Source organism: Heptranchias perlo, chromosome 15 (assembly GCF_035084215.1).
Source record: "Heptranchias perlo isolate sHepPer1 chromosome 15, sHepPer1.hap1, whole genome shotgun sequence".
NCBI classification, from domain to species: domain Eukaryota; kingdom Metazoa; phylum Chordata; class Chondrichthyes; order Hexanchiformes; family Hexanchidae; genus Heptranchias; species Heptranchias perlo.
In genome coordinates this window covers 62,566,619-62,638,707 of record NC_090339.1, presented here as the reverse complement: position 1 = coordinate 62,638,707, position 72,089 = coordinate 62,566,619, and the positions used below count along the sequence as shown (strand labels likewise).

At 45.7% G+C, this 72,089-nt stretch overlaps 1 protein-coding gene across 1 annotated transcript; it reads right to left on the bottom strand.

The window, feature by feature from the left end:
* Positions 1 to 12,642: 12,642 nt before the first annotated feature.
* On the bottom strand, positions 12,643 to 54,112 carry LOC137332824 (uncharacterized). The gene is made up of 13 exons (XM_067996755.1): positions 54,022 to 54,112; positions 51,164 to 51,229; positions 50,010 to 50,084; positions 44,445 to 44,519; positions 43,734 to 43,805; positions 42,502 to 42,582; positions 42,009 to 42,080; positions 40,449 to 40,529; positions 38,966 to 39,049; positions 37,654 to 37,755; positions 30,268 to 30,417; positions 22,724 to 22,837; positions 12,643 to 13,123 (listed from the first exon to the last, which is right to left on the bottom strand). The coding sequence occupies exons 1-13, from the start codon at positions 54,110 to 54,112 to the stop codon at positions 12,909 to 12,911; spliced, it is 1,278 nt and encodes a 425-aa protein (XP_067852856.1). The 3' UTR covers positions 12,643 to 12,908.
* Between the last annotated feature and the right edge of the window lie 17,977 nt (positions 54,113 to 72,089).

The following is a 72,089-nucleotide window of genomic DNA, read 5'->3' as shown; positions in this document are numbered from 1 at the left end:
CAGTGAAGCAAGCATTCAAGGTGCAGTTGCTAGCACTTTGATCTTCAATTGGCGAATTGCCATTTTTCTTTGTGCCACTATATTTAGTAAATCAGATTTGCATTTTGCATGCTGTGGGAGTAAAAAGGTTATAATTTACTTTTTGGAAAGAAAGCCCAAACTGAGGTTTGAATATTTATTTGGGCATTTCAATTTTAATGATATTCTCTCTCCTCTTTGATGAGCTTAAACCCTAAGTTCAGTATTTCCACTGAGATTTTTTTTTTAACGAGGTTCGTGTAGTTACGTTCTAAGGTGCTGATACACGTTAAAGTGCGCAAAGCATATGAATGAAACAATACCTTGTATAATTCAGATTGGCCTGGAATTTCCCTGTGGGTTCTCTGATCCCCACGCTTTTACTCCGGCAGGAAATCTGTTTGCCCCAGTTCTCCAGGGTTCCTGCTGATCTTCTGCTGAAACTTGAAAATTAGCACTGCGGCCTTGGTAAATTGTCTGCCAGACTGAGTTCTCTGCCAGTTTCATGTCGTAGAGGGCTGCTATACGATTTTGTGCCACCGCTAAAGCATATCTTCAAGCGGAAGACCTGACAGAAGAACCCAAGGAAGGGAGCAGGGCATCTTAAAGTGGCTGGGAAGGGCTCCAAATCTTACGGCAAGTGACCCACAGGCCCTCCTGAATGCGATGTAGCACAAGAGAGACAGGTTGCTGGGAGGAAACCTGAAGGGAATGGCAGAGGCACTGAGAGCCACCCGCCCTTTGATGCTTTGGGCACCGACGCAGCCGGGGACCAGTAAGCGCCTTCTCCTCCATTGAAGTACAGACTGTTGCTCCTCTTGTAGTAGGGGAGAACAGGGACAGCATCCTTTGTACCAGCTTCCAGACTCTGAAGCTTCTACCTCACAGGGCTTTCGGGATCTGAGAATTACCATCGGACCAGCCAGCCCGCTGATCACTGGGGACACATATGCAGGGCCTAGTGGAATGGCATGAGGCGGACGTTTCTTGGGCTATGTCTTCCCCGAGAGTACCACACAAGTGGCACGCAGGAGATGACACCTGGCTGCCCAGGCAGGGGCTCCAGAGATACAGCAACCCCCTCCCAGCAGCAAGCTGCCATGGCAGGATGACTATCTCAGTTCCATGAGCCTTTTGTAGCATAGCAGCAGCCAAACACGTCTCTGATATACTGGCTCTCAAGTTGTACCGAGGAGATGCAATACAAATAGTACAAACAGTTGTTCAAGAACAAGTGAAAGGGAAAAGCGTAGAGCAGCAGAAAGAAAGTGTACTTTAGGCACTACAGATAAAGTGAAAACTAGAAGGCGTAAGGCGAGTAACCCAGCATCAAAGCTGAAGGTCAGGCTAGGGTGTGTGGCCCAACTAAGAGTTCTATATACAAATGCACGGAGTATAAGGAATGAATTAAATTAACTACAGGTTCAAATTCAAATTGGAGGGTATGACATGATAGCTATTACTGAGACATGGCTGCAGGATGGTCAGGATTGGGAACTAAATATACCGGGTTATAAGGTCTACAGGAGAGATAGGGAAAATGGAAGAGGGGGAGAAGTAGCCTTAATGATTAGCGATGAAATCACTTCAATGATAAAGGAGGATATAACGAGAGGTAAGCAGCCAACAGAGACCTTATGGGTTGAATTGAGAAATAGGAAAGGATCTAAGACTATCGTGGGAGTTGTATATAGGACCCCTGGCAGCAGTTCTGAAGTGCTGGATTGTATAAATGCAGAGATTAGACAAGCGTGTAACAAAGGCATAGTGGTCTTAATGGGGGACTTTAACCTTCACATAGATTGGGAAAAGCAGACTAACAACTGTCAGAAAGGTAGTGAATTTCTTGAGTGTGTCCGGGATAGTTGTCGACAGCAGTATGTCCTAGAGACAACAAGGGGGCAAGCCATACTAGATTTAGTAATGAGTAATGAACCAGATTTAGTTAACAGCTTAACTGTGCGTGAACATCTATCCAATAGCGATCATAACATGATCGAGTTCAATGTAGTGTTTGAAAGGGAAAAAAGTGAATCAGCTGCTAAGATTATAGACTTGGGTAAGGCCGACTTCAATGGGATGAGACAGAGACTGTCCACAGTAAACTGGGCAAATCTGTTAATGGGTAAAACGACTGATGATCAGTGGGAAATGTGTAAAGAAACATTTAACGTGATACAGAATCGGTTTATACCCCTGAGGGGCAAGAACTCTACTTGCCAAAAAAAACAGCCATGGACAACTAAAGAGGTAAGGGACAGTATAAGACATAAGGAAAGGGCATACAAAAAGGCAAAAAATGGCACAGATCCTGGTGAATGGGAAAGATACAAAGATCAACAAAGGGTCAAAAAACAGATAGTAAGGGCTACAAAAAGAGAGTATGAAAAGAAACTTGCAAGGGATATCAAAACCAATACGAAGAACTTTTATAGTTATATTAGGAAAAAGAGGGTGGTCAGGAGCAGTGTTGGCCCCTTAAAAACTGAAAGTGGGGATATTGTCATTGACAATGGGGAAATGGCAGACATGTTGAACAATTACTTTGTGTCAGTATTTACAGTAGAAAAAGAGGATAGCATGCCGGAAATCCCAAGAAAACTAATATTGAATTGGGGACAGGACTCAATAAAATTAACATAAGTAAAACAACAGTAATGAAGAAAATAATAGCACTAAAGAGTGACAAATCCCCAGGACCAGATGGTTTCCATCCCAGGGTTTTAAAGGAAGTAGGTGAGCACATTGCAGATGCCCTAACTATAATCTTTCAAAGTTCTCTAGATTCAGGAACCGTCCCTCTAAATTGGAAAATTGCACATGTCACTCTGCTTTTTAAGAAAGGAGAGGGAAACCGGGAATTATCGACCAGTTAGCCTAACATCTGTTGTGGGGAAAATGCTGGAGTCTATAATTAAGGATAGGGTGACTGAACACCTCGAGAATTTTCAGTTAATCAGAGAGAGCCAGCATGGATTTGTGAAAGGTAGGTTGTGCCTGACACACCTGATTGAATTTTTTGAAGAGGTGACTAAAGTAGTGGACAGGGGAATGTCAATGGATGTTATTTATATGGACTTCCAGAAAGCATTTGATAAGGCCTCACATAAGAGACTGTTAGCTAAGAAAGAAGCCCATGGAATCGAGGGAAAAGTATGGACTTGGTTAGGAAGTTGGCTGAGCGAAAGGCGACAGAGAGTAGGGATAATGGGAAGGTACTCACATTGGCAGGATGTGACTAGTGGAGTCCTGCAGGGATCTTTCTTGGGGCATCAATTATTCACGATATTTATTAACGACTTAGATGAAGGCATAGAAAGTCTCATATCTAAGTTTGCCGATGACATAAAGATTGGTGGCATTGTAAGCAGTATAGATGAAAACATAAAATTACAAAGTGATATTGATAGATTAGGTGAATGGGCAAAACTGTGGCAAATGGAATTCAATGTCGACAAATGTGAGGTCATCCACTTTGGATCAAAAAAGGATAGAACAGGGTACTTTCTAAATGGTAAAAAGTTAAAAACAGTGGATGTCCAAAGGGACTTAGGGGTTCAGGTACATAGATCATTGAAGTGTCATGAACAGGTGCAGAAAATAATCAATAAGGCTAATGGAATGCTGGCCTTTATATCTGGAGGACTGGAGTACAAGGGGGCAGAAGTTATGCTGCAGCTATACAAAACCCTGGTTAGACCGCACCTGGAGTACTGTGAGCAGTTCTGGGCACCACACCTTCGGAAGGACATATTGGCCTTGGAGGGAGTGCAGCGTAGGTTTACTAGAATGATACCCGGAATTCAAGGGTTAAGTTACGAGGAGAGATTACACAAATTGGGGTTGTATTCTCTGGAGTTTCAAAGGTTAAGGGGTGATCTGATCGAAGTTTATAAGATATTAAGGGGAACAGATAGGGTGGATAGAGAGAAGCTATTTCTGCTGGTTGGGGATTCTAGGAGTAGGGGACACAGTTTTAAAATTAGAGGCAGACCTTTCAGGAGTGAGATTAGAAAACATTTCTACACACAAAGGGTGGTAGAAGTTTGGAACTCTCTTCCGCAAACGGCAATTGATATGAGCTCAATTGCTAAATTTAAATCTGAGATGGATAGCTTTTTGGCAACCAAAGGTATTAAGGGATATGGGCCAAAGGCAGGTATATGGATTGAGATCACAGATCAGCCATGATCTTATCAAATGGCGGAGCAGGCACGAGGGGCTGAATGGCCTACTCCTGTTCCTATGTTCCGAGGAGAAAAAGAGGCACATTTCAACAACCAGGGGGAGCACGGTGTTCGGAAAGGGTAGATCGGCTTGTGTTCACCTATGAGTTGATTGTAATAAAGGAGACTGGGCCCTTAATTTGTGCTCAGATATTCAGGAAGATCAGAGTCATACAGGAAAGAATGCACTATTTTTGTGCTGACTTAGTCAGTCGGATGAGTAAGACTTTGCATAACCATTTAGGGCGAAAGAAGTTTGGTGTGATGTGATGCTCTAGGACAGGTACTCAGCTGAAGGATTTGTCATTTATTTGAAGGTGGGGGAGAAAAAGTCATGGGAGTTGTGACAAAGCTACTGCGTTAAACAGATGAGAACCTTCATTGATAAGATATATGCCAACGCCCCTTGCAGGAGTGACTGACGAGTGATCCGAGTGATGGTCAGCCTAATGTTCTCCTCCGTGTTGTTCTACCTTTAAAGCAGATAGGGCCAGCTCTCCCTAGGGATGTCCATGTCTTTTTGGATTGTAAAGTTGTGCAGGTTACACGGTCCGAAGAATATTGTAGAGCCTCTTCTAAGCAGTCAAGGCAATAAAACCGCCCCTTTAATACCCCTTTGGTGCTCTCAATGACTACTCCGGTAGAGGTATGTGCCTCATTAAAGTGCTCATCTGCTGCTGTTCTTGCAACTCTTAGAGGAGTCGATGGCAGCAAAGGGTATGCCTTGACACCCACAAGTCATCTGTTCACATTATTCTCTTCTTTGAAGAGCTCAAGGAGGGTAGAATTCCTGAAGAATTCTTTTCCTCCATCCTCTCTTGCAGGTCCACCTCCCCCTCCATTATATTTGCAAACCAAGGAATGTCCATTGGGAAATCCATGCCTGGTCTTCGGAACCTCTCACTGGAGTCTCACAGACCCACAAGCAGTCAGAGGCAAGTCCAGTCTTGGCTATGAAGAATAAAGCAAAGTGCAAACGCTCCAAAAATGTTCCCCAGCTCCAGTATCAACAGGCAAAGTGTCAACAATCTTCTGGTCCAAAAAGCTCCTCACGTTCGCCTCAGTTGATTCGGGGTCCAGGCTGCTGTTGAGGGGTCGCTTGTATGTGATCTTGGTCTGTGAAATGAATAGGCTTGGTGAGTAAAATGGCCTTTTCTCCTCTTTCTGTGCTTTCTTATGTTCTTCGGTGAAACAGAGTGGGCAAAAATGACCCGATCTTCGCATGGCGTGAAGTTCTTGTATGAGACAAGAGTGCAGGTACATTGGGTCGGAGGTGGCACATATCAAGCAGGCACACGCTGGGAGACCCAAAGTTACACGTAATGAATGGGATATGGATTAGAAGGCATGGGGGATGCACAAGGAGTGATCTTCCCTCATGGATGGGAAGAAAGGTTCCTTTTGTACATAACTTCAAAAGTAGTTAATTGGATGTGGTCTGTTTTGGCAACTGGCAGTGTGACAAGGCACTGGAGAAATACAAGTTTTTTTTTTCACTTGGGGGTGGAACAAATGAAGCAGAATAGAACACTTTTCATTTTTTGCACCCAGTAACATTTTCAAGCACTCTCAGATGCGCTATAGTGTGGATCAACAGAGTAAGGGTTTCTCTGCACTGCTCCGTCAGTGTGCATCTTTTGGACAAATCAATGTGAAGAATGTTAGCACTGAGGCGTGGACCGCAGTTACACTTTGAGTGCTCAGGATCGGCAATCCAATCATTGTAACAGCCTGCCGGGGAATAAAACTCCCTCTACTTTGCCCAACAATGTGCAGTTGCCCCAGTCTCTCTGTTTGTGCCAGTGCAGCAGCTCCTCATGGCTCCGAGTGAGATTTACCAATTACTGGAAGCGCCAAATTAGGGGTGGTTTTGTGTTGTGGCATCCATACCCGCTAAGGTTGCTCAAACTGATTTCACGAAGGACCTCTTCAGCTAGCAGTGAGAGGACTTTCATCTCATCAGTCTGCACTGAATAAAATCTCAAATCCCAGAGGTGAAAGGGCAGTGTGGCATCAACAGATTTTAATCCCAGTGTTAAATGAGTACCTCTGCACAGTGGTATGTATTAACTGCAGACAAGTATTGGACAAGACTTGCAAACCAACATGCAGGGCCTGCCTGCTCAATTAATGGACATGGTTGTCTGTTTTTAATATTTGCTACTGAATTTAATCCCAAATTCAAACAGTTTCTTGTTACAACAAATTCCAGAGGCTGCACTCTATGTAATCCTAAATGGCAAAATAACAAGATGCAACCTTTGAAACCTCAGGTTTGATTCACGAGAAAATACTCGACAACAATACTGACTCATTATTACTTTCTCCTGCTGCTTGCTCCAGGTCTCTAAGCCTTGCTCGCTTATCCTCTGCCTCTGATCACCTTTCTTTCCTGCATTTGCCTGTGAGTTGCCACAAGTCAGCCTATTGCCTTCGCTAGTATTATATCTCTCATGTCCCCTTCATGTACACTGTTCTTTATCCCACTCAATGTATGTTCTGAGTACCCCCCCACCATCTTCTGCCTGCTTGATATTTCTCTCAGTACCACATCCAACTCAATGTATCTCCAAGTTCTCTTTACAGTTGCCAGATGCCTCCTCTCCCAGCTTCCCAACGTGCATCCATGATATACATAGGAAAATAGGAACAGCCTCTCGAACCTGTTCCGCCATTCAGTGAGATCACGGCTGATCTGTGACCTAACTCCATATCCCCTTAGCCCCATATCCATTAGTACCTTTGGATAACAAAAATTTATTAATCTCAGATTTAAAATTAACAATTGAGCTAGCATCAACTGCCATTTACAGAAGAGAGTTCCAAACTTCTACCACCCTTTGCATGTGCAACTATTTCCTAACTTCAATCCTGAAAGTCCTGGCTCTAATTTTTAGGCTATGTCCCCTAGTCCTAGAATCCCCAACTAGTGGAAATAGTTTTTCTCTATCTACCCTATCAGTTCCCCTTAATATCTTGAAAACCTTGATCAAATCACTCCTTAATCTTTTAAATTCCAGGGAATACAAATTTGTGTAATCTCTCCTAACCCTTGGAGTGCAGGAATGATTCTAGTAAATTTACGCTACGTTCTCTCCAAGGCCAGTATATCCTTCCTAAGGTGCGGTGCCCAGAACTGAACACAGTACTCCAGCTGTGGTCAAACCAGGGCTTTATATAGCTTTGGAGCTTTGGAATAACTTCTACCCCCTTGTATTCTAGTCCTCTAGCTATAAAGGCCAGCATTCCATTAGCCTTTTTGATTATTTTCTGTACCTGTCCATGACATTTTAATGATCTATGTACAGGGTCCCCTATGTACATGGACCCCTAAGTCATGGACCCATGGACCTTCACTGTTTTGAGCTTTTCACCATTTAGAAAGTACTCTGTTCTATCCTTTTTAGGTCCAAAGTGGATGACCTCACACTTGCCTACATTGAAATCCATTTGCCACAGTTTTGCCCATTCACTTAATCTATTAATATCTCTCTGTGGTGTCCCCACAGATATCTCACTATCTGTGGGATACCACATATCTGTGGTGTCCCACAGATGTCCCACTAACGTCTCTCAATGGTGTCCCACAGCCACTGGTCACATGTTGCCAATTTGAGTACCTGCCCATTATCCCTACTCACTGTCTCCTGCCGCTCAGCCAATTTCCTCACCAGGTCAATAATTTGCCCTCAATTCCATGAGCTTCAATTTTAGCTACCAGTCTCTTAAGAGGGCCTTTACCGAATGCCTTCTGGAAGTCCATATAAACGCCATCCATAGACATTCCCCAGTCCACTACTTTAGTCGCCTCTTCAAAAAATTCAATACCAATGCTCTTCTGCTCTTGTTGCAACAGAGAGTCAGGAAAAGCAATTAGGAGGTGACACAATCACAATCTCCCTTGCTTCTAAAAAATTCTACTACCTTTAATGGATTGATTTCTATACACGAGGGAGGCACTGATTACACTGCCATCTAACTGTGTTCCTGGAATCACTCCTTCATTGCAAGAATGAGATGAATAAGGAGCAAGGCTATGTTACAGGTGTACATCAAGCATCTGTGAGGTACAGCTTCAAGGACCATTGGGGGAAAGTGAACGTCAATGGAAGGAAAATTGGAAGGGGTGTATAACGGGCTGCCCATCCGTAAATGCCAGTTTTCTGCCCTCGCCGAAACATAGTCTTACCTACTGACCAAGTGCCTCAAGAACTCCAGGTGCTCACCAACATCAGCTGTATTATCAACCATCAACGTTCAGCCTTGCTTCTCCTGTTCATTTCATTTTACACTTGCAGTTATCAGGGAGAGGAGATTTCAATCACGTTAGCAGGGGCCAGATTTCCACAGATTTGAAAGCGTCACAAAGTCCCTCTTAAAAATATTTTTACCATGGGGTCAGTACCAAGCGTGCCCATTTGTGAACAGAATCCCGTGTCTGTGAACGCATCGAGGGCGATAGCGGTCTTGGATTGTAGCGCAAAACGGGCGATAGCGAATCGGCAGCCTGTTTTTAAAGCCCGCCCGATTTTGTTTTCCACAATGGAAAAGGGATGTGAAACGGGCTGCGGATTAGCTACCGCCCAGGATCAATTTCATCCCCGCTGTTTTTCTGTCACAGACCTTCTTTCAACTGTGCAAGTCCGGCATGTGCAAGGAGGCTGAGGGGAGATTTAATTGAGGTGTATAAGATTATGAGGGGCCCAGATAGAGTGGGTAGGAAGGACCAATTTCCCTTCGCAGAGAGGTCAATAACCAGGGGGCATAGATTTAAAGTAATTGGTAGAAGGATTAGAGGGGAGTCGAGGAGAAGTTTTTTCACCCAGAGGGTGGTGGGGGTCTGGAACTCACTGAGAAAGGGTGGTAGAGGCAGAAACCCTCATAGCATTTAAAAAGTACTTGGATGTGACCTTGAAGTGCCGTAACCTACAGGGCTACCGACCAAGTGCTGGAAAGTGGAATTTAAGCTCGATGGCTCTTTTTTCGGCCAGCACAGACATAATGGACCGAATGGCCTCCTTCTGTGCCGTAAATTTCTATGATTCCGTGAGGGCTGACTCCCTGACTGGAGGCTTCGGATCAAGAGTGGTACTCGCGGAGAGCACTGATCAATAAATCACAGGTCCACCCGCTTGACTTAAATTAATGAATGGAAAATCTGGGGGCTACGGGCCCACGACCTCCTGACTAGTGCTCCCTGTGGCTGCTGCTCCTCACCTGGAGAACCTGATTAGACAATAAGTACTTTGGTTCCAAGCATACCATTTATAATAGGAAGCCAGTTTTTTAATGAGAAGGCCTGCAATTGACTGAAAACCCAGAATAATGTATTGTTACTGAAGCAGCAAGTCAGCAGTTATGCAAATACTGCCAGAGGGATAATTTTTTAAAAAGCAGTGCTCAAACACAACTAATGACTAATGATGTTCAATTAATGTTTAAAAGCAGCCATTATTTCAACATCTTCTAGCAATAGAGGTGTTTTGGTTCTAACATTATTTTGAAGCAGTGATACTTATCCAGGGGGAAATTTCCTTGTGAATTTGCGCCCAGAGACTTGCATAATCGGGGCGTAAAGCAAATATCCAATACAAAAGATCCAGGAAGCTCAGGCGCAAGTGTGTCACTGACATAATTACGCTATGCCCGAATTTCCTGTATCTTTTAAGAAACCTAGAAACAGGAGTAGGCCATTCAGCCCCTCGAGCCTATCCCGCAATTCAATTAGATTATGGATGATCTGTACCTCAACTCCATTTGCCCGCCTTAATTCCATATCCCTTGACACCCTTACCTGACAAAAATCTATGGATCTCAGTCTTGAAAAGCTCCCACTGTCCCACCATCCACAGCCTTTTGAAGGAGAGAGTTTCAGATTTCTACTACCTTTTGTGTGAAAAAATGCTTCCTGATTTCACTCCTAAATGGCCTAGCTCTAATTTTAACATTATAGGAACATAGAAACAGAAGTAGGCCATTCAGCCCCTCAGGCCTGTTCGACCATTCAATGAGATCATGGCTGATCTGTATTCTAACGCCATCCACCCACCTTGGCTCCATATCCCTTAATACCCTTGGCTAGCAAAAATCTATCGAGCTCAGATTTAAAATTATTAATTGAGCTAGCATCAACTGCTTTTTGTGGGAGGGAGTTCCACACTTCTACCATTCTTTGCGTGAAGAAGTGTTTCCTAACTTCTCTTCTGATTGGCCAGGCTCTGATTTTAAGGTTATGTCCCCTTGTCCTAGACTTCCCCACCAGCGGAAAAAGTTTCTCTCATCTACCCTATCAATTCCTTTCAAAATCCTAAAAACCTCAGTCAAATCACCCCTTAACCTTCTATATTCCAGGGAATACAAGCCTAGTTTATGGAATCTCTCCTCATAATCTAACCCTTGGAGCCCTGGTAACATTCTGGCGAATCTCTGCTGCACTCCTTCCAAGGCCAATATATCCTTTCTAAGGTGCGATGCCCAGAACTGTACACAGTATTCCAGATGTGGTCTAATCAGGGCTTTGTATAGCTGTAGCAAAACTTCCTACCCTTTATATTCTAGCCCTTTAGTTATGAAGGCTAACATTTCATTAGCCTTGTTGATTATTTATTGTACCTAACTACTACATTTTAGTGATCTGTGTACATGGACCCCTAAATCTCTTTAGACTTCCACTGTTCCTAGCTTACCATTTAAAAAATACTCCGATCTATTCTTTTTTGGTTCAAAATGAATGACCTCACCCTTACCTGGGTTGAAATCATCTGCCACAGTTTTGCCCACTCACTTAATCTATCAGTGTAATTTTATGCCCCCATCTACACTACTTGCAATGCCACCAATTTTTGTGTCATTGACAAACTTGGATATATGGCTCTCTATTGTGTTATCTAAGTCATTAATAAATATAGTGAATAGTTTAGGCTCCAGCACATAATCTTGTGGAACACCACCAGTCACTTCATTCCAATTTGAGTGCATACCCATTATCCCCACTCTCTGTCTTCCACCGCCTAACCAATCTGCCAACCAGGTCAATAATTTGCCTTCAATTCCATGAGCTATAATTTTAGCTTACAGTCTCTTATGTGGAATCTTATCAAATGCCTTCTGGAAGTCCATATAAACTACATCCATAGACATTCCCCCATCTACTACTTTGGTCACTTGCTCAAAAAATTCAATTAGCTACGTTAGACATGACCTACTCTTTACAAATCTATGTTGGCTCTCTATAATCAGATCAAATTATGCCCTCTTGTTCTGGATTCTCCCACCAGAGGAAATTCTTTCTCTGTATCTAACCTATCAAATCCCTTAATCATTTTAAATACCTCGATTAGATCACCACGCAACCTCTTGAACTCAGGGGAATGCAAGTCTAGTTTATGCAACTTGTCCTCATAATTTAACTCTCTAAGCCCAGGTATCATCTGGTGAAACTGCGCTGCACCCCCTCAAAGGCCAATATATCCTTCCTGAGGTGCACAAAACTGAACGCAGTACTCCAGATGGGGTCTGACCAAGGTTATGTACCGAAGCATCACTTCCTCACTTTTGAATTCCAATCCCCTTGAGATGAAGGCCAACATTCCATTAGCCTTTTTGATTACCGTTCATACCTGTGCACTAGCTCTTAGTGATTTGCGTACCTGAACACCCAAGCCGCTTTGCTTCTCCACAGCTACTCGTCTCTCACCATTAAGATGATCCAAACTGGATGACCGCACAATTCCCCACATTGATCTCCATCTGCCATAGTTTTGCCCGTTCACTTAGTCTGTCTATGTCCCTTTGTAGCTTACTCCTCCCACCCTAACCTTAGTGTCATCTGCAAACTTCCTTCATGTAAGTCATTAATATATGTGGTGAAAAGCTGAGGACCCAGTACAGATCCCTGGGGAACACCACTTGTCGCATCCCGCCAATCAGAGAACAACCTTTTATTCCTACAATCTGTTTCCTACCTCCCGACCAATTACCAACTCATCACAAGGTTACCTCAAATTCCATCTGCTCCCATTTTTGCTAATAATCTCTTGTGCGGACCCTTATCAAATGCCTTTTCTGCCCATCTATCAATTCCTGCGCCCGAACGCATCGTGGCTCATTATAATGAAAGAAAGAAGGACTTTCATTTTTATAGTGCCTTTCATAACCACAGGACGTCTCACAGTACTTTAGAAGTGTAGTCACTCTTGTAATGGTTCCAACCCCAGGCTAAAGAGCCATATGTGCGAATTTCCTGCAATTGCACTGGTTCAAAACAAGTATAAAATTACCACCGGAATTTTCAGCACAGTAGGAAACAAAAGTCATTTTTTTGGCGTTTTATTGCGATTTGTTTTTTTTATTCCTCCTCACTGAGACCGGCTCTATATTTTCTTTATCTTTGAATGCGTTTTTACGGCATCGGTTAGAGTTACATTAAAAATTGGAAAGCTTCCACGCTTGCGTGTTCTTAAACATGCTGTGCCTGATGTGAATGAATGACGGTTAGACGGCTTGAAACTTTAATTTCCACACTTAAAGACAGAATATCTGGTATGAGTGCCGCGCTTTCCTCGGGCCCCAATTGTTTACGCTGATTTCCGATTGCATTACGCCGATTTTTACGTTCTGGCGTACGCTAATGAGAGTGGTAGGAAATTTAGACATAAATTGACATCAGCAAAACGGGCGCACGAAAGGGCATAATTTCGGGCGTAACTTCGCAACTATGCCCTCCACAGGAAATTCCATCCCCCAGTTTGTAAGGAGTAGAAGATTATTGGCATACAAACCCGATGCTGGTTCCGACTGCAGTTTGTTGACGCTGTTCTGAACCATTTCGTCATCTGTGAGTTTGCGGGGAAAATTACTCTTCTGTAGTTCTGTTTTTTCTTTTTGGATTACAAGAAAAAAATTGTCATTTAATTTTTGCATTCGCTAGGTTTTTGAAAAAAATTGCACTTCTATTCACTTTCACAAAACAACATATAGAATCAGGAAACATTTAAGCCCTGGAATTGCAAGACTAGTCCCAGAGCAGACACTCACTCGACAGGAGTGTAAGTCAGAAAATTAGATGATGGGGTCAACATGCCCATTACTGTTAAATGGCATGAAATTGGGAGCGCCATAGATTCTCTGATCCGCACTCCACCGAGTGAGACTCCGGATTTGGGAGCACTGTCTCGCAATTCTGGGGCTATATCCCTGCAGTCAGTGTTTCTGCTGCCCCTCGATATTTTGTACTGTGAAACAAATGGCTAGGCCCTTTGTTTTTTCCACTGAAGGGCAGAAATTACTGAAAGCGACATTACAGATGAACTCTTCAAGCGTTCCTCAAAATAATATTGCAATTAAGAGGGAAGCATTATTTAATTGCTTTCAAATTTATTTTTTCATTTTGTTTTTACAAATATTTTGGCTCGTACAGAGACCAGCTTTTGAGAAGTGTCTTGTCTCCAGATGACAGGAGGTCAAGGCACTGATCCACTTTGATATTGGCTGATACAGGATTGCACCTTCAGCAGTAACTGGGGCTTTAGGTGCTAACCTTCGCTTGGCTGTGGCTCAAACTTCTAGTGCTAAGATAGGTCAACGGCTAAAACCACAGTACAGCTGGAAGATACAAATGCTGCATTGGTGTTTAAACTGTAGCAGAAGGCCACGTTACCTTGATGCATAATGTAGAGAGAGTGCCAGATTGCACCATTTTAATTATAGAGCAATCTCCCTTAAACGATTTGAAAAACAAATTGAAAAAAATCAGCTTTGAAAATACGCAAAAGGAGTCTTTCAAAAAAATGTTACAGTGAGTGCTTTCTGATACCGAGAATATGAAATAAACGTATAGGAAAACAATGGTCACTAATTCCTGGGGCTGGAGAGGGTGGGAGCCTGATTTCCGCTGGAGTGGGTGCTGAATATGGACAGAACCTGGTTCTACAGGGATTCCACCCCGTTTACATCGGCCCTTTAAATCCGATCGGTGGGGGAGGGGTGGGGTGGGGGGAATGGATTTTACAGCTGGCGCCCTTGCAACAAGAAGGCATGTCAGGCATCCCCGGGAAATTCCTCCCTTTACACCTTTGAAAGGCCTCAGCAGCACTCAAGCCAATTGAGATCTTCACCGGAGTGGATCAATTCCCTTCTCTAGCGGCCTAATGGGTCACTCCATGCCCCTCCCCCCCCACACACACAGTGGGGAATCTAGAACAAGGGGGAACAATCTCAAAATTAAAGCTAGGCCAGTTAGGAGTGAAACCAGGAAGCACATTTTCATATAAAGGGTAGTGGAAATCTGGAAATCTCTCCTCCAAAAGGCAGTCAATTGAAATATTCAAGACTGAGAGCGATAGATTTTTGATGGTTAATAGTATCAAAGGATACGGAGCTAAGGTGGCTAAATGCGATTGAGGTACAGATGAGCCACGATCTAATTGAATGGCGGAACGGGCTCGAGGGGCTGAATGGCCTCCTCCTGCTCCTCTGTTTTTTCTGCGGCCCGGGTGGGCTTTGAGAGCGGCATGGTGTCGCTCCACCCTAGATGGGTTGATCCGTTCGGGCGCCACTGATGGACCCTGCTGCATGCCGGTGGCCCACCGAGTTGTATAAATGGTCCCGCCCCCAGGGTTTGGGACGGGGTCTTTCCAGGCTGAGGCTGGAGCAGGCTGGCGTTGTGTCCACAGCACTTATGTCGGTGGAGCAACCCTCTTAGGATTTTTACTTGGAATACTTGGAAAACCAATGCCTCTGGGGGAGGTGGGGGTGCGGGGAGAGAGGGGGACACTCCTAGCCCCAAGGCTTGAAGATTGTCCTACATGGGGAAACAAAAGTACCTTTGTACCACTTTTGTCTTGGGGCTGTCGCGGGACCCCCACAGATCCTTTGGTCTGTGGAAGTCCCAAAGCAAGGCCTCAAGCCAAGATCCTTGTGGGTGTCCCTCTGCTCGGATGCCCAACGATTGGACGGAAAGGAAACTGAGCTTGGGACTGTGTCTGGTCCGGAACTGGCCACCTATGGATGCCCAGAAAATCCATATGTAAGGAATCTTACAACACCAGGTTATAGTCCAACAATTTTATTTTAAAGTCACAAGCTTTCGGAAATTATCCCCTTCACCTGACGAAGGGGATAATCTCCGAAAGCTTGTGACTTTAAAATAAAATTGTTGGACTATAACCTGGTGTTGTAAGATTCCTTACATTTGTCCACCCCAGTCCATCACCGGCATCTCCACATCACAGAAAATCCATGGCAGGGGTAGAAACATGATTGGTCTCCACCTCTTTTTCCTCTTTGCTTTGCCTGGAAACTGCGTGTTTCCCATTACGGCAAAGAAGCAAATTATTATGCAGTTGAAGGACAAGGTCCTTGAGAGAACAAATTGGGAAAGAGGATTTGGGGCACTGTATATAACTTAAGAGCAATGGAGGACAGCCAAATTCCAACATACAAGTTATAGGTCATCAGTGTTATCAAGAAAACCATTCCAATTTTTAAAGATTCCACCAACAACCCAAAAAATAAATGCTCATAAGAGACTTCCATCAGAACTCGACATCGATGGGCAAAGTTCACACCATGCTGACATTTTTAAATTCATCATATAGTTTTACAGGCTCAGAAGAGTATCCTAAAAAGGTTAACAGATGAATTATGTAGGGGCAACTTCATTCCTCAAATTAAAAGTTCCCTTTAATTGGCCTTAAATATATTCTATCTGGTTCTAATGCCAAATGAATACTCAAATATTTCAATTATTTATATTATATGTATATACATCCTATTTTTAAACATATCCTATATATAAAAAGGGAGATAGCTCAAGTCCAGGGAACTACAGATCAGTTAGATAATGGAATCTTTACTCAAAGAAGTAATTGAAAAACATCTCGAAACCAAAAATATAATAAAGAATTGTCAGCACAGATTCCAAAAGGGAAAATCATGCTTGAATTCTTTGAAGAAGTAACAGAAAGAGCAGATAAAGGTAATGTAGTAGATGTAATATATTTAGATTTTCAAATGGTCTTCGATAAGGAACCGCATAGTAGACTCATGACTAAGGTCAGAGAATGTAGAGTCAGGGGACAAGTTGCAGAATGGATAGCAAGCTGGCTACAAAACAGAAAACAGAGAGTAGAGGTTAAAGGTATTTATTCAGACTGGCAAAAGGTGGGAAGAGGTGCTCCACAAGGATTGGTGCTGGGACCACTGTTGTTCACCATTTAGATAAACGATATGGACTCGGGAATCGGAAGTACAATTTCAAAATTTGTGGATGACACCAAATTGGGAGGTATAGTTAATAGTGAGGCAGACTCCGACAAAACAACAGCAACAAACTGCATTTATATAGCGCCTTTAATGTAGTAAGACGTCTCCCAAGGCGCTTCACAGGAGCATTATGAAACAAAATTTGACACCAGACCACATAAGGAGATATTAGGACAGATGATCAAAAGCTTGGCAAAAGAGGTAGGCTTTAAGGCGCGTCTTAAAGGAGGAGAGAGAGGTAGAGAGGTGGAGAGAGTCCAGAGCTTAGGGCCTAGGCAGCTGAAGGCATGGCCGCCAATGGTGCAGCGATTAAAATCGGCGATGTGCAAGAGGCCAGAATTGGAGGAGCACAGAGATCTCGGAGGGTTGCAGGGTTGGAAGAGGTTAGAGATATGGAGGGGGCGAGGCCATGGAGGGATTTGAAAACAAGGATGAGAATTTTAATATCAAGGCGTTCTCGGACCGGGAGCCAATGTAGGTCAGCGAGCACAGGGGGTGATGGGTGAACTGGACTTGGTGCGAGTTAGGATACGGGCAGCAGAGTTTTGGATAAGCTCAAGTTTATGGAGGGTGGAAGGTGGGAGGCCGGCCAGGAGAGTATTGGAATAGTCCAGTCTAGAGGTAACAAAGGCATGAATGAGGGTTTCAGCCGCAGATGAGCTGAGGCAGGGGCGTAGACGGGAGATGTTATGGAGGTGGAAGTAGGCGGTCTTGGTGATGGAGAGGATATGGGGTTGGAAGCTCATCTCAGGGTCAAATAGGAAGCCAAAGTTGCAAATGATCTGGTTCTGCATCAGACAGTGGCCAGGGAGAGGGATGGAGTTGGTGGCGAGGGAACGGAGTTTGTGGCGGGGACTGAAGACAGTGGCTTTGGTCTTCGCAACATTTATTTGAAGGAAATTTCTGCTCATCCAGTACTGGATGTTGGATAAGCAGCGTGACAAATCAAAGGTAGTGGAGGGGCTGAGAGAGATGGTGGTGAGGTAGAGCTGGGTGTTGTCAGCGTACATGTGGAACCTGACATTGTGTTTTCAGAAGATGTCGCTGTTGGGCAGCACGTAGATGAGAAATAGCAGGGGACCAGGGATGGATCCTTGGGGGCTCCAGAGGTAATGGTGCGGGAGCAGGAAGAGAAACCATTGCAGGAGATCTCTGGCTACGACTGGATAGATAAGAATAGAACCAGGCGAGCACAGTCCCTCCCAGCTGAATGACAGAAGAGAGGCGTTGGAGGAGGATGGTGTGGTCAACCGTGTCAAAGGCTGCAGACAGGTTGAGAAGGATGAGGAGGGATACTTCACCATCGTCACAGTCACACAGGATGTCATTTGTGACTTTGATAAGAGCCGTTTCAGTGCTATGGCAGGGGCGGAAACCTGATTGGAGGGATTCAAACATGGAGTTGCGGGAAAGATGGGCATGGATTTGGGAGGCAACAATGTGTACAAGGATTTTGGTGAGGAAAGGGAGGTTGGAGTTGGGAGTATTCTTTGCAAGGACAGAGGGGTCAAGGGTGGGTTTTTTGAGGAGTGGGGTGATGACGGCAGATTTGAAAGGGAGGGGGACAGTACCTGAGGAGAGGGAAACTTCATCAATATCATGGGGGTCAGGAAGGGAAGTTGGGTGGTCAGCACTTTGGTGGGAATTGGGTCAAGGGGACAGGAGGTGGGTCTCATGGTCAAGATGAGCTCGGAGAGGGCATGAGGGGAGATAGGAGAGAAACTAGAAAAAGATGCGACAAAAGACAAGATGACGTCAATAAAATTGCAGAATGAGTGTGTAATTGGCAAATGAATTTCAATATAGACAAGTGTGAGGTGTTGCATTTTGGTAGGAGGAATAGGAGGTCACATACCCCTTGGAAAATAAGAGTCTAAATGGAGTAGAGGAGTAAAGGGATCTAGGGGAACAGATATACAAATCATTAAAAGTTCTAATACATGTTAACAAGGCCATAGAAAATGCAAACAAAGCACTGGCGTTCATTTCTAGAGGAATAGAATTGAAAAGCAGAGGAGTTATGTTAAATTTGTATAGAACCTTGGTTGGACCACACTTGGAGTACTGTGAACAACTCTAGTCTCCATATTACAAAAAAGATACAGAGACACTGGAGAAGGTGCAAAGAAGATTTACAAGGATGATACCAGAACTGAGAGGTTATAACTATCAGGAAAGACAAAACAGGCTGGGGCTCTTTTCTCCAGAAAAGAGAAGGCTGAGGGGTGACCGAATAGATGTCTTAAAATTATGATGTGGTTTGACAGGGTAGATGTAGAGAAGACGTTTCCACATGTGGGGAAGTCCAAAACTAGGGGCCATAAATATAAGACAGTCGTATCAGTTATATAAAAAGAGAAAGGGTGGCTAAGGCAAACGAAGGTCCCTTAGAGGATGAGACCGGGAAATTAATGGTGGGAAACATGGAGATGGCAAAAATGCTGAACAAATATTTTGTTTCAGTCTTTACGGTAGAGGACACTAAGAATATCCCAACACTGGACAAACAGGGGGCTCCAGGGGGGGAGGAGCTAAATACGATTAAAATCACGAAGGAATTGGTACTCAGTAAATTAATGGGACTCAAGGTGGATAAATCCCCTGGACCTGACGGCTTACATCCTCGGGTCTTGAGGGAAGTGGCAGTAGGGATTGTGGATGCTTTGGTAATAATTTTCCAAAATTCTCTGGGCTCGGCAAAGGTCCCGGCAGATTGGAAAACTGCTAATGTAACACCCTTATTTAAAAAGGGTAGTAGGTAGAAGGCTGGAAATTATAGACCAGTTAGCCTAACATCTGTGGTGGGTAAAATTTTGGAGTCTATTATTAAGGAGACAGTAGCGGGAGGAGGTATTGGCGGTTTTAGCAGGCCTAAAAATGGATAAATCCCCAGGCCCGGACGAAATGTATCCCAGGCTACTGTGTGAGGCAAAGGAGGAGATTGCGGGGGCTCTGACACATATATTCAGAACCTCTCTGGCCACAGGGGATGTGCCTGAGGACTGGAGAACCGCTAATGTAATACCATTATTCAAGAAGGGGAGTAGGGAAAAACCGGGGAACTACAGGCCAGTGAGCCTAACATCAGTGGTAGGAAAATTATTGGAAAAAATTCTGAAGGACAAAATTAGTCTCCACTTGGAGAAGCAAGGATTAATCAGGGATAGTCAACATGGCTTTGTCAAGGGAAGATCATGTCTGACTAATTTGATTGAATTTTTTGAGGGGGTGACTAGGCGTGTGGATGAGGGTAACGCAGTGGATGTGGTATACATGGATTTTAGTAAGGCCTTCGATAAAGTCCCCCACAGGAGACTGGTCAAGAAGGTACGAGCCCATGGAATCCAGGGTGCCTTGGCACTTTGGATACAAAACTGGCTTAGTGGCAGAAGGCAGAGGGTGATGGTCGAAGGTTGTTTTTGTGACTGGAAGCCTGTGGCCAGTGGGGTACCACAGGGATCGGTGCTGGGTCCCTTGCTGTTTGTGGTCTACATTAATGACTTGGATATGAATGTAAAAGGTATGATCAGTAAGTTCGCTGATGATACAAAGATTGGTAGGGTGGTAAATAGCGAGGAGGATAGCCTCAGTCTGCAGGACGATATAGATGGGTTGGTCAGATGGGCGGAACAGTGGCAAATGGAATTTAACCCGGAAAAGTGCGAGGTGATGCACTTTGGAGGGACTAACAAGGCAAGGGAATACACAATGAATGGGAGGACCCTAGGCAAGACAGAGGGTCAGAGGGATCTTGGTGTGCAAGTTCACAGATCCCTGAAGGCGGCGGAACAGGTAGATAAGGTGGTAAAGAAGGCATATGGGATACTTGCCTTTATTAGCCGAGGCATAGAATATAAGAGCAAGGAGGTTATGATGGAGCTGTATAAAACACTGGTTAGGCCACAGCTGGAGTACTGTGTGCAGTTCTGGTCGCCACACTACAGGAAGGATGTGATCGCTTTGGAGAGGGTGCAGAGGAGATTCACCAGGATGTTACCAGGGCTGGAGCGCTTCAGCTATGAAGAGAGACTGGGAAGATTGGGTTTGTTTTCCTTGGAGCAGAGGAGGCTGAGGGGGGACATGATTGAGGTGTACAAAATTATGAGGGGCACAGATAGGATGGATACTAAGGAGCTTTTTCCCTTCGTTGAGGGTTCTATAACAAGGGGACATAGATTCAAGGTAAAAGGCGGGAGGTTTCGAGGGGATTTGAAAAAGAACTTTTTCACCCAGAGGGTGGTTGGAGTCTGGAACTCACTGTCTGAAAGGGTTGTGGAGGCAGGAACCCTCACAACATTCAAGAAGCATTTGGATGAGCACTTGAAATGCCATAGCATACAAGGCGACGGACCAAATGCTGGAATATGGGATTAGAGTAGACAGGGCTGATGGCCGGCGCGGACACGATGGGCCGAAGGGCCTCTATCCGTGCTGTATAACTCTATGACTCTATGACTCTATAATTTAATAGGACAAAGTCAGCATGGCTTTACGAAGGGAAAGTCATGTCTGACAAATTTGCTTGAGTTCTTTGAGGACATAACGTACAGGGTGGATAAAGGGGAACCAGTGGACGTAGTGTATTTAGACTTCCAGAAGGCATTCAACAAGGTGCCACATAAAAGATTATTGCTCAAGATAAAGAATCACTGGATTGGGGGTAATATTCTGGCATGGGTGGAGGATTGGTTATCTAACAGGAAGCAGAGAGTTGGGATAAATGGTTCATTCTCGGACTGGCAACCAGTAGCCAGTGGTGTTCCGCAGGAGTCGGTGCTGGGTCCCCAACTCTTTACAATCTATATTAACGATTTGGAGGTGGGGACCGAGTGTAACATATCAAAGTTTGCAGATGATACAAAGATGGGAGGGAAAGTAGAGAGTGAGGAGGACATAAAAAACCTACAAGGGGATATAGACAGGCTGGGTGAGTGGGCGGAGATTTGGCAGATGCAATACAATATTGGAAAATGTGAGGTTATGCACTTTGGCAGGAAAAATCAGAGAGCAAGTTATTATCTTAATGGCGAGAAACTGGAAAGTACTGCAGTACAAAGGGATCTGGGGGTCCTAGTGCAAGAAAATCAAAAGGTTAGTATGCATGTGCAGCAGGTGATCAAGAAGGCCAATGGAATGTTGGCTTTTATTGCTAGGGGGATAGAATATAAAAACAGGGAGGTATTGCTGCAGTTATATAAGGTATTGGTGAGACCGCACCTGGAATACTGCATACAGTTTTGGTGTCCATACTTAAGAAAAGACATACTTGCTCTCGAGGCAGTACAAAGAAGGTTCACTCGGTTAATCCCGGGGATGAGGGGGTGGACATATGAAGAGAGGTTGAGTAGATTGGGACTCTACTCATTGGAGTTCAGAAGAATGAGAGGCGATCTTATTGAAACATATAAGATTGTGAAGGGGCTTGATCGGGTGGATGCGGTAAGGATGTTCCCAAGGATGGGTGAAACTAGAACGAGGGGGCATAATCTTAGAATAAGGGGCTGCTCTTTCAAAACTGAGATGAGGAGAAACTTCTTCACTCAGAGGGTAGTAGGTCTGTGGAATTTGCTGCCCCAGGAAGCTGTGGAAGCTACATCATTAAATAAATTTAAAACAGAAATAGACAGTTTCCTAGAAGTAAAGGGAATTAGGGGTTACGGGGAGCGGGCAGGAAATTGGACTTGAATTTAGATTTGAGGTTAGGATCAGATCAGCCATGATCTTATTGAATGGCGGAGCAGGCTCGAGGGGCCGATTGGCCTACTCCTGCTCCTATTTCTTATGTTCTTATGTAAATAAAACCAAAGGGAATTCAGAAGAAACTTCTTTGACCAAAGAGTGGTTAGAATGTGGAACTCACTACCACTTGGAGTAGTTGAGGCAAATAGCACCGATGCATTTAAGGTGAAGCTAGATGAACACACAAGGGAGAAAGGAATAGAAGGATATGCTGATAGGGTTAGATTAAGTAGGGTGGGAGGAGACTCATGTGGAGCATAAACATTGGCATAGACCAGTTGGGCGGAATGGGCTGTTTCTGTGCTGTAAATGCTATGCAATCTTTTTCATGATCAGTTCACTTCAAGCATCTGTTTTCTCCATAAATGTAAACGCAGTGCCCACTCCTCCAGTTACTGAATTAGCAATACTATCAAAGGCAGTAACCTTGCACAATGCTTTCCCAATATGTAAACAGAGATGAACAGATCTCTAACCATCATCTGGTGGCTCTAGTTCTTCCATAAGGTCGTCAAAGGCTTCTTCATTAGATACTGTATCATCTGTTTCACCAAGATCGGAACTTTCAGTCTGACTGCTTTCACCGGTTTCTGTAAAATATGTTTGGTTTGACAACACAACAATTACAGATCCTTATAAAAAATATTTGTTTGCCTCACTCATTAACTTTTCAGTGTTGATTAACTTTGAGATAACAGTTCTCTCGTCAAGCAAATTGTGTTAAACATTTTCAGGGAAGATTTCTTCCATTTTTTTTTTATTCGTTCATGGGATGTGGGCATCGTTGGCGAGGCCAGTATTTATTGCCCATCCCTAATTGCCCTTGAGAAGGTGGTGGTGAGCCGCCTTCTTGAACCGCTGCAGTCTGTGTGGTGAAGGTTCTCCCACAGTGCTGTTATGATGTGGAGATGCCGGTGATGGACTGGGGTTGACAATTGTAAACAATTTTACAACACCAAGTTATAGTCCAGCAATTTTATTTTAAATTCACAAGCTTTCGGAGGCTTCCTCCTTCGTCAGGTGAACGATGTGAAAACATCGTTCACCTGATGAAGGAGGAAGCCTCCGAAAGCTTGTGAATTTAAAATAAAATTGCTGGACTATAACTTGGTGTTGTAAAATTGTTTACAACAGTGCTGTTAGGAAGGGAGTTCCAGGAATTTGACCCAGCGACGATGAAGGAACGGCGATATATTTCCAAGTCGGGATGGTTTGTGACTTGGAGGGGAACGTGCAGGTGGTGTTGTTCCCATGTGCCTGCTGCTCTTGTCCTTCTAGGTGGGAGAGGTCACGGGTTTTGGAGGTGCTGTCGAAGAAGCCTTGTCGAGTTGCTGCAGTGCATCCTGTGGATGGTACACACTGCAGCTATGGTGCGCCGGTGGTGAAGGGAGTGAATGTTTAGGGTGGTGGATGGGGTGCCAATCAAGCGGGCTGCTTTGTCCTGGATGGTGTCGAGCTTCTTGAGTGTTGTTGGAGCTGCACTCATCCAGGCTAGTGGAGAGTATTCCATCACACTCCTGACTTGTGCCTTGTAGATGGTGGAAAGGCTTTGGCGAGTCAGGACGTGAGTCACTGGCCACAGAATACCCAGCCTCGGACCTGCTCTTGTCGCCTCAGTATTCATATGGCTGGTCCAGTTAAATTTCTGGTCAATGGTGACTCCCAGGATGTTGATGGTGGGAGATTCAGCGATGGTAATGTCATTGAATGTCAAGGGGAGGTGGTTAGACTCTCTCTTGTTGGAGATGGTCATTGCCTGGCACTTGTCTGGCGCAATTGTTACTTGCCACTTATCAGCCCAAGCCTGGATGTTGTCCAGGTCTTGCTGCATGCGGGCATGGACTGCTTCATTATCTGAGGGGTTGCGAATGCAACTGAACACTGTGCAATCATCAGCGAACATCCCCATTTCTGACCTTATGATGGAGGGAAGGTCATTGATGAAGCAGCTGAAGATAGTTGGGCTTAGGACACTGCCCTGAGGAACTCCTGCAGCAATGCCCTGGGGCTGAGATGATTGGCCTTCAACAACCACTACCATCTTCCTTTGTGCTATGTATGACTCCAGCCATTGGAGAGTTTTCCCCCTGATTCCCATTGACTTCAATTTTACTGGTACTCCTTGGTGCCACACTCAGTCAAATGCTGCCTTGATGTCAAGGGCAGTCACTCTCACCTCACCTCTGGAATTCAGCTCTTTTGTCCATGTTTGGACCAAGGCTGTAATGAGGTCTGGAGCCGAGTGGTCCTGACAGAACCCAAACTGAGCATCGGTGAGCAGGTTATTGGTGAGTAAGTGCCGCTTGATAGCACTGTCGACGACACCTTCCATCACTTTGCTGATGATTGAGAATAGACTGATGGGGCGGTAATTGGCCGGATTGGATTTGTCTTGGTTTTTGTGGACAAGACACACCTGGGCAATTTTCCACCTTGTCGGGTAGATGCCAGTGTTGTAGCTGTACTGGAACAATTTGGCTATAGGCGCAGCTAGTTCTGGAGCACAAGTCTTCAGCACTACAGCCGGGATGTTGTCGGGGCCCATAGCCTTTGCTGTATCCAGTGCACTCAGCCGATTCTTGATATCACGTGGAGTGAATCAAATTGGCTGAAGACTGGCTTCTGTGATGGTGGGGGTATCAGGAGGAGGCTGAGATGGATCATCCACTCGGCACTTCTGGCTGAAGATGGTTGCAAAGGCTTCAGCCTTGTCTTTTGCAATCACGTGCTGGACTCCGCCATCATTGAGGATCAGCTAGGGACTGTGCTAACATAATGTGAAGATTTCCTCTGGTGTCTCTGGGTTAGTGACGCTCGTAACGCAGCGTGATGATTTCGTCTGGTCTCTCTGTGTATTAGGGACTGTGCTAAAACAATGTTTCTATGATTCTATCTTACATAGAGCCGGCACGGACTTGATGGGCAGAATGGCCTCCTTCCGTGCTGTAACCTTTCTCTGAATCTATGAAGATTTCCTCTGGTCTGTGTGTGTGAAGACTTCACCAACAACTACCTGCATTTATATAGTGCCTTTAACATAGTAAATCGCCGCAAGGCGCTTCACAGGAGGGATTATCAAACAAAATTTGACACCAAGCCGCATAAGGAGATATTAGGACGGGTGTTCAAAAGCTTAGTCAAAGAAGTAGGCAGCTGAAGGCACGGCCGCCAATGCAGGAGCAATGAAAATCGGGGATGTGCAAGAGGCAAGAATTAGAGGAGCAGACATCGCGGTGGGTTGTAGTGCTGGAGGAGGTTACAGAGATAGGGAGGGGCGAGGCCAGGGAGGGATTTGAAAACAAGGATACGAACATATATACGGATGCGAATTTTAAAAGTGAGGCGTTTTCTCTGGTCGCTGTGTGTTAGTGACTGTGCTAACATAGTGTGAGGATTTTTTTTTATTCGTTCAAGGGATGTGGGCATCATTGGCAAGGCCAGCATTTATTGCCCATCCCTAATTGCCCTTGAGAAGGTCGTGATGAGCCGCCTTCTTGAACCGCTGCAGTCCATGTGGTGAAGGTTCTCCCACAGTGCTGTTAGGAAGGGAGTTCCAGGATTTTGACCCAGCGACAATGAAGGAATGGCGATATATTTCCAAGTCAGGATGGTGTGTGACTTGGAGGGGAACGTGCAGGTGGTGTTGTACCCATGTGCCTGCTGCCCTTGTCCTTCTAGGTGGTAGGGGTCGCGGATTTGGGAGGTGTTGTTGAAGAAGCCTTGGCGAGTTGCTGCAGTGCATCCTGTGGATGGTACACACTGCAGCTATGGTGCGCCGGTGGTGAAGGGAGTGAATGTTTAGGGTGATTGATGGGGTGCCAATCAAGCGGGCTGCTTTGTCCTGGATGGTGTTGAGCACTCATCCAGGCAAGTGGAGAGTATTCCATCACGCTCCTGACTTGTGCCTTGTAGATGGTGGAAAGGCTTTGGGGAGTTAAGAGGTGAGTCACTCGCTGCAGAATACCCAGCCTCGGACCTGCTCTTGTAGCCACAGTATTTATGTGGCTGGTCCAGTTAAGTTTCTGGTCAATGGTAACCCCCAGGATGTTGATGGTGGGGGATTCGGCGATAGTAATGCTGTTGAATGTCAAGGGGAGGTAGTTAGACTCTCTCTTGTTGGAGATGGTCATTGCCTGGCACTTATCTGGCGCAAATGTTGCTTGCCATTTATCAGCCCAAGCCTGGATGTTGTCCAGGTCTTGCTGCATGCGGGCACGGACTGCTTCTTTATTTGAGGATCTGGTCTCTGTCTGTTGCTGACCGTGCTAATATAACGTGAAGATTTCCTCTGGTTGCTGTGTGTCAGTGACTGTGTCAACACAATAGGAGTATTTGTTCTGATCACTATTTCTTGTGAAGCTCTAAAAGTGCTCAAAAATGTTGGGTTTATGATTTTGTTACAACTAACAAATGTAAGAAACTTCAGTATGTTTGCAATGTTGCTAACATACACAGAGACCAGTGCAAATCCTCTCCCGCACCAGGTTATGGTAAATTTGTGCAAGGCATTGGTTAGACCACAGTTGGAATATTGTGTCCAGTTTTGGGCATCCCAATATGTAGAAAGGACAAAACCACAGAGGGTATACACATAGATTGATCAGAATGATGTCAGGGATGATAAACTATAGTTCTGAAACTTGAGACATTGCGACTATTTCCACTGGGAAGGTTAAGAGGAGGTTCAGTTGAGATTTTTTAAATCATGAAGAGTTTTAATGGGGTGAATAGGGAAAGACTGGGGAATCAGTGATGAGGGGGGTCATCAATTTAAAATTGTCACTAAGAGAAGGGGGCGAGAGGTTAGATGAAATTTATTTATTCATAGAGTTGAGTTGTTGGAGCCGGAAATGCTTTGCCGTGGGGAATAGTTGAGGCAGAGACAATTGTATCTTTTAAGGGAATAGTAGGGGAATGCTTGAAACAGAGGAAGATACAGGTCTATGGGAAGAAAGCGGAACAGTGGGATTAATTTTTCTGGCAGAGGTCCAGCACATACATGATGGGCCAAATAGCCTCCATCTATACTGTAAACTTCTATGGTTCATTATTTATCAGATTATTAGAAAAGTAAAAGACAATAAAAGTCCACTTGGTCCATTGAGCTTGCCCCTCTAGTACTCCAGCTCACAAACCCAACTATGTTTTGAAAGCCCTAAAGTCTTTGACTCTATTACCTTTCCTGGTGGAGTATTCCAATTGTTTTGAGAACTTGTTTTTTCATAATATGTTTTAAATTTACTTCTTTACTGATTTCAATTTATGTCTTATCTTACTGGCCTTTAGCTTGCAGCAAATATTCTAGGTTCACCTTATCCAGACCACTTAATACTTCACTGGCAGACTTCCCATGGTGTTGCTCGTTGACCAAAACAAAAATAAAATTGTGTCTCTCGCTGACTCCTACAATTCTTTCGCTGCTCATCTCCCACATTCTAGTTCATTGTGTTTCCCTCTCTGTGTCTTCCCGACTGTCTTCCACTCTTGTGTGCTCTCCCCATCCCTCACTCCCTTTCCCTGCATGGCTTGTGCACTTTTTCTTATCTCGGTCTCTAAAATTTGTTTTCACTTTTTCCATCAGTCTGTCCCTCCTTTTGACTCCTCGCTCCATGGTATGTATGGCTGTGATTTTTTTGTTCCTGCCACTCTCTTTTGGAACGTTTGTATTCTGTTCATCTGCCATAAAATTCCTTAACTCTTCTCTCTCATTCTTGTGTATTTTCGAGATGTCAAATCTATTCCTTTTTCACCTAATTTTCTTCTGCCCTCATGGCCCTTTGAATTTTCTTGTAAACACTCTACCTTAATATTTAAATCCACTCTTTAAATTAAGTTTCCGAGTCCTGGCTCTGCAGTTCCACTCGGAGGGGAGATAGGGGTCTGGAGGAGCAGAGAGGGTTCAGTGGGGAGGCAGGACCTGGAACATTGGAACAGGAGCAGGCCATTCAGCCCCTCGAGCCAATTCCTCCATTCAATTAGATCATGGCTGATCTGTAACTTAACTCCATCTACTTGATCTAACTTGGTTCCATAACCCTTAATACTCTTACCTAACAAAAATCTCTCAATCTCAGTTTTGAAATTTTCAATTGACCCCCAGCCTCAACAGCATTTTGGAGGAGAGGGTTCCAGATTTCCACTCCCCTTTGTGTGAAGAAGTGCTTCCTGATATCACCCCCGAACGGCCTGGCTCTAATTTTAAGGTTCTGCCTCCTTGTTCTGGACTCCCCCCAACAGAGGAAATAGTTTCTCTCTATCTCCCTTATCAAATCCTTCAATCATCTTAAACATCTCAATCAGATCACCCCTTAATCTTCTATACTCGAGGGAATACAAGCCTAGTCTATGCAACCCGTCCTCATAATTTAACCTTTTTAGCCCCTGTATCATTCTGGTGAATCTGAGGCGCCCACGATTGAGTGCAGTACTCCAGTTGCAGTATAACCTGGATGCACAGTCATGCTGACAGGAAAAGAAAGATTTAGGCTGGGCAGAGAACAGAGACTGAGGGAGACGGGACCCAGTTGTGCTCAGAGGTGAGGAGATTCGAATCGGACAGTGTAAAAAAGGCAGACGGGTTGGGACCTGAGCCTGTGGGAGGGGAAAAAAACCCGAAAAGCAAAGAATGCAAAAATATATTTTAAAACAATGATAAAAATTGTGAACTTGAATAAAGATAATGCAAATTATGATCTGTATAAATAAAAAAGGATGGCAGCATTGCATCTTCTTATGGAATTAATTGCTGGGATGGGATCGGTCTGTGCTAATCACATAAGCACCACCCTGGTTGAATTCAGCAATTCCACTGAATTACATAGAATGTACAGCAAAGAAAGAGGCCATTTGGCCCAACAGGTCCATGCTGGTGTTTATGCGCCACATGAGCCTCCCCCCTCCCGACTTAATCTAACCCTATCAGCATATCCTTCTATTCCTTTCTTCCTCATGTGTTTATCTAGCTTCCCCTTAAATGCATCTATGCTATTTGCCTCAACTACTCATTGTGGTAGCGAGTTCCACATTCTAACCACTCTCTGGTGAAGAAGTTTCTCCTGAATTCCCTATTGGATTTATTAATGACTATCTTATATTTATGGCCCCTAGTTCTGGTCTCCCTGCAAGTGGAAACATCTTCTCTATGTCTACCCTATCAAACCCTTTCATAATCTTAAAGACCTCTATCAGGTCATCCTCAGCCTTCTCTTTACTGGAGAAAAGAGTCCCAGCCTATTCACTCTTTCTCGATAGGTATAACCTCTCCTTTCTGGTATCATCCTAGTAAATTTGCACCTCCTCTCGTGCCTCTATATCCTTTTTTATGGTGTGAAGACTAGAACTGTTCACAGTGCTCCAAATGTGGTCTAACCAAGGTTCTATACAAGTTTAGCATAACTTCTCTGCTTTTCAATTCCAGCCCTCTGGAAATTAACCCTAGTGCTTGGTTTGCTTTTTTTTTATGGTCTTATTAACCTGTGTCACTACTTTTAGTGATTTGTGTATCTGTACCCCTAAATCCCCCCTACTGCTCTACCCCATTACCTGCCGTCGAACAGCTGAGCCTGGAGGCCGATTTTTCTCGGGCGGCCTCCTTTGCCTACCGGCCCGGGGGGGGTTCCCTCCCCAGGGCTGCAGCAGCCTATAACTTTCCGCTAGTGCAGGAAGTCCCAACCTCCACGGAATTCAGCACTCTCCCAGCCTGAACGACGCACACTGGGTGCAGATTCACTCAGTCGAACGAGCTGAACTCGCATCAGGGGGTGAAGTCAACTCATTCAGGCACTGGCACACGTGACACCTGAGCAGCAGCAGTCATGGCATCCCGTTAATTGGCCCCTTCAGTCTTCGCTTCCTCCCCATCTTTCTGCTATCTCTAGCGTTACTACGCTCTCTCATTACTTCCATTTCAAGTGACCTGCGCAACATTTAATTTGCCCTTGAGCGAATCGAAATCATATTTTGTTTCTCGCCAATATCTAAACAAACAAGTAAGAGGTCTGTAGAACACTATTATTCTAACCCGGCATCATGCTTGCTTCCAACTCGTCCAGCTTCTCCTCAATCACATCATTGTCACCGTCTGAAAGGCTGCCTCCCGTAGGCTCTCGGTCGTCACTGTCATAGTCTGAAACGCTTTTTCTCGTAGGTTCTAAACTTTCATCCCTTCGATCTGTAATGTATATTTGGGACGACAATACAACAGATTTATGACTCTCCTACAGAATAAAAGTGCACGTAAACATGGAAGCAGGAAACCGCCCATGCTCTTTCCAGTCAACTGGGTATGAAGAAAGAAAGACTTGCGCCTTTCACGATCTCAGGACGTCACAAAGCGCTTTGCAACCAATGAAGTGTGGTCACTGTCGTAATGTAGGAAACGCAGCAGCCAATTTGCGCACAGCAAGATCCCACAAACAGCAATGCGATAATGACCAGTTAATCCGTTTTTTTTTAGTGATGTTGGTTGAGGGATAAATATTGGCCAGGACACCAGGGAGAACTCCCCTGCTCTTCTTCATATAATGTTATGGGATCTTTTATGTCCACCTGAGAGGAGAGACAGGGCCTCAGTTTAACATCTCATCCAAAAGAGGGCACCTACCCACATTGCAACACTCCCTCAATACTGCACCGGAGCGTCAGCCTGTGCTCAAGTCTCTGGAATAGGATTTAAACCCACAACCCTCTATCATTAGAGGTGAGAGTGCTACCAACTGAGCCACAGCTTACACAGACATGGTGTCTCTCAGCCACAGGGAAAACTTCAAAGAGTAAAACAGCTTGTGAAACGTCTCCTTTGCTCTATAATGGTTTTTGGGCAAAAGTTTCAGAAAATCACAACAACAATGCAATCTATGCATAGGAGCTGATAACGCGGCCTCTGGAATCCGACATGTGCGGTGCATCACACACAGATGGAGGCCATTCAGCCCATCCTGCCTGTGCCAGCTCTTTGGAAGAGCTATCCAATTAGTCCCACTCCCTTGCTCTTTTCTCATAGCCCTGCAAATTTCTCCTTTTCATGGACATATCCAAATCCCTTTTGAAAGTTACGACTGAATCTGCTTCCACCGCCCTTTCAGGCAGCGCATTCCAGATCATAACAACTCGATTTTTTGCCAATTATCTTAAATCTGTGCCCTCTGGTTACCGACCCTCCCACCAGTAGAAACAGTTTCTCCCTATCTACTCTATCAAAAACCCTCATAATTTTAAACGCTCCTATTAAATCTCCCTCTCACCTTCTCTGCTCTAAGCAGAACACTCCCAGCTTCTCCAGTCTCTCCACGTTACTGAAGTCCCTCATCCCCAATACCATTCTGGTAAATGGGCGCGTTGCATCATCAGGCGCCAAGGCTTGAGGCTTATTCGATGGTCAATACATTCACTGCCCCACTGTGGGTCACAAGTGCTTTCAGTGTACAAGGTTCATTAAGGCCTCCAGTTTTATTTAAAGCAGGGAAAAGTCCTATAAGAATTACGGGGCTAAGTCAGCATTGAGCCCCAATGCACTGGGACTGTGGTGCTGATGAGTACTGCCAGTTTGGCTCTGTTGCTAGTGCTCTTGCTTTTAATTCAGAAGGTTGTGGCTTCAAGCCCCACACCATGTCTTAAGTAATATAATCTTAGCTGACACTTCAGCGCAGTACTGAGGTACTATTTACCAGAATGAGCTGTTCAACCAACGCCCATCTGCTTGCTCAAGTGGACATTAAAGATTCCGTGTCACTATTCCAAGAAAAGCATGGTGTCCTTGGCAAATATTATTCCTCCTTCAAAGCAACAAATGCAGATTGAGTGGACAGTCAGCTCACTGCTGTTTGGGTGAACTTGCTTTGTGCATAAATGGCCGCAGTGTTCACCTGTGTAACAACAGTGACTCCGCTTCAAAGTAAGTTAAAGAAAGAAAAAATGTGCACTTATATAGTGTCTCCCGCGACCTCAGGACGTCCCCAAGTGCTTTAAAACCAATAAAGTTCTTCTGTTGCAATGTAGGAAACATGGCAACCAATTTGCACACAGCCGGGTCCCACACACAGCAATTAAATAAATGACCAGATCGTCTGTTCTGGAGTTGGTTGAGGGATGAATATTGGCCCGGATGCCGGGAGAACTCTTCTGCATTTTGGGATGGCCTGAGAGATGTGATGAGGCGCTATGTAAATGCAGGTCCTTTCTTGGGGTCTTGGAACAGAGCTTTTGACCATCTAAGCATTTACAGTCTAGGATCTCAACCAAGTATTTATCCAACATTTTAAAATAACTATTTCTCAGTTTGTGTAAACAATGACCACACACATTTCACAAAAACTTATGACAGAAACCTGGTATTCTCTCCCAAGGTGCTAGTCATGGTAGGCCAGAGGAGGTTTCACAAGGAGCATTATACCATGTAGAGCACAATGTATTATTCTGCTACTGAGGTAGAGGTGTCCCCTTAAAGCCACAAAGTCTGATTGGCATTAAAAGGTTCTGAGGTAAACTAGATGTAATTCCTCTTAGAGACAGCCTCAGGTCAGTTAGAAATAAAGGTGTTTTTATTTTCCGTTGGCCATGAATCCCTGGCTCCAAACCTCCTCCCCGCCCAACATCAGAAAAATCAATAGGAAATGACTGGCTCTCTCTCACTCTCTTTAAAAAATAAAAATTGCTTTGTATCCGTATCGAAGGGGAAAATGTTTTTAATGTAGTGGTACAGGTGCAGAGCCTCATGCAATGGAGATGGATATTGGGAACTCAGGCCTGGGCTCCGTGTGACATATATGCGGCTCGAGCAATTTTTTGTTTGTCCGTCGACACGAACACGGGAAGAATCCTGCAGCCTGTGAATTGGCCAGGGCGACCCCACCCTGCCTGATGCAGAAGTGAAGCAGGCTTCCTTTGATTTTCAATGAGAGGCGGTGACTGATTGCAAAAGGGACCACGGACCATGGTTCTGGTGACCGCTCATAACCGTGGGCTTTCTGGTGAACAATTCTTGCCCGATGGGTTTGGTGGGACATCAATCACTCAGAGCAGGGTTAGACCCCAGCAGGTAAATTCAACAACCGAGCACTTCCTTACATTAGAATCATGGTTGGGGGAGGGGTTGGGTTAGGCTTGACATCCTTTTGTTTCCATTCATGGGATGTGGGCGTCGCTGGCAAGGCCAGCATTTATTGCCCATCCCTAATTTCCCTTGAGAAGATGGTGGTGAGCCGCCTTCTTGAACCGCTGCAGTCCGTGTGGTGAAGGTTCTCCCACAGTGCTGTTAGGAAGGGAGTTCCAGGAGTTTGACCCGGGTTCCAGGACTTTGACCCAAATCCATCCTGTATGATGAATTTCCCGTGTTGCCTAAGAACTTGGAGCATGACCAGCAAATACGCAACTTGAGGTATTAATCACGATTCTCCCAACTCTTGACGGATCCGACCCGCTCCATCTGTTTTTGGAAGCCAATCCCGATCATTTTAATGTATTAGCTCAGACACCAGTGACTGAAGCCCACAGGGAGGTGACCAAGACAAATCTCATCAACGTCGCTAGTTAAGGGCCGTGCGAGATCCAGAGGAAAATTTCTCCTTCAGGGTTGTAGACCTCTGGAGCAAGAACAGTAAGGCTTCGAGTGACCCGTGTGTTCAACACCTTTGTTAATCTCAGCGTTAAACAGCGTTAACTCTGTTTCTTTCTCCGCAGATGCTGCCTGACTTGCTGAGCTTCTCCAGCATTTTCCGCTTTTATTTCAGATTGCCAGCATCCGCAGTATTTTGCTTTTGATTTCCTTTGTCAATCTGCTAATTTGGTCCAACAAATGGCCTTTGAGCTCTTTGACGCTCTTTCTCTCCCTGTTACCAATCACTTGGGGGAAGGTCTCTGCCAAACACTGAAGCTGTGCATCTACCGGTGGGACAGCTCTGGCCTGCCCTTCGGTAGGACGCAGCATGGCTCTAGCTGAATATACCAGAGAACAAATGGATATTTTTTTTAAGGGAGTCAACAACAACTACTTGCTTTTATACTGTGCCTTTAACATAGTAAAACATCCCAAGACGCTTCACAGGAGCGTTATCAGACGGAATTGACACTGAGCCACGTGTGGAAATATTAGGACAGGGATCTTGGTCAAGGAGGTAGGATTTAAGAAGCGTCAAAGGAGCAGAGAGAGGCGGAGAGGTTTAGGGAGGGAATTCCAGAGCTTAGGGCCTGGACAGCTGAAGGCACGGACGCCAATGGTGCAGCAATGAAAATCAGGGATGCACAAGAGGCCAGAAATGGAGGAGCGCAAAGATCTCGGAGAGTTGTAGGGCTGGAGGAGATTACAGAGATAGGGTCGAGCCCTTCATGCGAAGCGCATTGCCAGACTTTGCATCCGAAATCTGACTAACCTATCGGCCGGAAGCCACCGATGCCTAGACTCTTCTCAGGAGCTCTTGGTAGCTAGCTGATGGTGGGCATGAGGAAAGGGGTTGCAACCCCAAAAGCTATTTGTCTCGGAAAATCTTCCAGGTAGGCACGCTCTTCATCTTCTTCAAATCCCTCTCCTAAGAAGGAGCCTGTGGATGCTTCTAAGGGCGGTGCTCCCAATAAATAAGACAACAATGAAGACCAGTCTCATCCATCTTGTCTTAGGTTACACTTCCCCCAAAGTAGGAAGGCTGGAAGCATGGAGTTTAGTTCATTCAGAGATGCAGATGTGGACTTCTGATTGTAATGCCAATGACAACCCTTTCATTTCGAATGGGTTCACACTGGCATTCTGCGGCCACATTCTCTTGTGGTCATTGTTTTGTCAGACATTGTTTTGCACTCTATGTGGGATTTTTCTGATTATGTACCCCATAAAGTTCTCAGTACCAATCTCTACTTGGGGGCATCTCGGTGGCATCTTTTTGGACTCTTTGCTGGGGAGTCTCCATCCCAAGGAAAATCATCAAATTCAAAATCTGTTTCATTTACAAGTCCCCTCCACAGACATGCCCTTCCCAACCTCTGCTGCCTCCTCCGTCCTCACTCACCCTTTGTTCTTCTGATTCTGCCCCCTCGCAGAATGCTCCACATTGGTCGCAGAGGCTTCAGCCATCCTGGCCCTATACTCTGGAACCTTTTCTTCAGATACCAGAACTGAGAGGTTATACCTATCAGGAAAGACTGGACAGGCTGGGGGCTCTTTTTTTCTAGAAAAGAGAAGGTTGAGGGGAGACCTGATAGAGGGCTGAAAGGGTTGTGGAGGCAGGAACCCTCACAACATTCAAGAAGCATTTGGATGAGCACTTGAAATGCCATAGCATACAAGGCTACGGACCAAATGCTGGAATATGGGATTAGAGTAGACAGGGCTGATGGCCGGTGCGGACACGATGGGCCGAAGGGCCTCTATCCGTGCTGTATAACTCTATGACTCTATGACTCTAGGTCTTTATGATTATGAAAGGGTTTGATTAGGTAGATGTAGAGCAAATGTTTCCATTTGTAGGGCAGACTGAAACTAGGGGCCATAAATATAAGATAGTCATTAATGAATCCAATAGGGAATTCAAGAGAAACTTCTTTACCCAGAGAGTGGTTATAATGTGGAACTCGCTACCACAAGGAGTAGTTGAGGTGATTAGCATAGATGCATTTGAAGGGGAGGCTAGATAACTACATGAGGGAGAAAGGAATAGAAGGATATGCTGATAGGGTGAGATGAAGAGGGGAGGGAGGAGGCTCGTGTGGAGCATAAACACCAGCATTGACCAGCTGAGCTGAATGGCCTGTTTCTGTCCTGTACCTTCTATGTAATTCCCCCCAAACCCCTTTGCTACCTCTCTCTCCTTCTCCAAGAGCCTCCTCAATACCTAACTCTTTGTCCATGTCTTCAGTCACCTCCCTTAATTCACTGACCAGATCATTGAACCTCTCAATTCTGGGCTTGAGAAATAGAGGCATAGAGTACAAAAGCAAGGAAGTTATGATGAACCTTTATAAAACATTGGTTCGGCCACAACTGGAATATTGTGTCCAATTCTGGGCCCCGCACTTTAGGAAAGATGTGAAGGCCTCAGAGAGGGTGCAGAAAAGATTTGCTAGAATGATTCCAGGGATGAGGGACTTCAGTTACATCGATAGACTGGAGAAGCTGGGGTTGTTCTTCTTAGAGCAGGGAAGGTTGAGAGGAGATTTGATAGAAGTATTCAAAATCATGAAGGGTTTAGATAAAGTAAATAAAGAGAAACTGTTCCTAAGGGCGGAAGGGTTGAGAACCAGACAACACAGATTTAAGGTGATTGGCAAAAGAAACAAAGGCAACATGAGGAAAAACTTTTTTATGCAGCAAATAGTTAGGATCTGGAATGCGCTGCCTGAAAGGGTGGTGGAAGCAGATTCAATCATGGCTTTCAAAAAGGAATTGAATAAATACTTGAAGGGAAAAAATTTGCAGGGCTACGGGGAAAGAGCAGGGGAACCGGACTAACTGGATTGCTGTTACAAAGAGCCGGCACGTGTTCGATGGGTCGAATGGCCTCCTTCTGTGTTGTGACCACCCTATGATTCTATGATAGAATGAAAAGCACACCTTTGTCAAAGGTGGTGCTGTGTGATCATGTTGGTGACCTCTGAGCAATTATCTGGCTGACGTGAGTTGACAAATGCAAGGTGTCAGATCAAGTTCCACGGTGTATTCAAACCAAAAAGCTTGGTCCAGATATTTGAAGTCAGAAGTTCTGGTGTTGGCAGACACCCTTGTCTCTAAGATGCTTGATTCAGAAGTCCTTTGGAAGAAGGTAGAGATGACTGTTACGTTCTTGCCCAGAAGAGTCTAAGCCAGTTGTTCCTGGGCCATAAGGAGTTGGGACAGTCTTGATGTAATAACAACATTAAGGCCTTGCTTGAGATAGACAAGGAACACCGGAACAGGAGGAGGCCATTCAGCCCCTTGAGCCTGTTCCGCCATTCAGTTAGATCATGGCTGATCTGTATCTTAACTCCATCCACCCAACTTGGTTCTGTAACCCCTAATACCCTGGTGTAACAAAAATCTATCATTCACAGTTTTGAAATTTTCAATTGACCCCCAGCCTCAACAGCTTTTTGGGGGAGAGAATTACCCTTTGTGTGAAGAAGTGCTTCCTGACATCACCCCTGAACGACCTAGCTCTAATTTTTAAGGTTATGCCCCCTTGTTCTGGACTCTCCCGCCAGAGGAATGGAGGCACAACCACATCCCCATAACAAACCAATGAGAACAATTGCTGCATTAGTACAGCTCCCGATCATCTGAGGTGACGTCATCAGACAAGCCGCGGGAACCCCAGACACCGTTCCTGCCAATTTTCCGCAGCTATTCCACCAAAGTTACCGTGGACCCCTTCAGAAATTCCACCGCAATATTCTGTACTCTGATAATCAAAGTATAAGCAAAATTTGAGTTGATTAGCAGTCTAACCTCTTATTTGTGGCCAAGCATCTCCTGCAAACACATCAGAAGTTTCAGTCCTCCTCAACATGCTTCTTATTTTTCGCTTTTTTGTACTTTGTTTCATCTGATCTACAGCATGACAAAACACATGTAACCTCATCACAAATGCTAGTTGTAGAAATATTTCTTTGTCTTTCATTGCCAAGCGTTGCTAAGTAACACTGCGTTTAAATATTATCACTTTTTTTTAAACATCAATTAAAAACTGCTTATTTGCAGGAATTAAGAATGGTCCTGAAATTACACGCAGGATACTAACATATAAAAGCTTAACGTGTTTGATTGAAATTTCTCTCTGTGTTACTTTAGTGATGGTGTTAACCTGCTCAATGGGTTTCAGACCCCTGCTAATGTAACGCAGAAATGGATTGGAAGCAATTTTAGTGTCCCATGGAATCGGACACTGCCGCTGGTAGTTTTAGCAATGTGGAATGGCAATTCTGAGGAACAGTGCATGAAAATGTTGACAGCAACATGTTACTGATATGGCTATTTGCAAATAATAACACGAGGAGTGGTGATTCTGCAATCTGTTGCTCTCAGGCAGAGTGTCTCAGGAAATCGCTGGCACGCAGCCAGTGATTTTCTGTCCAATAAAACAAATGGACGGAACAGCTCAGGTGGCCCCCTCCCCCAGCTTGCTGAGAATGCAGCTCCCTGCTCGCCGTACTGGATCACAGAACCATCCCTAAGGTCCCCTCATGTGATGCTACTAAGCAAGGTTTTGCAGGTAGCAAGAAGAGAAAACTGATCTTGAACTTGAACATTGCTGGACTGAAATGATGCAAACATTTTCTTTCCAACAGGTATGTACCCTGTAATGCAAGTCAGGGTCAATGTGATCTCCTGCACTAATTTCGGTCATCTAAAGGGGTCGGCGAGGAATTTTCCAGATTCTTTTGCCTAATTGGACTGGGTTTTTAACCTGTTGTGGAGTGTCTGCATTGTGATCCATAAGGCATCACAACAGTACGGGACCAGCTGGTCTTTTCCTGCCCGACATTTTCGTATGTTTGTAAGAGGGGTCTAATCCAATTTAATTGATCAGGTAGTAAACAAACAAAAAAACGTTGTAAGGAATAACAATTTCAAACAGTGAGAAAAGATAGTGGTTTTCCAGTGGTTTAATGGACATTTTAAATGGACTGGAAAATCAAGGGCTATTGAGTGATTAAATCTGGCCATTAAATCTGTTGCACAGTAGATTTTCAGGATATCAATCTTATGTTCTTCTTTCTCAACCAAATATAAGGAAAACAGAGGTGATTACTGTCCTAACCTCGTTGTGTTGCCTGCTGGAAATTTTGTAGGACCTCCTCAATCCTTTTCTCATCGGGGTCTTGATAAAATATTTCTTCATATTCTATTCCATAACAAGAGGTTTGTGAGTTTGTTACAGAACGCTAAGGAGCAGAATTTACACCTCTAAATACTCTGGTTACATATCAATCCTTTCAATGATGTCTTTCAGATCAGATGTTAAACCGATGACCCATCTACAGACATCAAAGATCTGTAGATGAGCATTGAAGTTCTCCCGGTGCCCTGGCCAACTTTACTTCCTCGACCAGCAGCAATGAAAGAGATAACTAGTCATTTAATCCCATCTCCTTGTCCTTTCCCCATCTGCTTTTATATATTTTTTTAAGTACCTATCCAATTTCCTTTTAAATGGTATTTAAAGTCTCTGCCAGAATAGCCACTTGGATTGACATTTCAGCTGTTCGTTAAGAGTTCTGGCTCAGTTTTTTTGTTTCTTAATTATCACGTACCATGTTAATTTAATCCTCCTGAACATGATAGGCCAGTCGCACATCGTCAGGTAACATAACATCAGGTCACGTCACGTTACTCTCACAGTGCCATCTTCTGGTGCACTTCTAAACTTTTAAAAATATATAATAGGTAAGCAGTACTGCAGTGGCATTGCTCGTGTTAGGTCAGAGGATGTGCAGTTTTATAAGGATGGGAGTATTATAATATGTGACACACAATCTGCTACATTACCACTAAGATGCAGCTGTGTGCAACTTAGTATGTCCCTTTAAATCCACAAAGTGCAATTCAAGTGCTTTGTTCCAGTCAATTAGAAGCTTTTCTGCTAGAACCATTTAGATGTCCTCTGGGTCTCAGAAATATATTTTATTTACACATCCTCTCGGTCTGAGATATATCTTTTATTTGTGTAGTTCCTCTCATAATTGGCTTTTTTTGTCATACCATTATCACTCCTGTCATTTAATCATCTCCTGTCCTCTACCAAATCACAGAATTTCACCACATCCCCTTTCACCTGGCTTTCCTCCTCCTTATAAGGTAACTCAACACAACCCCCTAAGGGAGCTTTCTGCCCTCTTTCCTCTACTCACCACTTCCCCTTCCCATTCTGCCTTTTCTTCTCACACTCCCGTTCTCCGCACCTATTCATCCTCCCAAATCTCCATCTCCCTGTCCATCTTCCCTAACTTTCTTTCTCCTCTCCTCTCACCATTGCTGCAACTTCTCCCCCTCTCCTCCTCTTCCCTCCATCTCTGCCCTTTACCTCCCACTTCTCACCTAGGCCCAATTATCCCCTTTGCCTTCTCACCCTGCTTCGCTTGAATGTAGCAGTCACAGCAGATCTGCAACTCACTTTTAATTTTTCTTAGCGCAGTTGCGTTTAGCATTAACAATGAAAGAGAATGTATCAAAAGAAGCCATTATGTATCGTGGTTTTGCATCAGCAGGTTAGCAAACCCAACAAAGATGAGCTGGATGTTTACCTAGGATTGACATTGTTGGAAGTGTTGGCTCTTCTGTCTTCTGCTCACTGATTGCTTCATTCGGGTTTATAACGAGTATTTCTGCATGCAGATTACAAAAATATCTCAGTTAACAAAATCATCTGCTGATGTGATAATCCATTATAAATTACAAATGTTGCCTGGGTTGCAACTTTCCATCTCAAATTGCAATGAAACTCCCTAAGTGAGTCTCTGTCAATGGGAAAACTCATTTTCCAATCGTCAACATTGACCTGCAGTGCCTGTTGTACCTGTAGGTCATGATGTGGAGATGCCGGTGATGGACTGGGGTTGACAATTGTAAACAATTTTACAACACCAAGTTATAGTCCAGCAATTTTATTTTAAATTCACAAGCTTTCGGAGGCTTCCTCCTTCGTCAGGTGAACGATGTGAAAATGAAAACCTCGAAATGAAATCGCATTTATAATTCACAGAACAATGCTTGGTGATTACAGACAGTTTTTTCAACTGCCCGTTGCCAAGGCAATCAGTGTGCAGACAGACAGGTTTTACCTGCCAGGTCTCACAGAATGTACCTGTAGGTGGCACTGTGCTTGGCCATTACAGTGTTAAATGCCTGTTATATAATGTTCGGTGCAAAGCCCGTCAATAGTCCGGTTTTGTAACAGCAAGTCTTGGCATTAAGCTCCAGTGTAAAGACATTGAATTTTAGATAATGTTGTGCCATAGATCTAGTTTTCCAATGTTACTTCAGGTAACTTCAATGAGAGCAGAAGAAAAATGTAATTTTAATTTCCCTAAACAAGAACACTTGGACATTAACTTGCAAATTACCATTCCCGATACTCTGAAAGCTGTATTTCCCGCCAGAGACAGAAATTCCATCTCCCTCCAGCCCAGTAAATCTCATCCCTAAAAAAAATTCTCATCTGAGTTCTCACCACTCTCCACCCTAAGCACAAAGTCTGGACCGAGAAGCCCCTCCCATTTCCCCCCACTAACCAGATCATTGACCTCTACGAGTGCAGCAATCCCCGCCCTCCCCATAGAGCATAAACTCAAGGCCACAGAGTAGGGCACATTTTCCCCATCCCCATTAAGCAGGAAGTCGGGCCTTGGGAGTAGGAGAGACTATTCCTCACTGAAGATGAAATCCAGGCTCGATGGAGGGAAAGGTCACTCAACACAACTCCTCGAGGAGAGTTTGCTGCCCGCTTCCCTCTACCCACCCCATGCCCTCCACATTCCTATTCACACCATCCATTCCCCTTCCCCAAGTCCCCTCTGCCTATCCATCTTCCCTACCCCTCTACCTCTTCCTCCCTCTTCTCTCCTTCGCTCCCTCCTGCCCCCTTACCCTCCCCCTCCTCACCTGGGCCCAGTTATCCCCTTTGCCTTCTCACCCTGCTTCACCTGAATAGAGCTCAGTCACAGCAGATCTGCAACCTACTTTTATGTTTTTCTTAGCACAGTTGCATTTAGTGTTAAAAATTAAAGCAAATGAATCAAAAGAAGCCATTATACATCCTGAATCAGCAGGTTAGCAAACCCAGTGATGTTGAGCTGAATATTTACCTGGTTTTGATGCTTGTATTGCATTTTTTATCTTCTCAATCATTTTCATTTCAGGCTTTGCAATGTGTAATTCTGCATGGACATTGCAAGGATATCTTGGTTAATAAAATCATCTGCTGTTGTAATAATCCATTATAAATTTAAAATGTTGCGTGCGTCGAACTTTCCATCTCAGATTGCAATGGAACTCCCTAAGTCAGGCTCTAACGATGGGAAAACTCATTTTAAAGGTGTCAACATCCCCCTTCTTTCTCCTCTCCTCGTCCTTCCAACTTCTCCCTCACCTGGGCCCAATTATCCCCTTTGCCTTCTCACCCTGCTTCACCCGAACACTGCACAGTTACAGCAGATCTGCAACTTACTTTTAATTTTTCTTAGAGCAGTTGCGTTTAGCGTTGAGAATGAAAGAGAATGAATCAAAATAAAACCATTATATATCGTGGTTTTGCATCAGCCGGTTAGCAAACCCAATGATGATGAGCTGGGTGTTTACCTAGTATTGGCACTGCTGGACGTGTTGGCTCTTCTGTCGTTTTGTCAATGATTAATTCTTCAGGGCTTACAATGAGTATCTCTGCATGTAGATTACAAACATATCTCAGTTCTGGTGTTGTAACATTTTATTATAAATTACAAATTTTTTCTGGGTTGCAACTTTCCATCTCAAATTGCAATGAAACTCCCTAAGTCAGTCTCTGTCAATGGGAAAACTCATTTTAAAAGTGTCAACATTGACCTGCCGTACCTGTTGTACCTGTAGGCAGCACTGTGCTTGGCCATTACAGTGTTAAATGCCTGTTACATAACGTTAGGGCAAAGCCCGTCAATGGTACGGTTTTGTGGAAGTGAGACTTGGCATTAGACTCCAATGTAAAGACATTGCATTTTAGATAATGCTGTGCCATTGATGTGCTTTTCCAATGGTCTTTCAGGTAACTCCAATAACAGCAGGAGAAAAATGTAATTTTAACTTCCCTAAACAGTCACTCTTGGACATTAACTTCCAAATTACCATTCCCGATACTCTGAAAGCTGTATTTCCCGCCAGAGACAGAAATTCATCTCCCTCAAGCCTGGTAAATCTCATCCCCCCAAAAAAATCCCATCATATATTACACCACTCTTCCCTTGACTGAGACTAATCCACTAATCAGATTATCGACCTTCACGAGTACAGCAATCCCCGCCCTCCCCGAAGAGCAGAAACTCAAGGCCGCAGTGTAGGGCACATGATCCCCGTCGCCACCCGCCCCCATTATGTAGGAAGTCGGGCCCTGGGAATAGTGAAAAGGAAATCCAGGCTCGATGGAGGGAAAGGTCACTCAACGTAACCCCTGAGGAGAGTTTGCTGCCCGCTTCCCTCTACCCACCCCATGCCCTCTCCATTCCCCCCTATCCACCTACCCGCCATGTTCCCCGCTCCCATTCAAACCTTCCACCCTCCTTTCTCCTTATCCACCTACCCTATCCCTCGCCCCCTTTCCCCCCTCTTCTCCCATTCGCTCCCTCCCCCTCCTCACCTGGGCCCAATTATCCCCTTTGCCTTCTCACCCTGCTTCACCTGAATATTGCTCAGTCACAGCAGATCAGCAACTTACTTTTGTTTTTTTTTGTAGCGCAGTTGCATTTAGCATTAAGAATGATAGCAAATCAATCTAAAGAAGCCATTATACATCCTGAATCAGCAGAATTAGCGAGCCCAATGATATTGAGCTGGATACTTACCTGGTTTTGATGCACGTGTTGCTTTTTTTATCTTCTCAATCGTATTCATTTGAGGCCTTGCAACAGTTAATTCTGCATGGACATTACAAATATATCTCGGTTAACAAAATCATCTGCTGTTGTGATAGATCCACTATAAATAAGAAATGTTGTCTGGGTTGCAACTTTCCATCTCAAATTGCAATGAAACTCCTTAGGTCAGGCTGTGTCCAATGGGAAAACTCATTTCCAATTGTCGACACCTACCGAGAGCATCTGTTGTACCTGTGCTTGGCCATTTCAGTGTTAAATGCCTGTTACATAATGTTAAGTGCAAAGTTTATCAATGGTACAGTTTTGTAGCAGCACGACTTGGTATTACGCTCCAGTGCAAAGACGGGACTCAGTTTTACATCTCATCCGAAAGGCAGTGCCCTCTGACAGCGCTGTACTCCTTCAGTACTGCGCTAAGAGCACCAGCCTCGATTTTGTGCTCAAGTCCCTGGAGTAGGACGATGAACCCACGACCTTCTGCCTCAGAGGCCAGAGAATGCCACCACCGGACCACGGCTGACAGATGCTGGCAGTAACAGCGGATCTGCAGAATACTTTTAATTTTTTTCTGAGCACAGTTGCATTTAGCTTTGAAAATGAAAGAAAATAAATCAAAAGAAGCCATTTTGTTTCCTGGTTGTGCATCATTAGGTTAGCAAACCCAACGGCGATGTTTACCTGATTTTGGCGCTTTTATTGGCTCGTCTGTCTTCAACTCAATCATTGCCATTTCAGGGCTTACAAAGCCTAAATCTGCATGGACATGACATAAAATATCTTGGTTAACAAAATCATCTGCTGTTGTAATAATTTATTAGAAATTACAAATGTTGTGTGCGTTGCAGCTTTCCATCTCAAATTGCAATGGAACTCCTCCGCTGGCTCTGTCAACGGGAAAACTCATTTTAAAAGTGTCAACATTTACCTGCAGTACCTGTAGGTGGCACTATGCTTGGGCTTTACAGTGTTAAATGTCTTTTGCATAATGTTAGATGCAAAGCCAATCAATGGTATGACACTGTGGCAGCGAGACTTGGCCGGTGATTATGCTCCACGCAAGCCTCCTCCCTCCCTACTTCATCTAACCCTATCAGGATACCCTTCTTTTCCTTTTATTCTAATTCATTCACGGGACGTGGGCATCGCTGGCGAGGCCGGCATTTATTGCCCATCCCTAATTGCCCTTGAGAAGGTGGTGGTGAGCCGCCTTCTTGAACCGCTGCAGTCCGTGTGGTGAAGGTTCTCCCACAGTGCTGTTAGGAAGGGAGTTCCAGGATTTTGACCCAGCGACGATGAAGGAATGGAGATATATTTCCAAATCAGAATGGTGTGTGACTTGGAGGGGAACGTGCAGGTGGTGGTGTTCCCATGATCCTGCTGCCCTTGTCCTAGGTGGTAGAGGTCGCGAATTTGGGAGGTGTTGTCAACGAAGCCTTGGCGAGTTGATGTAGCGCATCCTGTGGATGGTACACACTGCAGCCACAGTACGCGGGTGGTGGAGGGAGTAAATGTTTAAGGTGGTGGATGGGGTGCCAATCAAGCGGGGTGCTTTGTCCTGGATGGTGTCGAGCTTCTTGAGTGTAGCTGGAGCTGCACTCATCCAGGCAAGTGGACAGTATTCCATCACACTCCTGACTTATGCCTTGTAGATGGTGGTAAGGCTTTTGGGAATCAGAAGGTGGGTCATTTGCTGCAGAATACCCAGCCTCTGACCTGCTCTTGTAGCCACAATATTTATTTGGCTGGTCCAGTTTAGTTTCTGGTCAATGGTGACCCCCAGGATGTTGATGGTGGGGGATTCGGCGATGGTAACGCCTTTGAATTTCAAGGGGAGGTGGTCAGACTCTCTCTTGTTGGAGATGGTCATTGCCTGGCACTTGTCTGGCGCGAATGTTACTTGCCACTTATCATCCCAAACCTGGATGTTGTCCAGGTCTTGCTGCATGCGGACACGGACTGCTTCATTATCTGAGGGGTTGCGAATGGAACTGAACACTGTGCAATCATCAACGAACATCCCCATTTCTGACCTTATGATGGAGGGAAGGTCATTGATGAAGCAGCTGAAGATGGTTGGGCCTAGGACACTGCCCTGAGGAACTCCTGCAGTTATATCTATTCCTTTCTCCCTCATGTGTTTATCTAACTTCCCCTTAAATGCATCTATGCTATTCGCCTCAACAACTCCTTGTGGTAGTGAGTTCCACATTCTTACCACTCTCTGGGTAAAGAAGTTTTGCTTGAATTCCCTACTGGATTTATGACCTCTAGTTTTGGACACCCCCACAAGTGGAAATTTTTTTTCTATGTCTTCCCTATCAAACCCTTTCATTATCTTAAAGACCTCTACCAGGTCACCCTCAGCCTCCTCTTTTCTAGAGAAAAGAGCCCCTGGACCTGATGGCCTACATCCGAAGGTTCTAAAAGAAGCAGCTGCAGAGATAGTGCATGCATTGGTTAAGACCTTCCAAAATTCCCTAGATTCTAGAACGGTCCCAGCGGGTTGGAAGGTAGCAAATGTAACACCGCTATTCAAGAAAGGAGGGAAGAGAGAAAACAGGAAACTACAGGCAGGTTTGCCTGACATCAATCGTTGGGAAAATGCTAGTATCCATTATTAAGAAAGTGGTAACAGGGCACTTAGAAAATCATAATATGATTAGGCAGAGTCAACATTGGTTTTATGAAAGGGAAATCGTGTTTGACAAATTTATTAGAGTTTTTTGAGGATGTAACTAGCAGGGTGGATAAAGGGGAATCAGTGGATGTAGTATATTTAGATTTTCAAAAGGCATTCGATAAGGCGCCACACGAAAGGTTGTTACATAACATAATGGCTCATGGGGTTGGGGCTAATATATTAGCATGGATTGAGGATTGGTTAATGGACAGAAAACAGAAAGTAGGAATAAATGGGTCATTTTCAGATTGGCAGGCTGTAACTAGTGGGGTGCCACAAGGATCAGTGCTTGGGCCTCAGCTATTTACAATCTATATTAATGACTTAGATGAAGGAACCAAGTGTAATGTATCCAAGTTTGCTGACGATACAAAGCTAGGTGGGAAAGTAAGCAGTGAGGAGGTCACAAAGAGTCTGCAAAGGGATATAGACAGATTAATGGAGTGGGCAAGAAGTATAATGTGGGGAAATGTGAGGTTATTCGCTTTGGAAGGCAGAATAGAAAAACAGAATATTTTTTAAATGGTGAAAAACTATTAAATGTTGGTGTTCAGAGGGATTTGGGTGTCCTTCTACTCGAAACACAAAGTTAACGTGCAGGTACAGCAAGCAATTAGGAAGACAAATGGAATGTTGGCCCTTATTGCAAGGGGGTTGGAGTATAAGAGTAAGGAAGTCTTACTACAATTGGACAGGGCTTTGGTGAGACCACGCCTGGAGTACTGTGCACAGTTTTGGTCTCCTTACCGAAGGAAGGATATACTTGCCTTAGAGGCGGTGCAACAAAGGTTCACTAGATTGATTCCTGGGATGAGAGGGTTGTCCTATGAGGAGAGATTGAGTAGAATGGGCCTATACTCTCTGGAGTTTGGAAGAATGAGAAGTGACCTCATTGAAACAAATAAGATTCTGAGAGGGCTTGACAGGGTAGATGCTGAGAGGCTGTTTCCCCTGTCTGGAGAGTCTAGAACTAGGGGGCATATTCGCAGGATTAGGGGTCGGCCATTTAGGACTTCACTCAGAGGTTTGTGAAACCTTGGAATTCTCTACTCCAGACGGTTGTGGATGCTCAGTCGTTGAGTATATTCAAGGCTGAGATCGATAGAATTTTGGGCTCTAAGAGAATTACGAGATATGGGGATTGGGCAGGAGAGTGGAGTTGCGGTCGACAATCAGCCATGATCTTATTGAATGGCGCAGCAGACTCGAGGGGCCGTATGGCCTACTCCTGCTCCTATTTCTTATGTTCAGCCTGTTCAGGCTTTCTTGATAAGGATATCCTCTCAGTTCTGGTATTATCCTTGTGCATCTTTTTTGCACTCTCTCCAATACCTGTACATCCTTTCTATAATATGGAGACCAGAACTGTGTACAAATCTCCAAGTGTGGTCTAACCAAAGTTCTATACAAGTTTAACATAACTTCCTTGCTGTTCAATTCTCTCCCTCTAGAAATGATCCCTCGTGCTTGATTTGCCTTTTTTAATGGACTTTTTAACCTGTGTCGTGGGTTAAAGATTAAATGTTCTCTGATGCTCTGCTGGATGCCTTGGTGCAGGCAGTGGACAGGAGGAAGGACATCCTTTTCCCCCATGGGGCAGGAAGCCCTCCAGGCAACTGATGAGGAGGCAATGTCGGGGTTGGTGGGGGGGACTTCGCTCAGTATGTCAATGTCAGGAGCATTGCCCCTAGAACATGGCTGTAATGCAGGAGGGAAAAAAATCAATGATCTAACCAGAGTTGATAAGGTATGAAGACTGCTAAAACACTTGCTCATCATCACTCTGCGGCATTCACAGCCTCATTAATTACAGCATCACTGCCCTCCCCACCAGTGTAAAGACATTGGAATTTTAGATAATGTTGTGCCATTGATGTAGTTTTCCAATGTTATTTCAGGTAACTCCAATAACAGCAGAAGAAAAAGGTAATTTTAACTTCCTTAAACAAGAACTCATGGACATTAACTTGCAAGTTACCATTCCCGATACTCTGAAAGCTGTATTTCCCGGCATAGACAGATATTCCATCTCCTTCCAGCTCAGTAAATCTCATCCCTAAAAAAAATCCTAGCAATGTTCCCACCACTCTCCACCCTAAGCACAAAGTCTTGGCTGAGACTAATCCACTAATCAAGTAATTGACCCCAAGGTGTACAGCAATCCCTGCCCTCCCCACCCTGACGAAATACGAGGCCGCGAAATGTGGAGTCTAACGCTCATTTTCCTCGTCACCTCCTCCCCCATTACGCAGGAAGTTGGGCCCTGGGATTAAGGACAACTGTTCCATCTTTACTGGAAAGAAAATCCAGGTTTGTTGGAGGTAAAGATAGCTGAACACAAACCCTTGAGAGTTTGCTGCTCCCTTTCCTCTACAACCACCCCATCCTCTTCCCACTCTTCCTTCTCCACCTACCCTCCCGTTCCCTGCTCCTAGTCACCTCTTCCCCAAGCTCCCTTTCCCTGTCCATCTTCCCTACCCCTCTTGCCTATTCTGCTCCTCCTCTTCCCCTCCCCCTCTTCTCTCCTGCCCTCCTTCCATTCCCTCCCCCTCCTCACCTGGCTTCAATCATTTGCCTTCTCACCCTGCTTCAGCTGAATACTGCTAATTTTCTATTAGCGCAACAACAACAACAACTTGCATTTGTACAGCACCTCTAACGTAGTAAAACGTCCCAACGTGCTTCACAGGAGCGATTATCAAACACAATTTGACACCGAGCCACATAAGGAGGTATTAGTACAGGTGACCAAAAGCTTGGTCAAAAAGGTAGGTTTTAAAGAGTGCCTTAAAAGAGGAAAGCAAGGTAGAGAGGCGGAGAGGTTTAGGGAGGGAATTCCAGAGCTTAGGGCCCAGGCAGCTGAAGGCACGGCCGCCAATGGTGGAGCGATTAAAATCGGGGATGCGCAAGAGGCAAGAATTGGAGGAGCGCAGAGATCTCAGAGGGTTGTAGGGCTGGAGGAGGTTACAGAGATAGGGAGGGGTGAGGCCATGGAGGGATTTGAAAACGAGGATGAGAATTTTAAAATCGAGGCGTTTCCGGACTGGGAGCCAATGTAGGTCAGCGAGCACAGGGGGTGATGGGTGAACGGGACTTGGTGCGAGTTAGGATACGGCAGCAGAGTTTTGGATGAGCTCAAGTTTATTGAGGGTGGATAATGGAAGGCCAGCCAGGTGACCATTGGAATAATCTAGTCTGGAAGTAACAAAGGCATGGATGAGGGTTCCAGCAGCCGATGAGCTAAGGTGGGGGCGGAGACGGGGGATGTTGCGGAGGTGGAAGTAGGCGGTCTTGATAATGGAGCGGATATGCGGTCGGAAGCTCATCTCAGGGTCAAATAGGACGCCAAGGTTGGGAACGGTCTGGTTCAGCCTCAGGCAGTGACCAGGGAGAGGGATGGAGTCGGTGGCTAGGGAACAGAGTTTGCAGCGGCGACCAAAGACAATGGCTTTGGTTCCGTTTAGTGTTAAAAATGAAAGAGAATGAAGCAAAACAAGCCATTTTGTTTCCTGGTTTTTCATCAGAGGGTTAGCAAACCCAATGACGATGAGCTGAAAATCTACCTGGTATTGGTGCAATCGTTGATCCTACTGTCTTCAACTCACTCATTTCCATTTCAGGGCTCACAAAGCCTATATCTACACAGACATGACAAAAATATCTCAGTTAACAAAATCATCTGCTGTCGTAATAATCCATTATAAATTTAAAATGCGTGGGTTGCAACTTTCCATCTCAAATTGCAATGAAACTCCCTAAGTTGTACCTGTAGGCGGCACTGTGTTTGCCCATTACAGTGTTAAAAGTCTGTTACATAACGTGAAGTGAAAAGTTCATCAATGGTACAGTTTTGTAGCAGTGAGACTTGGCATTAAACTCCAGTGAAAAGACACTGAATTTTAGATAATGTTGTGCCGTTGAAGTACTTTTTCAGTTTATTTCAGGTGACTCCAATAACAGCAGAAGAAAAATGTAATTTTAACTTCCCTAAACAAGAATCATGGACATTAACTTGCAAATTACCATTCCCGATACTCTGAAAGCTGTATTTCCTGCCAGAGACAGAAATTCCATCTCCCTCCAGCCCAGTAAATCTCATCCCTAAAAAAAAATCACAGCTGAGTTCTCACCACTCTCCACCCTAAGCACAAAGTCTGGACTGAGAAGCCCCTCCCATTTCCCCCACAAATCAGATCATTGACCTCTACGAGTGCAGTAATCCCCGCCCTCCCCATCGAGCAGAAACTCAAGGCCACGGATTAAGGCACGTTTTCCCCGTCACCATCCGTCCCCATTAAGTAGGAAGTCGGGAGTAGGAGAGACTATTCCTCACTGAGAAGGAAATCCAGGCTCGATGGAGGGAAAGGTCAGTCAACACAACCCCCTGAGGAGAGTTTGCTGCCCGCTTCCCTCTACCCACCCCATGCCCTCTCCATTCCCCCTTATCCACCTACCCGCCACGTACCCTGCTCCCATTCAAACCATCCACCCCCCCCCTTCTCCAAGCCATTTTCACTATCCCTCCCCCCTTCCCCCCTCTTCTCCCCTGTCCCCCTCCCATTTGCTCCCTCCTGCCCCCTTACGCTCCCCTTCCTCACCTGTGCCCAATTATCCCCTTTGCCTTCTCACCCTGCTTCACCTGAATAGTACTCAGTCACAGCAGATCTGCAATGTACGTTTAATTAGCAAACCCAACGATGTTGAGCGAGATGTTTACCTGGTATTGGTGCATGTGTTGACTTCTCCTCAATCATTTCAGTTTCAGGCCTTGCAAAGTATATTTCTGCGTGGACATTACAAAAAATATCTCGGTTAACAAAATCATCTGCTGTTGTGATAATCCATTATAAATTACAGATGTTGTCTGGGTTGCAACTTTCCATCTCAAATTGCAATGAAACTCCCGAAGTCAGTCTCTGTCAATGGGAAAACTCATTTTAAAAGTGTCAACATTGACCTGCAGTACCCGTTGTACCTGCAGATCTCACTGTGCTTGGCCATTATAGTGTTAAATGCCTGTAACATAACGTTAGGGCAAAGCCCGTCAATGGTACGGTTTTGCGGCAGTGAGACTTGGCATTAAGCTCCAGCGACAAGACGGGGCCAGGGTTTAACGTATCATCCAAAAGGCAGCGCCTCCGACAGTGCAGCCAATCTTCAATGAATTTAGATAATGTTGTGCCATTGATGTGCTTTTGCAATCTGTTCTTCCAGAACATAAACAGGGTACGGTCGTGTATTGGTTATGTTACTGGGCTAGATTTTAAATTCGGTTTTTAAAAAAATCTGTAAATAGCAATTTAGCTGGTCTGAAGCTGTTAGAATGTCGTAAAAACCCAACTGGTTCACTAATGTCCTTTAAGAGAAGGAAACCTGCTGTCCTTACCCAGTCTGGGTCTATTTTTAAAAAAATCATTCATGGGATGTGGGCGTCACTGGCGAGGCCAGCATTCATTGCCCATCCCTAATTGCCCTTGAGAAGGTGGTGGTGAGCCGCCTTCTTGAACCGTTGCAGTCCATGTGGTAAAGGTTCTCCCATAGTGCTGTTAGGTAGGGAGTTCCAGGATTTTGACCCAGCAACGATGAAGGAACAGCGATATATTTCCAAGTTGGGATGGTGTGTGACTTGGAGGGGAAAGTGCAGGTGGTGTTGTTCCCATGCGCCTGCTGCCCTTGTCCTTCTAGGTGGTAGAGGTCGCGGGTTTAGGAGGTGCTGTCGAAGAAGCCTTGGCGAGTTGCTGCAGTGCATCCTGTGGATGGTACACACTGCAGCCACTGTACGCTGGTGGTGAAGGGAGTGAATGTTTAGGGTGGTGGATGGGGTGCCAATCAAGCGGGCTGCTTTGTCCTGGATGGTGTCGAGCTTCTTGAGTGTTGTTGGAGCTGCGATCATCCAGGCAAATGGCTTCATATGTGACTCCAGTCCCCACATCAACATGGTTGAACCTTAACTGCCCTCTGAAGTGACCTAACAAGCCACTCAGTTGTATCAAACTGCCAGTGGCTCAAGAAGAAGGCCCACCACCACCTTCTCAGGGAAACTAGGGGATGAGCAATAAATGGCGGCCTTGCCAGTGACACCCACATCGCCAGAATGAATTTTTAAAAAGGTAACTAATAATAATAAAAGAAAAATGTAATTTTCACTTCCCTAAACAGGAACCATGGACACCAATTTATAAAATTACCATTCCTGATACTCTGAAAGCTGTATTTCCCAGCATAGACAGAAATTCCTTCTCCCTCCAGCACAGTAAATCTCATCCCCCCAAAAATAATCCCATTAGAGTTCCTGTCATTCTCCACCCTAAGCACAAAGTCTGGACTGAGGAGAAGCCCCTCCCTGCACTAATCGGATTGTACCCCTAGGGCTACAGCAAGCCCCACCGAGCAGACATTCAAGCATACATTTCCTCCATTACGCAGAAAGTCAGGCCTTGGGAGTACAAAAAGCTATTCCAGGCCTGATGGAGGAGAAAGTAGTTCAACACAAACTTCTTATGAAAGTTTGCTGCCCTCACCTTTCCTCTGCTCACCCCATCCCCTCCTGGCTCCCACTTTGCCTCCACCCGCCCCCCCCCACTTTCCCACCCTTCCATTATCCCTCCCTGTTCTCCCTCTCCATCTTCCCTCCTCCCTTCCCTCATCCTTCTACTTCTCTCCTCTGCCCTCATTCTCCCCCTTCAAATTATGTCCTTTGCCTTTTCACCTTGCTTGACTTGAATAATGCACAGTCTTAACTCTCCATGTGCAACTCCACAATAGATGAAATAATAATAAAAATACTGAAAAAACCTTGACTACAAGGAACAGAAAAAGGATAATTTCCCACTTTGTGCTCCCGGTGGGGAGCCTCACCAGCTGGGAGTGCGTATTGAAATTTCAGTTGTGCACTAGTTGTAAATTCATGGGCAGTGCACTGGGACGAGGGGTGCCAATGAAGGTTGGCAGGGACAGGGGTGATATGTTCAACTGAACTCAGTGTGATATAGGATGTGGCCTACATTGGCACCTGGCCCAGCAACGCATCAAATATAAAATTCTCATCCTTGTGTTCAAATCCCTCCATGGCCTCGCCCCTCCCTATCTCTGTAACCTTCTCCAGCCCTACAACCCTCCGAGATCTCTGCACTCCTCCAATGTTGGCCTCTTGTGCGTCATTAATTCCCTTTGACCCACCATTGGCGGCCGTGCCTTCGGCTGTCTGGGCCCTAAGCTCTGGAATTCCCTCCCTAAACCTCGCTAACTCTTTCTCCCTTCCTTTGAGATATTCCTTAATATCTACCTCTTTGACCAAACTTTTGGCCACCTGTTCTAATATCTCCTTCTGCAGCTCGGGGTCAAATTTTGTCTGATGAAGCTCCTGTGAAGCGCCTTGGGACGTTTTACTACGCTAAAGGCGATAAATAAATGCAAGTTGTTCTTGTAGAGGTGTTGCTCAGTACGATGAGCGACAGTCCCAGAGGTTACAGTCATAGTCTTAGGTTTAATGAGGAAAAACTGATTAAGAGAACTATTTTGCATCATAATTTTGCATCAGCAGGTTAGCAAATAAAGAATTCGTAGGATATTTACCTTGAAATGGGGATTCTGGCTCATCAATACGTTTCTCAATCAGTTCTTCTGTCGGCTCTACGACTGCTATATGGATATTAGCAAAATGCATTATCTTAGTTAACACATTCATCTACTGCTGTAAGACAAACAATCAGTGTCAGCGGGGGTACAGTGGGAAGCATGCTTGCCTCCTGAGTCAGAAGGTTGTGGGTTCAAATCCCACTCCAGAAATTTGAGCACAAACTCTCGGCTGACACTCCCAGTGCCAGTACTGAGGGAGTGCTGCACTGTTGGAGGTGCCGTCTTTCGGATGAGGCATGTTAAACCAAGGCCCCGTCTGACCTGTCGGGTGGACCTAAAGGATCCTACGGCCCTACTTGAAGAAGAGCAGGTGAGTTTTCCCCTGTGCTCTGACCAACATTCCTCCCTCAATCAACACCACGAAACAGATTATCCGGTCATTATCACATTGCTGTGTGTGGGATCTTGCTGTGCACAAATTGGCTGCTGTGTTTCCTACATTACAACGGTGAAAATACTCCATTGGTTGCAAAACGCTTTGGGGCACCCTGAGGTAGTGAAAGGCGCTGTATAAATGCAAGTCTTTCTTTTTTATTTCTTACAAGCCTCATTACGTACAGAGAGACCTCTCGAGGCACCTAACCGGGAGGTGGATGGTGAGTGGACACTGAGCAAGGTGAGGTGGAGGGTCAAGGAATTGACAAAACTACAGCCACGGGGTCAGACAGTCAATGTGAAGTCAAATAGGATGCGGAGGTTGCGAACAGTCAGATGCAAACGGAGACTGTGGCCGAGGAGAGGGTTTGGAATCGGTGGCAAAGGTAGGGAGTTTGTGGCGGGGCTGAAGACGATGGCTTCGGTCTTCCCAGTGTTTAACTGTAGGAAACTGTGGCTCATCCAGGACTGAATGTTGCACAAGCAGTCTGACACCACAGAGATAGTGGAAGGGTCAAGAGCGGCGATGGAGAGGTACAGCCGGATGTCATCAGCGTACATGTGGAAGTTAACCCCATATCTTCGGATGATGTCACCAAGAGGCAGCATGGTCACGAGGAAGAGGAGGGTGGGGGGGCCCAAAGATAGATCTTTGAAGGTCCAGAATAAGTGTGGAGGCAGGAAGAGAAGCCATTGCTGGAGATGCTCTGGCTACGATTGAATAAGCAAAGATGGAACCAATCGAGGGGAGTCCCACTGAGCTGGACAACAATGACTACACTTCGAAAGTAATTTACTGACAGTGAAGCACTCTGAGGCACACTGAGGATGAGAAAGACGCCTCATTTTGTAGTAATGTTCTGAATTTACGTTTTCCTTTTTGCATTCCTTTAATTGCCATGTACCTCTATAAGATCCCTCCCCAGATGTGTTCTGTCAAGACTGAAAAGCACAAGTTTCTTCAACCTTTCCTCATAACTCGGACCTTGTGGCTCATCTCTGGACTGCCTCCAATTCTTGAATGTCTTGCTTGTGTCTCAGTGACCAGAAATGGACACAGTACTGGACTGGAGAACTGCAAATGTTATGCGCTTGTTCAAAAAAGGGTGTAAGGATAAACCCAGCAACTACAGGCCAGTCAGCTTAACCTCGGTGGTGGGGAAACTTTTGGAAACAATAATCCGGGACAATATTATCAGTCACTTGGACAAGTGTGGATTGATTAGGGAAAGCCGGCACGGATTTGTTAAAGGCAAATAGTATTTAACCAATTGATAGAGTTTTTTGATGAGGTAACAGAAAGGGACGATGAGGGCAATGCAGTTGATGTGGTGTATATGGACTTTCAAAAGGCGTTTGATAAAGTGCTGCATAGTAGGCTTGTCTTCAAGATTGAAGCCCATGGAATAAAGGGAGCAGTAGCAGCATGGATACAAAATTGGCTAAGTATCAGGAAGCAGAGAGTAGTGGTGAACGGTTGTTTTTTTGGACTGGAGGGAATTAAACAGGGTGTTCCCCAGGGGTCAGAGCTGGGACCACTGCTTTTTTTGATATATATTAATGACTTGGACTTGGGTGTACAGAGCACAATTTCCAAATTTGCAGATGACACTAAACTTGGAAGTGTAGTGAACAGTGAGGAGGATAGTGATACACTTCAAGAGGATATAGACAGGCTGGTGGAATGGGCAGATACGTGGCAGATGAAATTTAACGCAGAAAAATGCGAAGTGATACATTTCGGTAGAAAGAATGAGGAGAGGCAATATAAACCAGAGGGCACAATTCTAAAAAGGGTAGAGGAACAGAGAGATCTGGGGGTATATGTACACAAATCGTTGAAAGTGGCAGGGCAGATTGAGAAAGACGTTTGATAAAAAAGCATAGGGGATCCTGGGCTTTATAAACAGAGGCATAGAGTACAAAAGTATGGAAGTCATGATGAACCTTTATAAAACACTGGTTCGACCACAACTGGAGTATTGTGTCCAGTTCTGGGCACCGCACATTAGGAAAGATGTGAAGGCCTTAGAGAGGGTGCAGCAAAGATTTACTAGAATGATTCCAGGGATGAGGGACTTTAGTTATGTGGATAGACTGGAGAAGCTGGGGTTGTTCTCCTTGGAACAGAGAAGGTTGAGAGGAGATTTGATAGAGGTATTTAAAATCTTGAAGGGTCCAGACAGAATAGATAGAGAGAAACTTTTCCCATTGGCAGAAGGGTCAAAAACCAGAGGGCATAGATTTAAGGTGATTGGCAAAAGAACCCAAGGTGACATGAGGAAAAACTTTTTTACGCAGCGAGTGGTTCGGATCTGGAATGCACTGCCAGGGGTGGTGTCGGAGGCAGATTCGATCGTGGCTTTCAAAAGGGAATTGGATAAGTACTTGAAAGGAAAAAATTTGCAGGGCTACGGGGATAGGGCGGGTGAGTGGGATTAGCTGGATTGCTCTTGCATAGAGCCGGCATGGACTCGATGGGCTGAATGGCCTCCTTCTGTGCTGTAACCTTTCTATAATTCTTTGATACTCAAGGTGGGCCTGACTGAGCTGGACACAGTACTCAAGGTGGGCCTGACTGAGCTGGACACGATAATCAAGGTGGGCCTGACTGAGCTGGACACGATACTCAAGGTGGGCCTGACTGAGCTGGACACGGTACTCAAAGTGGGCCTGACAGAGCTGGACACGATACTCAAAGTGGGCCTGACTGAGCTGGACTCTGTGCCTTCCCAAGGGCTGACTATTGTCAGCTTTTTAAAAATTTGTTAATGGGATGTGGGCATCGCTGGCAACGCCAGCATTTATTGCCCATCCCTAATTGCCCTTGAGAAGGTGGTGGTGAGCCGCCTTCTTGAACCGCTGCAGTCCGTGTGGTGAAGGTTCTCTCACAGTGCTGTTAGGAAGGGAGTTCCAGGATTTTGACCCAGTGACGATGAAGGAACGGCGGTATATTTCCAAGTCGGGATGGTGTGTGACTTGGAGGGGAACGTGCAGGTGGTTTTGTTCCCATGTGTCTGCTGCCCCCAGTGAACCCCTAGGTGGTAGAGGTCGCAGGTTTGGGAGGTGCTGTCGAAGAAGCCTTGGCGAGTTGCTGCAGTGTATCCTGTGGATGGTACACACTGCAGCCCATGTGCGCCGGTGGTGGAGGGAGTGAATGTTTTGGGTGGTGGATGGGGTGCCACTCAAGCGGACTGCTTTGTCCTGGATGGTGTCGAGCTTCTTGAGTTTTGTTGGAGCTGCACTCATCCAGGCAAGTGGAGAGTATTCCATCACGCTCCTGACTTGTGCCTTGTAGATGGTGGAAAGGCTTTGTCGAGTCAGGAGGTGAGTCACTCGCCGCAGAATACCCAGCCTCTGACCTACACTTGTAGCCACAGTGTTTATGTGGCTGATCCAGTTAAGTTTCTGGTCAATGGTGACCCCAAAGATGTTGATGGTGGGGGATTCGGCGATGGTAATGCTGTTGAATATCAAGGGGACGTGGTTGGATTCTCTATTGTTGGAGATGGTCATTGCCTGGCACTTGTCTGGCGTGAATATTACTTGCCACTTATCAGCCCAAGCCTGGATGTTGTCCAGGTCTTGCTGCATGCAGGCACGGACTGCTTCATTATCTGAGGGGTTGCGAATGGAACTGAACACTGTGCAATCATCAGCAAACATCCCCATTTCTGACCTTATGATGGAGGGAAGGTCATTGATAAAGCAGTTGAAGATGGTTGGGCCGAGGACACTGCCCTTTTTTTTTATTCGTTCATGGGATGTGGGCGTCGCTGGCGAGGCCGGCATTTATTACCCATCCCTAATTGCCCTTGAGAAGGTGGTGGTGAGCCGCCATCTTGAACCGCTGCAGTCTGTGTGGTGAAGGTTCTCCCACAGTGCTGTTAGGAAGGGAGTTCCAGGATTTTGACCCAGCAACGATGAAGAAACAGCGATATGTTTCCAAGTCGGGATGGTATGTGACTTGAAGGGGAACGTGCAGGTGGTGTTGTTCCCATGTGCCTGCTGCCCTTGTCCTTCCAGGTGGTAGAGGTCGCGGGTTTAGGAGGTGCTGTCGAAGAAACCTTGGCGAGTTGCTGCAGTGCATCCTGTGGATGGTACACACTGCAGCCACAGTGCGCCGGTGGTGAAGGGAGTGAATGTTTAGGGTGGTGGATGGGGTGCCAATCAAGCGGGCTGCTTTGTCCTGGATGGTGTTGAGCTTCTTGAGTGTTGTTGGAGCTGCGATCATCCAGGCAAATGGCTCCATATGTGACTCCAGTCCCCACATCAACATGGTTGAACCTTAACTGCCCTCAGAAGTGACCTAACAAGCCACTCAGTTGCATCAAACTGCCAGTGGCTCAAGAAGAAGGCCCACCACCACCTTCTCAGGGAAACTAGGGGATGAGCAATAAATGGCGGCCTTGCCAGTGACACCCACATCGCCAGAATGAATTTTTAAAAAGGTAACTAATAATAATAAAAGAAAAATGTAATTTTCACTTCCCTAAACAGGAACCATGGACACCAATTTATAAAATTACCATTCCTGATACTCTGAAAGCTGTATTTCCCAGCATAGACAGAAATTCCTTCTCCCTCCAGCCCAGTAAATCTCATCCCCCCAAAAATAATCCCATTAGAGTTCCCATCATTCTCCACCCTAAGCACAAAGTCTGGACTGAGGAGAAGCCCCTCCCTGCACTCATCGGATTGTACCCCTAGGGCTACAGCAAGCCCCACTGAGCAGACATTCAAGCATACATTTCCTCCATTGCGCAGAAAGTCAGGCCTTGGGAGTACAAAAAACTATTCCAGGCCTGATGGAGCGGAAAGTAGGTCAACACAAACTTCTTATGAAAGTTTGCTGCCCTCACCTTTCCTCTGCTCACCCCATCCCCTCCTGGCTCCCACTTCACCTCCAACCCCCACCCCCACTTTCCCACCCTTCCATTATCCCTCCCCGTTCTCCCTCTCCATCTTCCCTCCTCCCTTCCCTCATCCTTCTACTTCTCTCCTCTGCCCTCATTCTCCCCCTTCAAATTATGTCCTTTGCCTTTTCACCTTGCTTGACTTGAATAATGCACAGTCTTAACTCTCCATGTGCAACTCCACAATAGATGAAATAATAATAAAAATACTGAAAAAACCTTGACTACAAGGAACAGAAAAAGGATAATTTCCCACTTTGTGCTCCCGGTGGGGAGCCTCACCAGCTGGGAGTGCGTATTGAAAATTCAGTTGTGCACTGGTTGTAAATTTATGGGCAGTGCACTGGGACGAGGGGTGCCAATGAAGGTTGGCAGGGACAGGGGTGATATGTTCAACTGAACTTAGTGTGATATAGGATGTGGCCTACATTGGCACCTGGCCCAGCAACGCATCAAATATAAAATTCTCATCCTTGTGTTCAAATCCCTCCATGGCCTCGCCCCTCCCTATCTCTGTAACCTTCTCCAGCCCTACAACCCTCCGAGATCTCTGCACTCCTCCAATGTTGGCCTCTTGTGCGTCATTAATTCCCTTTGACCCACCATTGGCGACCGTGCCTTCGGCTGTCTGGGCCCTAAGCTCTGGAATTCCCTCCCTAAACCTCGCTAACTCTTTCTCCCTTCCTTTGAGATATTCCTTAATATCTACCTCTTTGACCAAACTTTTGGCCACCTGTTCTAATATCTCCTTCTGCAGCTCGGGGTCAAATTTTGTCTGATGAAGCTCCTGTGAAGCGCCTTGGGACGTTTTACTACGCTAAAGGCGATAAATAAATGCAAGTTGTTCTTGTAGAGGTGTTGCTCAGTATGATGAGCGACAGTCCCAGAGGTTACAGTCATAGTCTTAGGTTTAATGAGGAAAAACTGATTCAGAGAACTATTTTGCATCATAATTTTGCATCAGCAGGTTAGCAAATAAAGAATTCGTAGGATATTTACCTTGAAATGGGGATTCTGGCTCATCAATACTTTTCTCAATCAGTTGTTCTGTCGGCTCTACGACTGCTATATGGATATTAGCAAAATGCATTATCTTAGTTAACACATTCATCTACTGCTGTAAGACAAATGATCAGTGTCAGCGGAGGTACAGTGGGAAGCATGCTTGCCTCCTGAGTCAGAAGGTTGTGGGTTCAAGTCCCACTCCAGAAACTTGAGCACAAACTCGAGGCTGACACTCCCAGTGCCAGTACTGAGGGAGTGCTGCACTGTTGGAGGTGCCGTCTTTCGGATGAGGCATGTTAAACCGAGGCCCCGTCTGCCCTTTCGGGTGGACCTAAAGGATCCTACGGCCCGACTTGAAGAAGAGCAGGTGAGTTTTCCCCGGTGCTTCCTCCCTCAATCAACACCATGAAACAGATTATCCGGTCATTATCACATTGCTGTGTGTGGGATCTTGCTGTGCACAAATTGGCTGCTGTGTTTCCTACATTACAACGGTGAAAATACTCCATTGGTTGCAAAACGCTTTGGGGCACCCTGAGGTAGTGAAAGGCGCTGTATAAATGCAAGTCCTTCTTTTTTATTTCTTACAAGCCTCATTACGTACAGAGAGACCTCTCGAGGCACCTAACCGGGAGGTGGATGGTGAGTGGACACTGAGCAAGGTGAGGTGGAGGGTCAAGGAATTGACAAAACTACAGCCACGGGGTCAGACAGTCAATGTGAAGTCAAATAGGATGCGGAGGTTGCGAACAGTCAGATGCAAACGGAGACTGTGGCCGAGGAGAGGGTTTGGAATCGGTGGCAAAGGTAGGGAGTTTGTGGCGGGGCTGAAGACGATGGCTTCGGTCTTCCCAGTGTTTATCTGTAGGAAACTGTGGCTCATCCAGGACTGAATGTTGCACAAGCAGTCTGACACCACAGAGATAGTGGAAGGGTCAAGAGCGGCGATGGAGAGGTACAGCCGGATGTCATCAGCGTACATGTGGAAGTTAACCCCATATCTTCGGATGATGTCACCAAGGGGCAGCAAGGTCACGAGGAAGAGGAGGGGGGGGGGCCCAAAGATAGATCTTTGAAGGTCCAGAATAAGTGTGGAGGCAGGAAGAGAAGCCATTGCTGGAGATGCTCTGGCTACGATTGAATAAGTAAAAATAGAACCAATCGAGGGAAGTCCCACTGAGCTGGACAACAATGACTACACTTCGAAAGTAATTTACTGACAGTGAAGCACTCTGAGGCACACTGAGGATGAGAAAGACGCCTCATTTTGTAGTAATGTTCTGAATTTACGTTTTCCTTTCTCCATTCCTTTAATTGCCATGTACCTCTATAAGATCCCTCCCCAGATGTGTTCTGTCAAGGCTGAAAAGCACAAGTTTCTTCAACCTTTCCTCATAACTCGGACCTCGTGGCTCATCTCTGGACTGCCTCCAATTCTTGAATGTCTTGCTTGTGTCTCAGTGACCAGAAATGGACACAGTACTGGACTGGAGAACTGCAAAAGTTACGCGCTTGTTCAAAAAAGGGTGTAAGGATAAACCCAGCAACTACAGGCCAGTCAGTTTAACCTCGGTCGTGGGGAAACTTTTGGAAACAATAATCCGGGACAATATCAGCAGTCACTTGGACAAGTGTGGATTGATTCGGGAAAGCCGGCACGGATTTGTTAAAGGCAAATAGTATTCAACCAACTTGATAGAGTTTTCTGATGAGGTAACAGAGAGCGACGATGAGGGCAATGCAGTTGATGTGGTGTATATGGACTTTCAAAAGGCGTTTGATAAAGTGCTGCATAATAGGCTTGTCATCAAGATTGAAGCCCATGGAATAAAGGGAGCAGTAGCAGCATGGATACAAAATTGGCTAAGTATCAGGAAGCAGAGAGTAGTGGTGAACGGTTGTTTTTTTGGACTGGAGGGAATTAAACAGGGTGTTCCCCAGGGGTCAGAGCTGGGACCACTGCTTTTTTTGATATATATTAATGACTTGGACTTGGGTGTACAGAGCACAATTTCCAAATTTGCAGATGACACTAAACTTGGAAGTGTAGTGAACAGTGAGGAGGATAGTGATACACTTCAAGAGGATATCGACAGGCTGGTGGAATGGGCAGACACGTGGCAGATGAAATTTAACGCAGAAAAATGCGAAGTGATACATTTCGGTCGGAAGAATGAGGAGAAGCAATATAAACCAGAGGGCACAATTCTAAAAAGGGAACAGGAACAGAGAGATCTGGGGGTATATGTACACAAATCGTTGAAAGTGGCAGGGCAGATTGAGAAAGACGTTTGATAAAAAAGCATAGGGGATCCTGGGCTTTATAAACAGAGGCATAGAGTACAAAAGTATGGAAGTCATGATGAACCTTTATAAAACACTGGTTCGACCACAACTGGAGTATTGTGTCCAGTTCTGGGCACCGCACATTAGGAAAGATGTGAAGGCCTTAGAGAGGGTGCAGCAAAGATTTACTAGAATGATTCCAGGGATGAGGGACTTTAGTTATGTGGATAGACTGGAGAAGCTGGGGTTGTTCTCCTTGGAACAGAGAAGGTTGAGAGGAGATTTGATAGAGGTATTTAAAATCTTGAAGGGTCCAGACAGAATAGATAGAGAGAAACTTTTCCCATTGGCAGAAGGGTCAAAAACCAGAGGGCATAGATTTAAGGTGATTGGCAAAAGAACCCAAGGTGACATGAGGAAAAACTTTTTTACGCAGCGAGTGGTTCGGATCTGGAATGCACTGCCAGGGGTGGTGTCGGAGGCAGATTCGATCGTGGCTTTCAAAAGGGAATTGGATAAGTACTTGAAAGGAAAAAATTTGCAGGGCTACGGGGATAGGGCGGGTGAGTGGGATTAGCTGGATTGCTCTTGCATAGAGCCGGCATGGACTCGATGGGCTGAATGGCCTCCTTCTGTGCTGTAACCTTTCTATAATTCTTTGATACTGAAGGTGGGCCTGACTGAGCTGGACACAGTACTCAAGGTGGGCCTGACTGAGCTGGACACGATACTCAAGGTGGGCCTGACTGAGCTGGACACGATACTCAAGGTGGGCCTGACTGAGCTGGACACGGTACTCAAAGTAGGCCTGACTGAGCTGGACACGATACTCAAAGTGGGCCTGACTGAGCTGGACTCTGTGCCTTCCCAAGGGCTGACTATTGTCAGCTTTTTAAAAATTTGTTAATGGGATGTGGGCATCGCTGGCAAGGCCAGCATTTATTGCCCATCCCTAATTGCCCTTGAGAAGGTGGTGGTGAGCCGCCTTCTTGAACCGCTGCAGTCCGTGTGGTGAAGGTTCTCTCACAGTGCTGTTAGGAAGGGAGTTCCAGGATTTTGACCCAGCGACGATGAAGGAACGGCGGTATATTTCCAAGTCGGGATGGTGTGTGACTTGGAGGGGAACGTGCAGGTGGTTTTGTTCCCATGTGTCTGCTGCCCCCAGTGAACCCCGAGGTCGCAGGTTTGGGAGGTGCTGTCAAAGAAGCCTTGGCGAGTTGCTGCAGTGTATCCTGTGGATGGTACACACTGCAGCCCATGTGCGCCGGTGGTGGAGGGAGTGAATGTTTCGGGTGGTGGATGGGGTGCCAATCAAGCGGGCTGCTTTGTCCTCGATGGTGTCGAGCTTCTTGAGTTTTGTTGGAGCTGCACTCATCCAGGCAAGTGGAGAGTATTCCATCACGCTCCTGACTTGTGCCTTGTAGATGGTGGAAAGGCTTTGTGGAGTCAGGAGGTGAGTCACTCGCCGCAGAATACCCAGCCTCTGACCGACACTTGTAGCCACAGTGTTTATGTGGCTGGTCCAGTTAAGTTTCTGGTCAATGGTGACCCCAAAGATGTTGATGGTGGGGGATTCGGCGATGGTAATGCTGTTGAATATCAAGGGGACGTGGTTAGATTCTCTATTTTTGGAGATGGTCATTGCCTGGCACTTGTCTGGCGTGAATATTACTTGCCACTTATCAGCCCAAGCCTGGATGTTGTCCAGGTCTTGCTGCATGCAGGCACGGACTGCTTCATTATCTGAGGGGTTGCGAATGGAACTGAACACTGTGCAATCATCAGCAAACATCCCCATTTCTGACCTTATGATGGAGGGAAGGTCATTGATAAAGCAGTTGAAGATGGTTGGGCCAAGAACACTGCCCTTTTTTTTTATTCGTTCATGGGATGTGGGCGTCGCTGGCGAGGCCGGCATTTATTACCCATCCCTAATTGCCCTTGAGAAGGTGGTGGTGAGCCGCCTTCTTGAACCGCTGCAGTCTGTGTGGTGAAGGTTCTCCGACAGTGCTGTTAGGAAGGGAGTTCCAGGATTTTGACCCAGCGACGATGAAGAAACAGCGATATGTTTCCAAGTCGGGATGGTATGTGACTTGAAGGGGAACGTGCAGGTGGTGTTGTTCCCATGTGCCTGCTGCCCTTGTCCTTCCAGGTGGTAGAGGTCGCGGGTTTAGGAGGTGCTGTCGAAGAAGCCTTGGCGAGTTGCTGCATTGCATCCTGTGGATGGTACATACCGCAGCCACAGTGCGCCGGTGGTGAAGGGAGTGAATGTTTAGGGTGGTGGATGGGGTGCCAATCAAGCGGGCTGCTTTGTCCTGGATGGTGTCGAGCTTCTTGAGTGTTGTTGGAGCTGCGATCATCCAGGCAAATGGCTCCATATGTGACTCCAGTCCCCACATCAACATGGTTGAACCTTAACTGCCCTCTGAAGTGACCTAACAAGCCACTCAGTTGTATCAAACTGCCAGTGGCTCAAGAAGAAGGCCCACCACCACCTTCTCAGGGAAACTAGGGGATGAGCAATAAATGGCGGCCTTGCCAGTGACACCCACATCGCCAGAATGAATTTTTAAAAAGGTAACTAATAATAATAAAAGAAAAATGTAATTTTCACTTCCCAAAACAGGAACCATGGACACCAATTTATAAAATTACCATTCCTGATACTCTGAAAGCTGTATTTCCCAGCATAGACAGAAATTCCTTCTCCCTCCAGCCCAGTAAATCTCATCCCCCCCAAAAATAATCCCATTAGAGTTCCCGTCATTCTCCACCCTAAGCACAAAGTCTGGACTGAGGAGAAGCCCCTCCCTGCATTAATCGGATTGTACCCCTAGGGCTACAGCAAGCCCCACCCTCCCCACTGAGCAGACATTCAAGCATACATTTCCTCCATTACGCAGAAAGTCAGGCCTTGGGAGTACAAAAAACTATTCCAGGCCTGATGGAGCGGAAAGTAGGTCAACACAAACTTCTTATGAAAGTTTGCTGCCCTCACCTTTCCTCTGCTCACCCCATCCCCTCCTGGCTCCCACTTCACCTCCAACCCCCACCCCAACTTTCCCACCCTTCCATTATCCCTCCCCGTTCTCCCTCTCCATCTTCCCTCCTCCCTTCCCTCATCCTTCTACTTCTCTCCTCTGCCCTCATTCTCCCCCTTCAAATTATGTCCTTTGCCTTTTCACCTTGCTTGACTTGAATAATGCACAGTCTTAACTCTCCATGTGCAACGCCACAATAGATGAAATAATAATGAAAATACTGAAAAAACCTTGACTACAAGGAACAGAAAAAGGATAATTTCCCACTTTGTGCTCCCGGTGGGGAGCCTCACCAGCTGGGAGTGCGTATTGAAAATTCAGTTGTGCACTAGTTGTAAATTCATGGGCAGTGCACTGGGACGAGGGGTGCCAATGAAGGTTGGCAGGGACAGGGGTGATATGTTCAACTGAACTTAGTGTGATATAGGATGTGGCCTACATTGGCACCTGGCCCAGCAACGCATCAAATATAAAATTCTCATCCTTGTGTTCAAATCCCTCCATGGCCTCGCCCCTCCCTATCTCTGTAACCTTCTCCAGCCCTACAACCCTCCGAGATCTCTGCACTCCTCCAATGTTGGCCTCTTGTGCGTCATTAATTCCCTTTGACCCACCATTGGCGGCCGTGCCTTCGGCTGTCTGGGCCCTAACCTCTGGAATTCCCTCCCTAAACCTCGCTAACTCTTTCTCCCTTCCTTTGAGATATTCCTTAATATCTACCTCTTTGACCAAACTTTTGGCCACCTGTTCTAATATCTCCTTCTGCAGCTCGGGGTCAAATTTTGTCTGATGAAGCTCCTGTGAAGCGCCTTGGGACGTTTTACTACGCTAAAGGCGATAAATAAATGCAAGTTGTTCTTGTAGAGGTGTTGCTCAGTACGATGAGCGACAGTCCCAGAGGTTACAGTCATAGTCTTAGGTTTAATGAGGAAAAACTGATTCATAATTTTGCATCAGCAGGTTAGCAAATAAAGAATTCGTAGGATATTTACCTTGAAATGGGGATTCTGGCTCATCAATACTTTTCTCAATCAGTTCTGCTGTCGGCTCTACGAATGCTATATGGATATGAGCAAAATGCATTATCTTAGTTAACACTCTCATCTACTGCTGGAAGACAAATGATCAGTGTCAGCGGGGGTACAGTGGGAAGCATGCTTGCCTCCTGAGTCAGAAGGTTGTGGGTTCAAGTCCCACTCCAGAAACTTGAGCACAAACTCTCGCCTGACACTCCCAGTGCCAGTACCGAGGGAGTGCTGCACTGTTGGAGGTGCCGTCTTTCGGATGAGGCATGTTAAACCGAGGCCCCGTCTGCCCTCTCGGGTGGACCTAAAGGATCCGACGGCCCTATTTGAGGAAGAGCAGGTGAGTTTTCCCCGGTGCTCTGACCAACATTCCTCCCTCAATCAACACCATGAAACAGATTATCCGGTCATTATCACATTGCTGTGTGTGGGATCTTGCTGTGCACAAATTGGCTGCTGTGTTTCCTACATTACAACGGTGAAAATACTCCATTGGTTGCAAAACGCTTTGGGGCACCCTGAGGTAGTGAAAGGCGCTGTATAAATGCAAGTCATAGAGTCAGAGAGTTATACAGCACGGATAGAGGCCCTTCGGCCCTTCGTGTCCGCACCGGCCATCAAGCCCAGTCTAATCTAATCCCATATTCCAGCATTTGGTCCGTAGCCTTGTATGCTATGGCATTTCAAGTGCTCATCCAAATGCTTCTTGAATGTTGTGAGGGTTCCTGCCTCCACAACCCTCTCAGGCAGTGAGTTCCAGACTCCAACCACCCTCTGGTTGAAAAAGTTCTTTCTCAAATCCCCTCTAAACCTCCCGCCTTTTACCTTGAATCTATGCCCCCTTGTTATAGAACCCTCAACGATGGGAAAAAGCTCCTTAGTATCCATCCTATCTATGCCCCTCATAATTTTGTACACCTCAATCATGTCCCCCCTCAGCCTCCTCTGCTCCAAGGAAAACAAACCCAATCTTCCCAGTCTCTCTTCATAGCTGAAGCGCTCCAGCCCTGGTAACATCCTGGTGAATCTCCTCTGCACCCTCTCCAAAGCGATCACATCCTTCCTGTAGTGCGGCGACCAGAACTGCACACAGTACTCCAGCTGTGGCCTAACCAGTGTTTTATACAGCTCCATCATAACCTCCTTGCTCTTATATTCTATGCCTCGGCTAATAAAGGCAAGTATCCCATATGCCTTCTTTACCACCTTATCTACCTGTTCCGCCGCCTTCAGGGATCTGTGAACTTGCACACCAAGATCCCTCTGACCCTCTGTCTTGCCTAGGGTCTTCCCATTCATTGTGTATTCCTTTGCCTTTTTAGTCCCTCCAAAGTGCATCACCTCCCACTTTTCCGGGTTAAATTCCATTTGCCACTGTTCCGCCCAACTGACCAACCCATCAATATCGTCCTGCAGACTGAGGCTATCCTCCTCGCTATTTACCACCCTACCAATTTTTGTATCATCAGCGAACTTACTGATCATACATTTTACATTCATATCCAAGTCGTTAATGTAGACCACAAACAGCAAGGGCCCCAGCACAGATCCCTGTGGTACCCCACTGGCCACAGGCTTCCAGTCACAAAAACAACCTTCGACCATCACCCTCTGCCTTCTGCCACTAAGCCAGTTTTGTATCCAAAGTGCCAAGGCACCCTGGACTCCATGGGCTCGTACCTTCTTGACCAGTCTCCTGTGGGGGACTTTATCGAAGGCCTTACTGAAATCCATGTATACCACATCCACTGCGTTACCCTCATCCACACGCCTAGTCACCCCCTCAAAAAATTCAATCAAATTAGTCAGACATGATCTTCCCTTGACAAAGCCATGTTGACTATCCCTGATTAATCCTTGCTTCTCCAAGTGGAGACTAATTTTGTCCTTCAGAATTTTTTCCAATAATTTTCCTACCACTGATGTTAGGCTCACTGGCCTGTAGTTCCCCGGTTTTTCCCTACTTCCCTTCTTGAATAATGGTACTACATTAGCGGTTCTCCAGTCCTCTGGCACATCCCCTGTGGCCAGAGAGGTTCTGAATATATGTGTTAGAGTCTTTCTTTTTTATTCCTTACAAGCCTCATTACGTACAGAGAGACCTCTCGAGGCACCTAACCGGGAGGTGGATGGTGAGTGGACACTGAGCAAGGTGAGGTGGAGGGTCAAGGAATTGACAAAACTACAGCCACGGGGTCAGACAGTCAATGTGAAGTCAAATAGGATGCGGAGGTTGCGAACAGTCAGATGCAAACGGAGACTGTGGCCGAGGAGAGGGTTTGGAATCGGTGGCAAAGGTAGGGAGTTTGTGGCGGGGCTGAAGACGATGGCTTCGGTCTTCCCAGTGTTTAACTGTAGGAAACTGTGGCTCATCCAGGACTGAATGTTGCACAAGCAGTCTGACACCACAGAGATAGTGGAAGGGTCAAGAGCGGCGATGGAGAGGTACAGCCGGATGTCATCAGCGTACATGTGGAAGTTAACCCCATATCTTCGGATGATGTCACCAAGGGGCAGCATGGTCATGAGGAAGAGGAGGGGGGGGCCAAAAGATAGATCTTTGAAGGTCCAGAATAAGTGTGGAGGCAGGAAGAGAAGCCATTGCTGGAGATGCTCTGACCACGATTGAATAAGCAAAGATGGAACCAATCGAGGGGAGTCCCACTGAGCTGGACAACAATGACTACACTTCGAAAGTAATTTACTGACAGTGAAGCACTCTGAGGCACACTGAGGATGAGAAAGACGCCTCATTTTGTAGTAATGTTCTGAATTTACGTTTTCCTTTTTCCATTCCTTTAATTGCCATGTACCTCTATAAGATCCCTCCCCAGGTGTGTTCTGTCAAGGCTGAAAAGCACAAGTTTCTTCAACCTTTCCTCATAACTCGGACCTCGTGGCTCATCTCTGGACTGCCTCCAATTCTTGAATGTCTTGCTTGTGTCTCAGTGACCAGAAATGGACACAGTACTGGACTGGAGAACTGCAAATGTTACGCGCTTGTTCAAAAAAGGGTGCAAGGATAAACCCAGCAACTACAGGCCAGTCAGTTTAACCTCGGTGGTGGGGAAACTTTTGGAAACAATAATCCGGGATAATATTATCAGTCACTTGCACAAGTGTGGATTGATTAGGGAAAGCCGGCACGGATTTGTTAAAGGCAAATAGTATTTAACCAACTTGATAGAGTTTTCTGATGAGGTAACAGAGAGCGACGATGAGGGCAATGCAGTTGATGTGGTGTATATGGACTTTCAAAAGGCGTTTGATAAAGTGCTGCATAATAGGCTTGTCATCAAGATTGAAGCCCATGGAATAAAGGGAGCAGTAGCAGCATGGATACAAAATTGGCTAAGTATCAGGAAGCAGAGAGTAGTGGTGAACGCTTGTTTTTTTTGGACTGGAGGAAGGTGTGCAGGGTGTTCCCCAGGGGTCAGAGCTGGGACCACTGCTTTTTTTGATATATATTAATGACTTGGACTTGGGTGTACAGAGCACAATTTCCAAATTTGCAGATGACACTAAACTTGGAAGTGTAGTGAACAGTGAGGAGGATAGTGATACACTTCAAGAGGATATAGACAGGCTGTTGGAATGGGCGGACACGTGGCAGATGAAATTTAACGCAGAAAAATGCGAAGTGATACATTTTGGTAGGAAGAATGAGGAGAGGCAATATAAACCAGAGGGCACAATTCTAAAAAGGGTAGAGGAACAGAGAGATCTGGGGGTATATGTACACAAATCGTTGAAAGTGGCAGGGCAGATTGAGAAAGGCGTTTGATAAAAAAGCATAGGGGATCCTGGGCTTTATAAACAGAGGCATAGAGTACAAAAGTATGGAAGTCATGATGAACCTTTATAAAACACTGGTTCGACCACAACTGGAGTATTGTGTCCAGTTCTGGGCACCGCACATTAGGAAAGATGTGAAGGCCTTAGAGAGGGTGCAGCAAAGATTTACTCGAATGATTCCAGGGATGAGGGACTTTAGTTACGTTGATAGACTGGAGAAGCTGGGGTTGTTCTCCTTGGAACAGAGAAGGTTGAGAGGAGATTTGATAGAGGTATTTAAAATCTTGAAGGGTCCAGACAGAATAGAGAGAAACTGTTCCCATTGGCAGAAGGGTCAAAAACCAGAGGGCATAGATTTAAGGTGATTGGCAAAAGAACCCAAGGTGACATGAGGAAAAACTTTTTTACGCAGCGAGTGGTTCGGATCTGGAATGCACTGCCAGGGGTGGTGACGGAGGCAGATTCGATCGTGGCTTTCAAAAGAGAATTGGATAAGTACTTGAAAGGAAAAAATTTGCAGGGCTACGGGGATAGGGCGGGTGAGTGGGATTAGCTGGATTGCTCTTGCACAGAGTCGGCATGGACTCGATGGGCTGAATGGCCTCCTTCTGTGCTGTAACCTTTCTATAATTCTTTGATACTCAAAGTGGGCCTGACTGAGCTGGACACAGTACTCAAGGTGGGCCTGACTGAGCTGGACACGATACTCAAGGTGGGCCTGACTGAGCTGGACACGATACTCAAGGTGGGCCTGACTGAGCTGGACACGATACTCAAGGTGGGCCTGACTGAGCTGGACACGGTACTCAAAGTGGGCCTGACTGAGCTGGACACGATACTCAAAGTGGGCCTGACTGAGCTGGACTCTGTGCCTTCCCAAGGGCTGACTATTGTCATCTTTTTATAAATTTGTTCATGGGATGTGGGCATTGCTGGCAAGGCCAGCATTTATTGCCCATCCCTAATTGCCCTTGAGAAGGTGGTGGTGAGCCGCCTTCTTGAACCGCTGCAGTCCGTGTGGTGAAGGTTCTCTCACAGTGCTGTTAGGAAGGGAGTTCCAGGATTTTGACCCAGCGACGATGAAGGAACGGTGGTATATTTCCAAGTCGGGATGGTGTGTGACTTGGAGGGGAACGTGCAGTTGGTTTTGTTCCCATGTGTCTGCTGCCCCCCGTGAACCCCTGGGTGGTAGAGGTCGCGGGTTTGGGAGGTGCTGTCGAAGAAGCCTCGGCGAGTTGCTGCAGTGCATCCTGTGGATGGTACACATTGCAGCCCATGTGCGCCGGTGGTGAAGGGAGTGAATGTTTAGGGTGGTGGATGGGGTGCCAATCAAGCGGACTGTTTTGTCCTGGATGGTGTCGAGCTTCTTGAGTTTTGTTGGAGCTGCACTCATCCAGGCAAGTGGAGAGTATTCCATCACGCTCCTGACTTGTGCCTTGTAGATGGTGGAAAGGCTTTGTGGAGTCAGGAGGTGAGTCACTCACCGCAGAATACCCAGCCTCTGACCTACACTTGTAGCCACAGTGTTGATGTGGCTGGTCCAGTTAAGTTTCTGGTCAATG

Excerpts from the sequence above, each read along its gene's own strand:
- LOC137332824 (XM_067996755.1), bottom strand. The coding sequence starts at position 54,112 with ATGCATTTTGCTAATATCCATATAGCAGTCGTAGAGCCGACAGAAGAA. Across the intron at positions 51,230-54,021 it reads GCCAGAATCCCCATTTCAAG|AAATATACTTTGCAAGGCCT; the intron begins GTAAATATCCTA and ends ATGTCCACGCAG. Across the intron at positions 30,418-37,653 it reads TGCTTGGCCACAAATAAGAG|ATCGAAGGGATGAAAGTTTA; the intron begins GTTAGACTGCTA and ends TATACATTACAG.